This window comes from Hemicordylus capensis, chromosome 4 (assembly GCF_027244095.1).
Source record: "Hemicordylus capensis ecotype Gifberg chromosome 4, rHemCap1.1.pri, whole genome shotgun sequence".
NCBI classification, from domain to species: Eukaryota; Metazoa; Chordata; class Lepidosauria; order Squamata; family Cordylidae; genus Hemicordylus; species Hemicordylus capensis.
In genome coordinates this window covers 70471685-70543773 of record NC_069660.1, presented here as the reverse complement: position 1 = coordinate 70543773, position 72089 = coordinate 70471685, and the positions used below count along the sequence as shown (strand labels likewise).

General features: G+C 44.7%; 1 long non-coding RNA gene across 1 annotated transcript; it reads left to right on the top strand.

Annotated features, from left to right (window-relative positions):
- Positions 1–15404: 15404 nt before the first annotated feature.
- Positions 15405–41802, top strand: LOC128324203 (uncharacterized). Its single transcript, XR_008306722.1, has 3 exons — positions 15405–15488; positions 28308–28444; positions 41570–41802. It is a non-coding gene; the product is annotated as an uncharacterized LOC128324203 (long non-coding RNA).
- The last annotated feature ends 30287 nt before the right edge of the window (positions 41803–72089 follow it).

Genomic DNA, 72089 nt, shown 5'->3' with positions numbered 1-72089 from the left:
AATATAATACTTCCTGATTACCTACAGATACCAGATTTTGCATGAACACTCCTGCCTCTTAAAGTAGCTGAATGTGCTGCTTTTTACACCAGAATATGCTTGGGGACATATGTAAATATTAAGGGGGGGCAGAAATTCTGAATTAATAATAATATTTTAACTGTTATTGTTCTGGACAAATTTTTAACACTCAGTAAATCAGTTAGCAAGCGAGAGGTTGCCAGTTCAAATCACCTCTGGTGAAACACTTATATCGGGTAGCAGCGATATAGGAAGATGCTGAAAGGCATCATCCTCATACTGTGCGGGAGGAGGCAATGGTAAACCCCTCCTGTATTCTTCCAAAGAAAAACCACAGGGCTGTGTGGTTGTCAGGAGTCAACACCGACTCGACAGCGCACTGTACCTTTACCTTTAGTCCATTCAATAATTCCAAACCAACATAATTCCCAAGAAAAGCTTAAGATCTATCTCCGATTCAGATTTACTATTATTCAAATTTACCATATATGGTCATTATACAATAAAATGAATAACATTACTGAATTGTCCCCTTACCTAAGCAAAGAGGATGGTGACTACATATGAGATGAGTTGTCTGCTATAAGATATTCCCCTTAGGGGATGGGGCTTTAGCCCAGTCCTAGAGCATCTGCTTGCATGCAGGAGGTCCCAGGTTCACTCCCTGGTATCTCCAGGTGGGCTGGGAGAGACTCCTGCTTGAAATCTGGGGAAGTTGCTGCCAGTCAGTGTCTTGATAGCTCTACAATACTAAGCTAGATGGCCTGACTTGGTATAAGGTAGCACTATGTTCATCTACTTTCAACAGTAAGGTGCATTATCAGAGCTCGGGGGGGCAATACACAGCAGTACATCCTGACACCCCAACCCCCAGAGTTGCTGGGAGCGCAGCCAGTTACCCAGGCAGGCGATCCGTCCTCCCAGGGAAGAGAGCTTGGTCATCTGCAAGGGAGAGTGAGTCAAACCCGCTCTTCCCACTGACCTCCACGGAGCTCGCTCCATTATGTTGTACGAGTGTACAGATACTGTCATACATGTGTTTGTGTGAATGACTGTACTGCATTCCTTTTTTAAGTGAACCTGGGTACTGGTCCCTCAAATGCATGGTACAGATAGGAAATGTACTTCTGTACCTGTGTTCAACATAACATATGAATCACTTATTTCTGTATGTAAACCACTTTGGGAACTTTTGTTGAAAAACAGTATATAAATATTCATCGTCATTGTACCGATGTACAAATCTGTACCTGTGTACACTGTACACTCATTGTACAAGCATTTAACATGATGTGTGAATAGGGCTCAGGTCAGTCCCTCCTTCATAAAAGGGTTTTCAGATGATGTCAGTGTCCCTAGGAGCCCATATGATGGATAGTAAGAGCAGCCCACCCCCCAAAAAACTTGGAGGCCTAGGACTGCCAGTCCATCGTATGCATACATAAGAACATGTGCAACTCCCTCTCCCCCCCACAAATCCCGATTATTGTGCTTATGAATTAGTGATCGCTCAGAGGATCCATCCCAGCCCAACTGTGTGCATGCTGTACTTATAATGAGCATTAGCAGTGGGAGAGCAGCAGGAGCCAGCAATACATTGTGCAACAAATATCCAGCCTCGTTTTTGCATTCTTTATTAGGGCTGTTTTCCCTCTGATGGCTTGAGCTGTCAAACAGGCTAAAACTGTGTATGGGGAAAGCGCGGGGTGGGGGGTGGTAGAGGAGGGACTCCTCCTCCTTGAACAGGAATGTACTGTATATTATTGCTTCCCAATTGTTCTCTGCCTCTCTGTGTTCTCTGTATGCATCCCTGCTGCTGGAGAAGGCTGTTTCAATCAGGAGTATGAGCTATAAATATGGATGTGGGTAATTCTAACTGAATGTGGCCGCTTTCAGAACTGGCATGTGTCATTCTCCCTGCATTATCCCTGCAATTAGAATGTTTCCTACAATTGCATAATAGCCTCTTGGTGACTCAGTGGTAAATGGGAAGATGGAAAGAAAGAGAAAAGACAGGGGAAGGAGTAAGAGTGGGAAAGTAAAAGTGGGTAAGTATGCATCTCTAAAGTGTGTGGTGGAGGGGAGGGGTTTGCCAGCATTAACCTCCCTTGCTTCCTAACAGTAGCTTTGTGCTTCTGAAGATCTTCACAGACACAACCTCACCTTGCCCATGGGAGTGTCAGCTTGCAGGACAGGATGCTGCTCTTCACTATTTTTCATACAGAAGCCACTTTGCAGGGGGGGGGGACACACCTTCAGTGTAAGATCCATTTTGCACTGTGCTGGCCTCCTTCACTTTTCTCAGTGCTGGGAGGGCCCTGAAGAGCCCTCCCAGAGAGACTGAGCCCTCTCTTAAGAGCTCTGTGGGGAAACTGCTGGAAAGGGCTACCTTTCCCAGCACTTTGTGCATGCCTTCCAAGATGGTGCAGGGACTCAAAAGGGCCCCATTTCCCTTAAAGGAGCCCCACGGAGTTAGGAACTGGAATCCCCTGGAACTGGGTTAGGAGCCCCCTAACCCAGTGTTCTTCTCTGTAAGTCCTGGGAAAGAGTGGTGACTCTCATCAATCCTAAGTGCAGCACAGCATGATAGGAACAGTGACCTCTACATGAAGCTGAATACTCTGCACATGGGGGACTGTGACGAGTATTCAACTTCAGGCAAAGCTTCACAGAGGCCCAATAAACTATTCATCAGAGCTGCACTTAGGATTGATGAGAGTCACCAGTATCTCCCAAGTCTTACAATAAACTAAAAAATAAAGTAAAAAGAAAGAAAGAAAAGAACACTAGGTTAGGGGATTCTTCTGAAACACACTGAATTCTAGGAGGAGGAGAATTCAAGCCTTTGTCTGTACCTGGAAAGGTGTCTGTTCCCACACAACAGATCACAGAAGGAAGGGTTTGTTATCTCACAGAAAGCAAATTGTGCCCTTACAGAAAAAGGTTTCAGAGAGGTCTCTAGAATGGCACAGGCAGAATCTAGATCCGAATCTGCTGCTGGATCTCAGTGATATGCTTCAGCAGCACAAATGTCTAACCAGCGTCCCCTCTAACAATGATTCCCTGATGTTGTTGACTACAACTCCCAGAATCCCCAGCTGCAGTGGCTTTTGCTTGAGGATTATGGGAGTTGTACTGAACAAACAAATGGATCATGGAATAAATCATTCCAGAATTTTCACTCAAGGCACAGATGACCAGGCTTAAACTATCATACTTCGGACACATTATGCGAAAACCCAGCTCCCTTGAGAAGTCCATAATGTTGGGGAAAGTTAAAGGAAAGAGAAGAAGAGGATGTCCAGCGGCAAGGTGGATGGACTCGATTCCAACAGCAATGAATGCACCACTGAGAGACCTTAAAGGCCAAGTTGAAGACAGATCATCCTGGAGAGACTCCATCTATGTGGTCGCTAAGAGTTGTCACCAACTTGACAGCACAATCAATAAATCAGTCAATCAGTCAGTTAACAAAATCTGTGAATCCCTGTTAGAAGGAACACTGTGAGGCGGGTCTCACGATCTGTGAGACCCGCTTTTTTAGAAACTGCAGGGAGAGCAGGCTAAGCCCGCTCTCCCCAAAGACGAGCAGGCAGGGAGCCCTGGGTGGCCGGATTGGCTGCCCACACGGTTGCCGGCTCCATGACAGAGCAGGCTGGGGGTGGGGGCCGTGCGGCCCCCCCAAGCCCCAGTATGCCCTGCATGAGCACTCAGGGCATACTGGGGAGACCCCCGGAGCCGGGAGGCAGCTTTTCGCCTCCCGGCCAGGGGTCTACTCATGAGTAGGCACGGTGCAAAGACGTGCCACGGCTACTCATGATTGTAAAAAGCAGGTTTGCGGAGCGCTCGCTCTGCAAACCTGCTTTTTACCAGGGGTTCCAGAGCGGGTTACCTGCTCTAGAACCACCGGGCTCTCAGCCGAGCCCAGTGGTTCTGACGATTAACAAAAATCGGGCTAGGCTCTCCTAGCCCGATTTTTGTTAATCGTGAGAATAGCCCCTGTGTCTAACTCCTAATTTTTTCGCAACAGCAACAAAAAGGCTAGTCCTATGCACACTTGTTCGCCTGATCCGTAGGCAAGTTGTATCTCTCCAAGCCTCAGTGCTCCCCAAGCTGTAAAATGGGATTCTGTGCTTAAGAGTGGAACATAGGCAGTTGCCTTATACCAAGTCAAACTATTGGTCCATCTAACTCCGTATTGTCCACACTGGTTTTTGAGGCAGTAGCTCTCCAAAGTTAAAGGCAGGAGTCTCTCCCAGCCCTACCTGGGGATGCCAAGGAATGAACCAGCACATTGATGCTCTTCCATTGAGCTAAGGTCCCATCCTCTAAGAGGGATATTTTACATATAGTTCCCCATCCAAATGCAAACCAAGGTGAGCCCTACTTAGCAAAGGGGACAATTCATACAGCTTTCCTCCCCTTACGCAACCTGCTGTTCCTTAAATCTGTAATTTAAAAAAAAAAATCTGTTCCTATGTTTGGCCTTGGCTAATTTGTGATCTCTCAACCTCAGTATTCTTCATCTGTAAAATATGAGCAATAATTGGTTACCTTTGGTGAAACTTTTCTGACCAGTTTTAGAGTTTTGTGTTAGAAACCCTGATCTGTAATAATTGCAATGTAAATTTGTACTTGCATACAGAGATTATCACCCTTCGTGACTCATGGATAGGTAACTAGCTCTGCCCTTTGAGCCACCATTTTGCCTCTGGTTCTGCCAGTCACATGCTGTTTTGCACCTGGCTCTGATTGGTGGACCTCAGGATTCTAATGGGAAAACCAAGTAGATCCTGCAAGCCCAAAGGCAGCACAGCCCTGCTCTATAAATTCAGATCATTCTCCAGGAAAGTGTTTTAACAACCACCATCTACACTATAGGTGTAGTACCAATGACTCTGCGTTGACTGGTGAAGTAGGCATTCCTCCAGAAATACATTGTCATTGCTTGGTGTCATTGTCATTGCTTGGTGATCAGCATCTTTTTGTGCAAAGAATTGGGGCTACACCGAATAGTCACTGGTTTTGATGTCTGCTTCAAAATTAGCAACTGGCCAAAACTAGCTGGGGGGGGGATTGCTCAGCTCAGTGAATATCTGCATTGTTTCCATGTTGTTCAACACAAATATTTTCCTTGTTTCCATCTTCTCTGCCCTCAACCTCATTTGCCTTCATTGCCATTTAATTTGTTTGGCACTGGTGACCCTATGTGCTACCTATGATGTCATTAAATCAGATGTTGCATTGTGACATCACCAACAAAAACCATGTGGATTGTCTTAGCCAATTAAATTAAACAACAGTGATGACAAATGAGGCCAAAGACAATGAAAGTAACAAGAAAAAAATGGTGCTGAGAAGCAGAAGCAGACAGGGGAACATAGAGCACCAGACAACATCAAAAGCAAGTGGAGATGCTTTGAGGAAGTGTCAAAAACCACCAAAAACAGGAGATGCTTTTTTACACTCACAACATGAACCTAGGTAAATATGTTTTGGCTCAGCCCTAGCAAAAAAATATCTCTACTGAATGCATGTTAACATACTCTTGTCAACATGGCAGATTCTATTTGATAATGAATCAGTGAAGGCAAGAACTAGGTGAGCCATCCACCAGGTCTGAGAAAAGCTTTTCTGCAGTCAGTGTGAAATAAGTGATACCAGAAACCCAGAGAGAAGAGAACCAGACAGAACGCCAGTTCTTGTTAGTGCAAAGGATATAGTTTGGGTCTTGCTGCTCATTCCCGACTGCTATTCTTTTGCTTCTCAAGCTTCTTCTGAGTTCTAGGCAAGAGGCATAAAGACTAAAAATTAAAAAAAATCAAGTCAGTAGTTACAAAGGGTTACATTTCCAACAATCACACAGAAGATTTCATCTCGGGGTCTGGTTCCTGCCATCCACATAGCAGGGTAGTTAGCTGCATCTCACAGCAGGCTGCAGAATAAGTGGTTCCTTTCATAGCTTAATTTTCCTGCTGGCATTTTATTTTTGATCTTTTTATTGTTCATTTGTTCCCACCCTCATTTGCTCAATGGTGACCCCCCTGGAACCAATAATAGCATGTTTCAGATGCCTGATTAAAAACACTACAGTGGAGTGAATCAATAAGCATTGGAGGCTGAGAGCATAATAGGTATAATAATCACCATTAGGGAATGAGTGGGGAAAGAGAGAGCGAGGCTGGTAATATTGTAATTATATTAATCTGCTTCGATCGGCTACCACATCAGAACTTTGTCTCCTTTCCCCCTCCTTATAAAGGAATGGAACACAAAGAGCATGACAGATCTATCAATGAAAGAGAACAAGAGACTCTGCTACTCAAGGATTCCTGTATGCACTCATGCTCACAGCCGGGTCACAACTCAGGGTGTGCAAAAGCACGATGCCCATGCAGCCACATCCTCAGCAACCCCCCTTGATACAGTTTGCATGCATACACACTACTACTACACTGCCAAATCAATGCACACAGCATTCAGGATCCGTGCAGCCAAGCACTCCCACAGAAAACATATGCAAATACAAATCTCACATACAGCCAGACGGGCCATCAAATGGAATCTTGGAGAATACAAATGCTGGAGTGAATTTTTTATTGGTATGTACATATAGTCACAATAAGCTACCCCCTCTAGAGCAGTGCTTCTCAACGTTTTTGGAGTCATGGACCGGTATATTATTCATGCACAGTTTCCTGGACCAGCCGCTAGTAAGGGGGTTGCCCCCCTTGCCTCCACCCCCAGGCACCCCCCAAAAAACAATTGTGGGCAGCTCTCCAGAGCTCCTTTCCAGGCAGTCCTCACTGCTGGATAATGTTCATTTTGAGGAAGTGAAATGAATGTTATCCAGCAGCAAGGGCTGCCTGGAAATGAGCTCTGGAGAGCCCCCAGAGGCCCCCTCCGGCCCAAAATTGGGGTTTTTTGGGTGGGGGTATTTTTTATTAGTGATGTCTCATGGACCGGTACCCAACGCTTCGCGGACCGGCACTGGTCCACGGACCAGTGGTTGAGAAACACTGCTCTAGAGTGCTATCAGATAGGAGGCATGCTTCTCCCTCAATTTTTTTCAGGAGATCAGGGATTTAGACCAGGATGAGGGCTGCCAGATTTCCATTTTCAGCCTAAAGTTTTAGAACAAGGGTAGAGAACCTTTGACATTCCAGCTGTTGTGGGACTACAATTCCCATAATCCCCAGCCACAGGATCATACAAAACAGAATAGCCCTGCTCCTAACCTGATTTTAACATTTGTGTGAACCAGCCTAGTATGAATGAACCCTCTCAATTGGACAGGTCTAATAAAAATATGAGGAGGCTGATTTTCTGCCCTTGTCTGGTTGAAAGAGAATTAACAGCTAGTTGCATCCCAGGCTCCAAAATGACACTGATCTGTTTTCAGTACAGAGGGCCAAGAACAGTAGTGGATGAATCCACAGGAACATGACTTCATACTGCTGCACTAGTAAACTGTTAAGATAGGATGGTGCAAATACAAAGTTCAGTAGGCCTAACACCTGCATATTGTGTATCTTTTGTTTGTAAAAACTACTAAAAATCAAACATTTTTAAAAACCCTAATATTTTTCTCAGTTTAAATAATTATCACTATTCATTTTATAGAGTTGTATGGCAAGCAAATTAGTATGATATTATTCTGCACAAAAGGTATCTAAACTGGCTCAAAATTGGTTCAAAGTGTCTGAATTGATTAACCAAACAATTTTTAAAAAATTGTTGATTTAACCAGAAAGTTTAAAAAATAATAATGCTGAAACTACATCCATAATGGTTTGACCACCTGATCCTGGATCCATTCAAGACATTCAGAAAACTAACTGGAGCACACACCTGCACGCATCACTAGTAGCTGGGATGGAACCACACCATTTATCATGCTAACCTTCCATTCCATTCAGGTCAGTAGGAACCAGAAAAAAATCCAAATAACAGTTAGAAAGCACCACCACTTTCATCAATTTCATCCTGGTTCAGCCCCAGCACACATGAAGGAAGAGGAGGTGTGCCATCCTCTGCAGATGTCCCAGTGCCCTTTTACTGCATTCCTTGATTGTTGGGGATGGAGTTCCAGTGCATTGACCTTTTGCACCAACTATCCTAATGACCACTAGGAGCATTGGGTGTAGAGACAGTGAGTCAGGGTCTCCCTATCTGTCCCGACTCTATGACTCTGGAACTGACTCTTCAGCATTTCCTGTGCTGAATCACAATCCTTCCTTTCCTCCTAGAGAGCAGATGGAAACATCTCTCTCTCTCCTTACCTATTAGTTATGTAGTCCTTTCAATTAGGATTAGGACTTTCTTTTCCAAATGTACTTAACCAACAAATACTTAACATTTAGTTCTACAAGAATCTCCATGTGTTTTCTCTAAATAGCTGCAAGAACTAAACCATCCTCTGCTACCAACTCTGTAACTGGAGTGCTTGCTCTTTTCCTTAGTGCTCCATTGTTTACCCACTGGGGGTAAAATTAACAACTCCCAACATTGATTTGGTGTGGGAGCTGTTCATCTGAATACCCCCTCCAAAGCAGTAGGTGTTTAGGGACCTGATAAAGGGATGCTCTGAGAGGGCATTGAAATGTCTGTCAAAGATGTCCCAAAGGGTATCGTCATGGTGTGCCTCTTCTTCATGTATGCTCAGGCCAGTATCGTTTGAAGCAGCCCACAGTAGAGAAAATATGGTCCAGTCATCATGGTCCATGAGGCCTACAATGTCTGTGCTACCCATTAGCATCCTGGAATGTGCTTGAGAAAGTCACCCAAATACCTATGAAGCAATGCCTAATCCCTAGGGTTGCCAGCCCTCCAGGATGAGCCTAGAGTCTTCAAGCATCTGCATCAGTCTCCAGGAGGCTTTACACACAGGGCTTCTATTCCGAATCTCCTTCAGAAGAGTGTGTGTGCATTCACAGACCAGACAAACTTACCCCGAAATCCCTTCAAGATTCTTGGACCCACTCCACACGCAAACCGGGCTTTGTGATGCGAATTCTAGCTTATCTCAACATATTTCCGGATTTTTAAAATGCTGGTTTTAAGCTACTTTTTCTGAAAATGGAGAGGCACTGACGTAAAATCATTAGCATGATGAGAGGGCTGTTCTCTTTAGAAATGTAGATATCCCTCTTTAGGAAGCTCTCCCCCACCCCCCACATTGGCTAAGAGGAAAACACAGCGCAATGCCATGTGAACTTGTTTCAAAAAAAATCCAAGAGCAGAGGGGAGGGGCTGCTTCCCTCAATGCCACAAGTGTAGTTCGAAGTGGCTTCACTCAACACTTACCCAGAAACATGAAGCCATGTGCGAATAACTCCCAGGTGACTATTGATATTAATCCTGGATATTTTGATGGGGGTGGGGGGGACTTTAGGAATAGCATCAGTCAGAGATGGCAACCCTGCTAATTCCCCATCCCTAATATGGTTAGCATAGTAACAGCTATAGAAACATGGAGATGTTGCAGGGGGAAATGAGTTGCTTAGATACAGCAACGTAAAAGGGCTTGACAGATGAGTATTTTAGATAGGCTCCGATTCAAAGGACCTGATCTCAACAGGGCACTTCAAATTTTGTATTGTGTACAGTCAGTGTGCAGTTTCAGGCTCAGCATCAGATTTTGTTAAGCAGGTCCTGGGTGTAGGTATCCTCTTGAAACAATGTCAAACTTCCACATTCTGGCAAACTTTTGTTTTTCTTTTGTTTCTTCAGCCAGGGATTAACAGGAGGTTAAAAAATGAAAATATTTAAGGTTTTATGTGCTTTGTGTGAGAACATCCCAATGGGCAGGTTTGTGGTGTGCCCCCTTCTTCACATGTGATTACCTCAAGCCCTGGACTTGAACCTTTCATCTAATTAAGCCCTGAATGCAAAACTCTGGCTTTGCAGGCTAACTAAATTACTTTCGGCTTCCTGCTGATTTCTTCTGTATGACCTGGATTTGAAATTTGGCCTTAAAGCATTACTCATCCATCCCTGGAAATATATTGGATCGATATCCCACTGCCCTTCAATACAGAGAGAGTGCAGGGGCCGGGTCATTCAATAGATCCATGTAGGAACTCTTTCTCCTGTCTAAAGTTAATACATACCAAGGATGTCTAAACACAGAGAAATGGGGGACCTTGATCGAAGAACAGAAGAATTTATCTCCTGCAGATTAGCTTTTTAAAAGATATTGTTTTCAGGATTATGGAGGGTGGGCTGTTGATTCCATGGAGTAACTGCCCAGGAAGAAAAAAAATCAATACTTAATTCTGGCCACATTGATTTGCAGCTCACACACTCCATCTATTCGCTTTGTTTTGAGCAGATTTCATGGCCCAAGATTAGAGAGTTCTGGCTCTTGGTGCACCAGGCTATAGATGTTAAACGACACCAAATGCATTGAAGGTGGAAAAATATAGAACCCTTCCTTAAATAAAAATAAAATGTGGGGTTGGGAGAGGAGAATGGGCTATTAGCAGGAAGTGTTTATACCTCTGGGATCAGATTGCTTTAAGGAACATCAATCTTTCTCTCTCATACAACCACCACCTTCCCTTCAAGCCACTTCTTTGTCTCCACAAGACAGGATTTCACTTGGCAGAGTGCCCACTATCAGGCTGCAAGGTAAACCCCTCACTGAGGAGAATTCAGCAAAATGTTGGTGGGTTAAGAGACCACCCACATAACTCATGTCTAGATTTATAGATTTCTTGACAGGACAATCCCTGGAAGCACTGCATGGATAAAGAGATGCCTGGTGTGGAAGATTAGGAGGACGGGGGTGGGGGTGGGAGCAGGTTAGTAGCATGTTTTGCCATAGTTACTCTCCTTGACTCACAAAGCAAAGCGCCAGGGATTTCCAGGCCAACAAAAATTGGAAATTACATTAAATCTGTAATTGAGGGCCAAACTAGACATTATGTAGAAGATCCACTATATGATCTCTTGACATCTTTTTCTGCTTCTTAAGGCACTCATTCTAGCCCAGGGCTGCACACATCTTTGGCCCACTCGCTGTTGCTGGACTACAGCTCCCATAATTCCCAGTCACAGTGGTCAGGAATGATGGGAGTTACAGTTCAACAGCAGCTGAAGGGCCACAATTGTGCAGCCCTGTTCTAGCCCTGTTCAGATGTTATGCTGAACAATCATATGAGTATGCAGAGTATACAGGTATAGTTATTCACACATTATGTTGAGCATGGGTATAGTAAAACACTTCCTATCTGTACCATGCATTTCAGGGGCATGTATTCCAGTCTGCTTTGTAAATAAATGCAAGTACAGTGTGTGCCAGCTCAGACGGACACTGCCCAGCACATGTGATAAGGCTAGGGATGCCTTGAGAGAGAGCATGCTCTGCCATCACCAGAGGACATCCAAATGCCTGCTCAGGGTGTCCTCTAATTGCATGAGGGGACATGTGTTGGAGATGAACTTCCAGTGCATCGACCTTTTGCACCAACTGTCCTAATGACCACTAGGGGCACTGGGAGTAGAGACAGTGAGTCAGGGTCTCCCTATCTGTCCCTACTCTATGACCCCTGAACTGACTCTGCAGCACGTCCTGTGCTGAGTCACAATCCTTCCTTTCCTCCTAGAGAGCAGATGGAAACATCTCTATCTCTCTCTCCTTACCTATCCACTATGTAGTCCTTTAGATTAGAGATAGGTCTTTCCTGTCTAAGTGTATTTAACCAATAAATGTTTAGTGTTTAGTCACACAAGGATCTCCATGTGTTTTCTCTAAATAGCTGCAATATCCAAACCATCCTCTGCTACCTACTCTGTAACTGGAGTGTGTGCTCATTCCTTAGTGCTCTGCTGTTTTACCTATTGTGGGTAAAAATCAACAACCTCTAACAACATGATTTGAATAAACACTCCCTCACACAATTAAAGGATGCCCTAGAGCACACTGGAAATCCTGCAGTGATCTTGGGGTGTCCCCAGCCTTCTCGTGTGTGTCAGACAGTGCTCATCTGAACCAGTGCTCATTCACACAAAAACATGTATATGAGTGTAGAGACATATGTACACTCATACAACATAATGAGGCTATTCACACAATGGGGCGAAATCGGGCTAGCAGAGGCTAGCCCAATTTCGCCCCATCATGTGAACCATTGGGATTGGCTGCGAGCCTGGTGGTTCTTGGGCGGGTAACCCGCCTAACTACCCCTGCCCTAAAACCAGGTTTGTGGAGCGAGCGCTCCGCAAACCTGGTTTTAAAGATTGTGAGTAGCTGCGGCTCCACGTTGTGGTTACTCATGAGTAGACCCCCAGAAGGGAGGTGAAATCTGCCTCCCGGCTCCGGGGGTCTCCCCAGTATGCCCTCCGCGCTCGTGCAGGGCATACTGGAGCTTCCGGAGGCCGCATGGCCCCCAAGCTCCCCAGCCCCGGCCAGCTCCGTCACAGTGCTGGCAATCGTGTGGACAGCCAATCCGGCTGCCCAGGGCTCCCATTCTGCTTGTGTGCGGGGAGAGCGGGCTTAGCCCGCTCTCCCCGCTCACCCTTCTAAATCAGGTCTCATTGATCGTGAGGCCCAGCTCAATGTCTGAATAGGGCTACTGTGCCTGTATGTTTTTTCTCTGTAGCCCTAAATGATCTGAAACTAAGTTACCTTAAGGACTGTCGTCAGGCACCATATGAACTTGCAGGGGCCTGAGATTGGCTTCTGAGGCCTTGTTATTGGACTACCTATTAGAAAAGTCCATTTGGCAGATAACAAGGACAGGGCCTTCTCAGTGGTGGTGGTGCTACAACTTTAGAATGCCCTTCCCACAGAAATCCAGCTGGCCTGGTCCTTTTTAAAAGCCTCCTTCCTTTTCATTTTTAAGTAAAAATTCATTTTTAAGTAAAAATCTTTCTTCCTTTCTTTTTTGCAAGACCTTTCAAATTGTTTTATCAGCTAAATTCTGCTTTGGTTTTATCTGTACTTGTTTACTGTTTTTATCTGTCACTTTTAGTGTAGTTCTATAATTTGTATTTGTATTTTAATGTGTTTTTGCACATTTTATATTTTTAGCTGCCTTGGGCTGTAATTTACAGGACATGCAGGATATCCATTCATGAATGAATCAATCAATAAATCAATAACATCTCCAGGAAAGCTATTTACATCAGGAAATCAGCCTCTCACTATGCTACAGCCCTGATCCATTTCCCATATAGCATGTAGCTTGGCCCTTGGTTGGAGAAAACATATTACTCTTTGCACAACACACATAATAGACCTCCATATCACAGCCGAAGAAGACTGTGGAAGCCGAACATTTGAAAAGGAGCGCAGATAATGTGGGTTTTCAAATGAGAAATGAAAAGCAAGTATAACGCTGGCTGACATCCAGACTAACATAGTGTGCACTGAAAAACCCTTTTGAGCACACAGTGAGGAAGGGTAAATTTTCACCAACATGGATAAATATGGTAATGCTGCTTACACAGCCAGCAGTTTATAAAAGCATTGGGTCTGCCTTCTGACTCCACTGCAGCCCCAACACGGAGCATTTTGGTCTATTAGGCTGTGCACAGTGTCAGCCACTATGTTTTACTGCTGCTGTTTTGTTTTATCTTATTGGCCCGTGCATACATAATGGAAAACCACCTTGGGATTGTTCTAATGAAAGGTAGTATACAAATTTAACAACAAATAGCAATCAATAAATAAAACCGGAGGTCCCTTCACCTCCGGTTCCTATAGCTCCACATACAAACCTGGGCAATTACAGTTAAACGACCAAAAAAAAAAATTGGACCCACGGTTTCCCTCCCCTAACTCCATTTGTCTCCATTAGTAAGTTCCACCACCGCAAACTGTATTTCGGCAGCGCCAGAGGTATGTTCAAACACAGGAGTAGTTTGCTTCATCGCAAACCGGAGTTGAGGGAGGAAGCTCCTCCCTCGATCTAGCTGCGATTGGCTGCACAGGATGTCCTTCAGGATAGAAGGAAGCCCGCACTGCTGCTGCTCCCCCACCTCTCCGCAGTCTCGCAGACAGCGAGAAAGCCTCCAGAGTGTTACATCTGGAGAGTGGGTGGAGTGGGGAGGAGAACTGCAGGTCCATTGGACCTGCAGTTCCACATTACATATGACCCGGCCCTTTGTATATTTTATTCTTGAAAGCTGCATTGCTTTTTTTTAAAGCTAAAAGCAGGATTTAAATAGTTAGAACAAATTAAAAGGCTTCTGCTACTTCTCACTCTTGCTGCACCCATCCAGTTATCCCTGCCATCTTTCTGCTTGTTTCCTTTCTTTTGCCATTTCTTGTCTTCCCTCACTTCCACTTCTGTGTCCCAGTAGCTGCCTCAAAAAACCCTCGCAGCCATCATGGCTTAATTTGAGAGCCTTCACTTTACAGGTGTGCAGGGACAACCTCCCGTAGACTTCTCTAGGACTTTCAGCTTCTCTAACTTGTTTGTGGTCTGAAGACTATGCAGGAAAATGGACACTGCAACCTGAGCATTCAGCTGCTGTGAACAGACTTATGGTTCCTGAAATTTGTTTCTTAAGTTGAAACATCTTAATTTGGAACCAATTTTGCAATAAGAAAGAATGCTATAGATAGGGTTTGGCTCCTGAACCAAGGCCAGATACGTGTGTGTGTGTGTGTGTGTGTTGCTGTCAAAGCTGTGGGTGTGTCACACAGAAATGCAGCTGAGAAGTTGATAGTGGAGAGTCAGAAGTTGCTCACGCTTTCTGCCCATTCCCTTCCCAGTCTTTTCCTGCTTTTTCCAACTTTTCTGTGGAAGGAAGGGAAGCAACTGAGTAGCCTCCGTCTCCCCCCACCACTCCTCTGGGGTAATGGTTAGACAGGGAAGGAAGGAGGGCAGGCAGGAAGTGACATGTGCACTGGAAGTGGGCAGAGCTCTTACCCTTTCTGCATCACAGCTCAGCAGCTGAGCCTGGGCGCTTTCCAGACAAGACCGTACAACGAGGTCAGGACATATCTCGGGAGTGTGCTTCCACACTTCCTGCGTCCTGACACCGCAGTCCCTACGCAGACAGCAGGGTGCCGTTCACATTTCCAATGCCTTGCTTCGAATTTATTTGCTGCGAAATAGAGCTAGGACCAGGCGCGTAACAATGATAGGGCAAGGGGAGACAGTTGTCTGGGGGCCCCACTGCCTGGAGGAGCACCCCAGGGGCACCTCATGTGACTCCCCATTGCCCCCTGCCCAGCCCCATAGCCTCTCAGCCACTTGCCCTTTTCGCCGTCTCTCCTGCTTGTTCTGCTGGCCGCAATCGAAGCAGCAGGCAAGCTGCAAAGAGCTCCTTTTCTCCCGCCTCTCAGCTGATCGGCGGGTGGGCGGGGCTTCCACCGAGGCCTCCATGTAGGCCGCAGTGAAGCCTGAACTCGAGTAGGGCCCAAGCAAGCCAGGAAGGAGGAGGCAGCCAGAGTGTTCTCTGCAGCAGAAGACCCTTTGCTGCCCTGCTCAACCCAGACCAGCATTTGCCAGGTAGAGTGTGAACTCCTTTTTGTGGTTACCTTTCCCGCCCCCCCCCATATAGGGATCCACTTGCCATAGGGCTTGGATATGGGGGTGGGGAGGGACCGAGAAGTCTCTGAATATTTATTTTGAAACAGCTTGGAAAATTTGCTGACTTAAAAAAAACTATCTAAAAAGTCCTATAAGTGGCTTGTTTCATGGCAGAAAATTGCAAAAACTTCTGGAACAGTATTTTATTAATTTTATTTATTCATTCATTCATTTATAAATGCACTTATGATCAAGTTGTTTTGCAACCCAGAAGGTCTGAGTGAGAACTGTGAAGCATGTGTTGTGCTTTTATTTTATTTTATTTTATTTTTCTTGTGTGTGAACTGCTCCCCAATAACTTGCAGGGACTTCAGGGTAAATCTGGCCAACATGTGAATGCAGCACCTCCATTCCAGAGGAGATGTGTGTTAAAGGGCTTTAAAAGCCTCCTGTGAAAAACCTCCTGCAATCAAACTTGACTGAATTTGTTCAGAATTCTGAGAAAACAAACATAGGTTCACCCTGCATGGTTGAAAGTCTCCTTTGCTAATCTGCAGCGAGGGGCCCATTTTAATAATTCATCTTTCTAGTGTGTTCTAGGCATTAAAAGTAATACAAATGTATAGTACTCAATGTATATCACTATATATTGTGACGTGTGTGTGTGTATTCAGTGAAATGTATTTGCAGGCAGCATACTTATTTTGGAATATCAGACTTAAATCCTTGGGGGCCTGGGGTGTGCGGAGGCCCTGGACTTGGGGGGGGGGGGCATTTTAAAATCTTGTCTCTGGGCCCACTCCAACCTTGCTACGCCCCTGGCTAGGACATCGTATATCCTGTTGGAGATGAACTTCCAGTGCATCAACCTTTTGCACCAACTGTCCTAATGACCACTAGGGGCATTGGGGGTAGAGTCAGGGTCTCCCTATCTGTCCCTACTCTATGACCCCTGAACTGACTCTGCAGCACTTCCTGGTGCTGAGTCAACAATCCTTCCTTTCCTCCTAGAGAGCAGATGGAAACATCTCTCTCTCTCCTTACCTATCCATTATGTAGTCCTTTAGATTAGATATAGGTCTTTCCTATCTAAGTATATTTAACCAATAAATATTTAGTGTTTAGTCATACAAGGATCTCCATGTGTTTTCTCTAAATAGCTGCAATATCCAAACCATCCTCTGCTACCTACTCTGTAACTGGAGTGTGTGCTCATTCCTTAATGCTCTGCTGTTTTACCTATTGTGGGTAAAAATCAACAACCTCTAACATATCCGCCATTAAGAATTTGCTCTTTTGTCGAGTTGTTAAGTTGCTGCGAGAGTGCTCCTGCTACTGTTTAAAATCCCAATGCGACTTGCCCAAATGGAGGGCATTTTGCTGCTGAAGAGCAGCTAGTCTAGAAAGCGCCCTGGAGGAAGAGAAGCTGAAGCAGCAGCGCTGGTGGCAGAGGAGCCCTTTGGTTGGGTGAGACAGCTCATACCTCGGATGATGTCCTCAGATGCTGCTGCAGCTACTGATGGAACTGGCAGTGTCAATGCAACGAAGACGAATACAATGGCTATTCATATACCGCTTTTCAACAAAAGTTCTCATAGCAGTTTTGTCAACGACCAATGATTAATCTTGGTCACTGACAATGAGCCTGAGCCACCGTTGTCACCACCACCTCCTCCTCCTCTACCCCACGCTCCAGCAGCCATCTAGCGGAGCCTCCCCTCTCGTGGCACATATTGTACAGTGGAAACAAAGTGGCAACTTACAAGTGTCATAAGTGCCGTTCATCTTAACTCGAATCATCTTAAGTCAAGGACAAGAAGTAGAGCGACTCTGTTTTGAATCTAAAGTTCTAGGACCTCATCAGCATTCACAATCGCATAAAATATGCAATGAATAGATTTATTCTGTTCATTAACTGAGTGTTTAGCTTTCTCTAGGCACACACACAGAGTGGGGGTGGGGGTGAGGTTAATACATTTCTTCTGAGTTAATAATGGCTATGATGCATTGTTCACTGTTCAGGGTTGGCAAAGAACATAGATTATATATATGGTGAGTGAAATAGATAATCGAGAAGAAACAGACAGTAGATCATGGAGGGAGCTTGCTGAGATCGATGAAAAATTGGTGCACCAAAAACTATATTGCGGTCCTGGAAAGAACCTTGAGATGAGTCATCAGATGGTTCTCTTTTGCTTAAAATATAGCTCTGGATCATCTCCACAAGCATTCAGCATCTCAGACTTAAAGCTGCCTTATACTGAGTCAGACCACTATGTTCTCCAGAGCCGTGGTTCTCCAGAGCCTCAGACAGAGGCTGTTTCTAGCCTTGCTACTCAAGAGCCTTTTAACTGGAAATGCTAAAGATTGAACTTGGGATCTTCAGGTATTTGAAGCATATGCTCTGCCTTGGGGCCTCCTCCAAACAGGACAAATTCAAGTAAGAAACAAGACACTGGACCGAGTGAATGCAAAAGAAAATGGAGCACTCTGAAGGGACCTGGAGTTTTTATTCCCTCTCTGTCCCTAACTATCCCTCTCCAATCCTAGTGCAGTGTCTCTCCAGGAACTGCTGCTGGTATCCACCTTGTGTTTCTTTTTAGATTGTGAGTCCTTTGTGAACAAGGAGGAACCATTTCATTATCATTGTCATTATCATTATTCTTTTTCTATATAAATCACCTTGAGAACCTTTTGGTGAAAAGTGGAAAAATAAATAAATAAATAAAATTTGATTTTGTTTGGTTTGGGGTGAAATTTGGGAGATACAGAAACCTTTAAATGAAGAAATTAAATATCAACATGCTTATTGCATAGATAGATTAGATTAGATTAGATTAGATTAGATTAGATTAGATTAGAACAATGATAAGGATTGCCAACTTTTGCCAGCCTTGCTCACTATTGTATATTTAACAGTAGCATTTAGCAGGCAAAGCTTTTCTAGGCATCATGATAAGTTGTGTGTGAAATCTTTACCTACTAAATTTCTCGGCATTGGACAGCCTAAAGAGTGTATTCCTCTGGGAAGTTATCTTGTGTCGGCTTCATTGAAATGAACAGGAGCTCACCAAGACCAGAGTTCTCTTGCCTAGTTCTGTCCATTTCAAATGGAGCTGGTACAGGGGAACTTCCCAGTGGATTATGTCCTAAACAAACCAATAGGGCTTTGCTGCAATGGTTTTGGATTTAATACGCATTCAGGAAGAATGTCTCATGATTTTGAATGCAAATATTCAAATATCTTAGCTAGTTTTCTCGACTGTTTTCTGTACAGGAGCAGGTGTGATAAGAAGCAGGAACATAACGGGGCTGTTCACACACACACTGAGGAAGGAAGCCCAGCCCGCTTCTTGGTGCACGTGTGTATGGCTGGGAGTCATGCAGCTTCCAGTGGTGGCATGGCAGCAAGCTTAGTTAGGGAGCCCATTGCTTAGCCCAGGTTTTGGGTGTGAGGGCACCCAAAAAGCAGGCTAAATGCTCGAGTGTCAGTGCCACATAGTTTCCAATGTAGTCTCCCAACCAGCATCTGGAGGCTCCCCATAATGCACCACGCACTTGTACAGTGCATTATGGAAGCTCTTGAGGGCTTCCTGGCCCTCATACCTCCCTGCTCCCTCCCTGCTACCAGTAGAAGCCGGCAATCATCTGGGCAGCTGATCTGACTGCCGATTAACATGGACGGGATCATATGCAGGGGAGGTAAACCTTTCACGGCTTCCTCCACTCGCTCCACCCAAGGCCATGCTCCAATCGTGAGAATGGGCTCATTATTTTATATTTATTATTTATCTGTTTATTTTATTTTATTTAAATAAATAAATAGATAAACAAACAAACGAATGAATGAATAAAGAGCCTCGCTCCAAAGTCTCTAAGTGGTCCACAAAAGTAAATATAATAAAAGCAGAATAAAGCAACCATTAAAACAATAACTTAAAGCATTCACAGATTACTAAAAGGCAGGCTAGAAAGATAAGGGCTCTTATCTTAAGGGCTCTTTTAAAGGTGAGTAAAGATGTTGAATCATGAACGGCTATAGGGAGTGCACTCCAGAGCGCAGGAGTGACTACAGAGAAGGTCCACTCCTGAGTCATCTCAGGCAAGCTGGTGGCATCCAGAGATGGACCTCTCTCGTGGACCTTAATGTGTGGTGGGGATCATGCAGAAGAAGGCGCTCTCCCAGTTAACTTTGTCCTATGCCATTTAGGGCTATAAAGGTAATCACCAGTAGGGATGTGTGAATCGATTTGGGTACAAAATGATTTATACCTGATTCTAGCTGCTTTGAGCAATTTGTAGACAGAACAAATCACCCCGGTACTCAATTGCACAGATTTGGGTACAAAACAAATCACCTAGATTCAGACCTGAAAAAATTCGGGGATTCAGACCTCAATTTTGTGGCCACAGTGGGTTGGGTGGTAGTGCCCGATGGGTGGATTATGAATGAACAAAGATGAGCAGTGATAGTGGATTCCAAGCTCATTCATCATTTTGCTCCAAAGATGATGAATAATGAACATCTTTGTTCATTCATAATCTTCTTTGGTGCAAAATGATGAATGAACTTAGAATCCACTCTCATTTCCCACCAAAAAAATCTACTCTCAGAACACCTCAGACATTGAAAACAACAAAACCCAATACCTCCATGAGCTTGTGATTTGGGGATGGTTGGCACCCTATGTGTAGTACAGCTCAACCTGTTATGGGCCACCCTACTGCCCCGCCCCCCCCCCACACACACAAGTGGAGTTATGAGGCTGCTGAAATCCCCATGATTCCCTATGGAGAAAAGCTTAAAGATGTGTGAACTTTTAAAAAAAAATCACCCCTTTGCCCAATTTCTTTGAACTTTGGGTGGTAGCTTCCACCCACTGGGCACTACCACCCACCCCACTCTTTTGCCCCCAGAACCCCCTTCTTCCCCAAATCTATTCAGATTTGGATTCAGACATTTGGGGTACAAATCGAATCTCAGGTCATTGGGGAGGGGGCAGATCTGGTCCCAAAACAAATCAGGGGTGATTCAGTTCAGGTACAAATCAAATTGAAAGATTGATTTGTGCACATCCCTAATCACCAGCACTCTGTATTTCAACTGGAAACCTATTGGTAGTCAATGCAATTGCTTTAAAACTGGCATAATATGGTCTTTCTAAGAAACCCCGGAGACCAATCTAGCTGCTGCATTTTGGACCAACTGAAGTTTCTGAACCACATACAAAGGCAGCCTCACATAGATTGCATTGCTGTAGTAAAGCCTAGAGGTTACCAGAGAGTGTACCAGAGTTCTGAGATCATTATCTTCAAGGAACGGATGCAGCTGTTGTATCAACTGAAGTTGATAGAAAGCACTTCTGGCCATGGCCTCAACCTGAGAAACCAGAGTGAGGCCTGGGTCCAGAAGTACTCCCAACCTATGTGCCTATTCCTTAAGGGGGAGTGCAGCCCCATCCAAAACAGAAAGATCGATCACGTCCCTTGAAGTATGACCCCTTACCATGAGTACCTCCATCTTGTTTGGATTCAGTTTCAATTTATTATCCCTCATCCAGTCCTATACTGCCTGTAGGCAGGCATTTAGTGGGGCTTATGCCATTTCCTGATGATGAAGTCATGGCAAAATAGATTTGTTTGTCATCAGCGTATTGATAACACCCTGCTCCAAATCTTCTGATGATCTCACCCAGTGGTTTCATGTAGATGTTAAAAAGCATCGGAGATAGCATGGAGCCCTAAGGGACACCATACAATATCTCTCATTTCAGAGAGCAACTATCTTCTAGTGCCACCATCTGGAATCTACATGAGAGATAGGAATGGAACCACTGCAGAACAGTACCTCCTACTCCCAAATCTCCCAAGCAATCCAGAAGGATACCATGGTCGATGGTATTGAAAGCTGCAGAGAGGTCCAAAAGAGTCACACTCCCTCTGTCCATTCCTTGTTAGAGATCATCCATCAGGCCAACTAAGGATGTCTCCACTCCATAGACTGCTCTAAAGACAGTTTGAAATGGATCTAGATAATCAGTATCATCCAAAACTGTCTGGAGCTGATCAGACACCACCCTCTCAATTATCTTGCCCACCCAAGGGAAGTTGGAGACTGGCATATAATTATCCATCATTGAGGGCTCTAAGGCAGGCTTCTTAAGTAAAGGTCTTACAGTTGCCTCCTTCAAACATGGAGGCATCCTGCCCTCCCTCAGTGAGGCATCTCTAACAGCCTCCCAGCTAGATGTTATAAGCCAAGTTTGGCATGGATCTGAAGGACAAGTGGTAGGCTGAACAGCTCCAAGGAGCCTGCCCACATCCTCAGGAGTCACAAATTGAAACTGATCCAGTCTAATTAAACCAAAGGAGTTGCTGGACACTCTACAACTGACCCTGCCATAACTGTGGAGTCCAAGTTGGCTCAGACGCAAGAGATTTTATCCGCAAAAAAGTTGTTAGAAGCAACACAGTGGGATGATGAAAAATCCAAATCTAAATTCAGAGAGGAGGGAACCTGAGTCAGTCTCCTTACAACTCTGAACAACTCTGCTGGACGCGAACTTGCGATGCAGTATGTGCAGAATAGAATTGCTTCTTCACTGTACATATTGCCACAGAATAAGCCTTCAGATGGGCTTTGTGTTGTGTCTTAGCAGATTCAAGTTGAATCTTCCTGCACTTACACTCCAGTCTTCTTCCTTGCCGCTTCGGCTCCCGTAGCTGTTCAGTATACCATGGAGCCAATTGCGAAGCAGAACGGAGAGGACGCATAGGGGCAATAATATCTACTGCCCCAGTAAGCTCCCTATCCCAGGTCTCCACCAGAGCATCAACAGAATCACCAGCAGAACCAACTCTAAAACCCTATAAGGCCTGTTGGAATCCTATAGGTTCCAGTAGCCTTCATGGGCAGACCATCCGAATAGGTCCTGCACCCCCGAGGAGGTGGCTTGTGACCACAAAACCAACAGCCAGGCTAAGTTACTCATGAGTAGTCCCACTGAAGTTCACCAAGACTAACTTGTCCCATTAATCTCAATGGGACTACTCATGAATAATTAGTCTGGTGGTCAGCCATATACCATAGAGAAAGGCCTCGATCAATCTTATACACTTTCAAATGTATTGCCTCTCAGGGGCCTTTAAAGAAACACAGCAAGGTGGTGGGCGATGGGGGGGGGGGAGAAGAGTTTGTTTTTTCCAGATCTTTTCCTGCCATTTCTTCCTCTGGATTTTGTCAAGCTGACTTTTTCTCCTCTTGCAATCAATAGAGAGCCAAAAGGATCATCTCACAAAACAAGAAACCATGTGTGACAGCCTGAGTGTGGAAATGGAGAAATTGGACTTGACATGCAGGCATCAGCTTGGGATATATTCCTTCTCTAAGGAAAGCTCCCAGTTGTTTACAGAAACCACTTGGAAGCTCCGAACTGAACTCTCTCTCTCTCTCTCTCTCTCTCTCTCTCTCTCTCTCTCTCTCTCTCTCTCTCTCTCTCTCACACACACACACACACACACACACACACACACACACACACACACACACACATCCATCCATGTGCATTTCTTACAGGGCAGCTCCTGCTTCTTCATAATAAAATCCATTTCCACATCTGTCGGGAGCTGCAAGATCTGTTTCAGGAAAGCTATGTCACAGTGGGACTTAGAGGGGGAGGGAAGCCATTCCACACCCTTTGGTTTTTCTCACTTTTCGTTTCTTTAAATTTCAGGTCAGTGGCTCCCAAAGTTTAGGGTGGGACTCCCCAGAGAGATGCTTTTAACTTCTCTCCACATTGAATACAAAGGTAGAATAGTTGGAGTTTGTAATTATTTTTCAAAGCGCCAACAAAGGAAGCTACCCACTCCGGTTACAGAGTGCAGAGTTTTGTTGCTGCAGTCATCTAAAGAACACGCATGGAGATCGTTATACAATCTAAACTAAATATTTAATTTTTAAAATTTATTTTACATTTTATATCCCGCTCTTCCTCCAAGGAGCCCAGAGTGGTGTACATCATACTTAAATTTCTCCTCAAAACAACCCTGTGAAGTAGGTTAGGCTGAGAGAGATGTGACTGGCCCAGAATCACCCAGCAAGTCTCATGGCTAACTGGGGATTTGAACTTGGGTCTCCCCGATCCTAGTCCAACACTCTAACCACTACACCACGCTGGCTCATCATAGGTTTATTGGTGAAGTACATTTTGGATAGGAAAGACCTAGTCCTGTCTAAAAGCTACACAATGGATAGTGGAGGGGGGCGAGAAGAGAGAGAGAGAGAGGTTTTCATCTACTCTCTAAGAAGAAAGGAAGAGGACTGACTCCCCACAGGAACTACCTGAGGAGACAAGGCAGCAGGGGTCATAAGAGTAGAGGTAAACAAGGGACAGGTCAGGAGATCCTCACTATCTGCCTCTACTCCCAATGCCCCTAGTAGTCATTAGGATAGTTGGTGCAAAAGGTCAATGCACTAGAATTCCATCTCCAACTAGAATCACAAAATGAACCTGACTATCATACCAGAAGTTTTATCAGTAGTAATTGTTATGCTTATGCATCTCACTATCAGTCTGCAGGGTGCTATACAGAGTAGCATAAGCAAAAGACAAACCTCTGTTTACAGTCCTGGCTGGCCAACCTGAGGCTCTCCAGCAGTTACTGGACTACAACTCCCATCATCCCCTGCTGCATTTTATTAAGGCTGCATATGATGAAATTTATAGTCTAAAAACAGCTAGAACGGTGCTCTTCACTGCAAGACCCAGGAGCCAGTGGCAGCTCCCATTGACCATAAATGCAGCTTCCTGACTACTTGCTTATTAGGCCTGTGTGAAGCTTTGACTGAAGCCAAATATGCTACACAGCCTCCTGGCAGCATTGCATGGAGACAGCTGTTCCCAACATGCTGTTCTTTGCCTAGCACCAGTGGGGTTCATTTAAAAGAAACAGAGCCCTTTTAAGCCCTGGTGCCATCTTGAAAGACGCACAAGGAACACAGGTAAGTGTAGTCCTTCTTCCCAGTGCTGTCCCCAGAGAGTAGCACAGGAGAAGCACTGGGGAAGGACTACACTTTGCAATGTTCCATGCACCCCTGTCACATTAGCCGTGGGACTTGAGAGGGTTCCATTTCCCTGTAAAGGAGCCCACCAATGCTGGGGAAAGTGCAGCACTGCATGGTGGTCAACACAGTGGGAAATTGAAAAATGATGAAGATCACTGAACTGGAAAGTCTCTTAACAGTGGAGAGTAGGGTTGTCATATTCTGGATCCCCAAATCCAATTGCCAAATTTGCATATTATGTAAATTGGCTTGCAAAAATTGCATATGCAAATTAGCAGCTGCACTTTCCAGTTGACTTGTATTTGCTCTGGATATCTACCAGCAATAGTTGGGGAAGATATCTTTGCCTAACCATTTTCCTTGACATATTAACAGCAGCAATAGTACAACAACAACAACAAAAGCACAGCTTTTTAATTAAGGCTGCAATTTTGTACCCTTATTTGAGAGAAGATCTTATTGAAATCAATAGTGCTTACTTCTTAGTAGACATGCATTGAATGTAAAGCCAAGAAAGTCCTTAAACATGACAATACACAGCCTGGTAGGCAGGTAGTGATTCACATCAAAAGCAAGCTATCCTCTCAACTGCCCGATAGAGATCCCCTGCTGATAACAAACAAGGCAACATTCCTCAGGGGTTTACTGTACTTGTGAAAATGAAACCCTCTCAGCAAGCCAACTGTACTTTCCCTCTCTTAATCCAAATCCAGCAGTTGAACAGAATTGTGACTGCATATTTTGCTCCATAACTCCACTTCTACAAGGGCTAGAGCTTAGCTTTAAAAAAGAAAAAAGAAAAGAAAGCTGAAATCCAGGCGAATCTGGGTGAGCTAAGCAATCCAGGTGATATGCTTAAAATCTGGGTGATAACCGGAATTTGGGGGGGGCATGGAAACCCTAGTGGAGAGACACTAAAGAAAGGGAGGAGAAAGAATAAAGAGAGGCAAAAATCAAAATACTTCCAGGTGTTGATTTGACAGAGCAGAGATATTGATGAGCAAACATTTTTCCCCCCTGCATTTTCCCTCCCCTAGAAATCTTGAAGCATGTTGTGGCCCTTGTGCCTGTACCCTCATTGTCTTCTTTCATCCATTTGCCCCTGGCTTAAAAACAAAAGTGAGTCATACCAGGCAACCATCTTATGCTCTGCCTATGCTACACTTGAGAAGTCTTCCAGAGTTATTTTCTCATCTTGAAGAGGCCCGCTGTGACATAGCGTAAGAACTCCTGACGTTAAACCACTCATGCCTAAGCTCCCCTACACTTTCTGGGAATAAAACACACACAAACATAGCACAGGCCCAGACTCAGCAGACAGGGAGTCAGTCTCCTTTAATGCTGAAAACATTGCTGCTACATTTACTGGTGTTAAAAAAGAAGGAACTTGGCGTCACTCCCTAGCAAATGTGTTTAACTGCTTGTTCCTACAAATAGATTTCTTGGTAACGGTGCCCACTAGACGTTGACGTTCAGAGCAATTACCCAAGCAAGCCATCTACTCTCAAAGCTCCTCCAACTATTAAAGCAGAACCAGTGCCTACGCTAGGCATGATCTAGCCAGCATGGAGTACTTTTAAGTCCTGTTGATTTCACTGGGGAAATGAAACACACATTTAAGTCTCTTCCATTGAAATCAATGGGATTGAACAGTTTTATTTGAGCTGGATTGTACTCAGTGATTGCTCTGGAACCAGTAAATGGATGGAAGCAGCAGGTCCCAAGCATGGGGGTGGAAAGGAATATTTTACCTTGACCTGGAGATCAAGATGAGGTGACATAAACTGCAAACTGTCTTCACAAACTGACTACATACAGCTCTCCAGTATCAGATCAGTTTTTCCAGACCTAACTGGAGATGTCCGGGATTAAACTTGGAACCAAGTTAACAAGGGCCATATTCACACATAACATGGAACCGCGGGTTCAATGGACCCACAATTCCACCCAGCCTGCAGTTCCGCATCCAGACGTACTACACATGGCTATTAACCTTGAGTAGAAGCAGCAAAACTCACTACAATCCAAGGGTTCAAATTGGAGTTTGGAGAGCAAAATCTCAGGTTGCTCTCCATGTGGGACAAGTGTTTCATGCATTCGGACATACAGGTTTGGCAACCTCTGGGCCCTTAAACTTTGGTTTCCTGTTATGTGCGAATGGGGCCAAAGCATGTGCTCCACTATCAAACTACGACCCCTTCCCCAAGGGATGGGGAAAATCTTCCAGTTTTTCAAAACTGACAAGACCTTTTGTGCGGGAAGGGAATGTATTACCAGTTTGTACTGGACCCAAAGAAATGATGCTTGGACACTGGGCAGGGGAGTCCGAGTCCAGAGAGTTACTGACTAATTGGGTCTTGTTCCAGGATTAGAAAACAGTCAAAATATGGACTATAATTAACCTTTTTGCTGCCTGAAACCAGCCCTCCCTAAAAAGAAACATGCTTAGGTTTAAGAGTATGAAGTAAAAGTAATGTGTCAAACTGTGAACATATCAAAAGTGATGGACTCCCTTTAGTGGTTATTCTGATGTCTAGATATACTTAACTGAAAGAGATGGTGGCTGTGTTGGTAGAAGTCCAAACTGACCCAATTTTCTTTATATTGTTGCAAATCCAGAATAATTCTTTAATTAAATGCTTCAGTGCTCCTGTATGTGTCCAAATGCTTAAAGAGAGAGAAGGCGGGAGGGAGGGAGGGAGGGATGTCTGAGCTACTTAAGACTCTTTAAATGTTTTAAATTCTCAGGGGGGTTCAGATTGGGTATGTATGTATGTATATATGTATTTAATTTCTATACTGCCTGATGTAGAAATTTCTAGGCGGTGTACAAATTAAAACATAATATAAAGTACAAAACATTTAAAACTATAAAACAGATAAAAATCACAAAAGATAAAAACACATTAAAATTTAAAATTTAAATTTCAGTTAAAAGCCTGCGGAAACAGGTACATCTGCAGAGTCCTCCTAAAAACAAACAGAGAAGGAGATGCTCTTATTTCAGCAGGGAGAGCATTCCAAAGCCCTGAGGCAACCATAGAGAAGGCCCGGTCCGAGTTGCCACCAAATGAGTTGACGGCAACCATAACTTGACCTCTCCAGATGAACTTAATAGGTGACAGGGTTCATGACAGAGAAGGTGCTGTCTCAAGTACCTTGGACCCAAGTCATTAAGGGCTTTATAGGTAATAACCAGCACTTTGTATTTTGTTCAGAAACATGTTGGCAGCCAGTGCAGTTCTTTTAGAATCAGTGCTATATGGTCCCTTCAGAGAAACCTAGAGACCAATCTGGCTGCCACATTCTGTACCAATTGTAGTTTTCAAATTACATACATAGGCAGCCCCACGTAGAGTGCATTACATTAGCCAAGCCTAGAGGTTGCCAGCATATGTACCACCGTTGTAAGGTCATTTGTCTCCAGAAATGGACGTATCTGGTGCATCAGCCAAAGCTGATAAAAAGCACTCCGAGGAGTTATTCACACATGGCTTCATGCTACGGGGTAAATGTTGAGCAAAGCCACTTCAAATCACACTCGCGGCATTGCGGGAAGCAGCCCCTCCCCTCTGCTCTCGGGTTTTGTTTTGATGCAAGTTCACATGTTTTCCTCTATGTTTTCCTTCTAGCCAATGTGTGTGTTTCTGGGGGGGAGTACTAAAGAGCTACATCTGCATTTCTAAAGAAAGTATACTTCTTATCAGTAATCCTTCTTAATGTCTCTATGTCAGTGCCTCTCCCTTTTCAGAAAAAGTAGCTTAAAACCAGCATTTTAAAACCCGGAAATACCTCGAGATAAACTAGAATTCGCAAGACAAAGCCTGATTTATGTGAGGAGTGGGTCCAAGGATCTCGAAGGGACTTCAGGGTAAGTTTGGCTGCTGTGGGAATGCACACATTCTCTTCTGAAGGAGATTTGGGGTAGAAGCCCTGTCTGTAAAGCTTTCTGGCCACTACCTCAACCTGAAAAACCAGGGAGAGTTTGGGATCCAAGAACACTCCCAGACTACGAACCTGATACATATTTCTTAAATATGTATCAGTCAAAGCCAGCTCATCCACTCCAAGTGGAAGGCAGCAATAACAAGAAACAATGTGAAGAAATGTAAACTTTTATAGCCCAGTCCTGTACACATTTACTCAGAAGAAAGAAGCACTAAATTCAGTAGTACCTAAGGAAGTGTGAATAAGATTCCAGCCTTAAAAATGAAAAAGAAAAAGAAAAAAGAACATAAGATGTAAAATTCACCAAACCGCTCACTAACTTGTCAGCCCTTTGTGTAGGGCCTAACCTCACAATCTGCTGATTGTACGGTAAATGCATATTTGTTCTTTGTTTTTAATGCAGAGTCCTCACATCTTCCCAGAAGGTTGTATTTTGTTTGAAAGAAGATGACATGTTCTGATTAGGATTTCCACCCTGCTTTTGTGCCTTTAACAACATCTGACACTCAGAAATTTAGCAGAAGTTTTTCCTAGAATCAAAGGAAAAGCTGTCTACTTTTCCTGGAGATATGTTGTGGGGGGAAATTCACATTGCAAATTTCTGAGCATCCAATATGCTGTTAAAAATACAGAACCAGGAAAAATACAAAAGCAGTAACAGGTTTTTGTTGTTGTTTTAATGGGAGCATTGGTAAGTTGGAAAGAATATTTCCAAGCTCTCAAGGCACAATGTTGTACTTGGGAAAATTCAATCCCCCCCCCACTTTTTTTTAGGCAGCATATTCAATATTGTGTTTGCTATATGGGATGTAACTATAACATAAAATATATACCAAGACAGATGCCCATATTATTTGCTAGACCCTTTTGTTGTTACTGAATATTATTTTGGAGACCCTTGCAATACCATTCCAGTGCAAGGTTGTTCATCTGGTCATATGGTTTTAAGTAGCAAACTGTAATGACTCTGGACACCAGGAGTCAAAACCCCTACCATCAGAGAAGAGGTCTGAGGAGACAGAGGGTGGGGAAGGTTGGGTTTAACCCAGGTAGAGCTTTAAAGAGCACCACCCCATCCAGGACACCAGGGGCGTAGCTATAATTGAACGAAAGGGTTCAAAGAACACGGGCCTCCAGCTCCAGAGGGCCCTCCAGCTCCATCCCTCCCTATTTTCTTCATTATCTCCCTCAGTCTGGGGGGCAGCCAGAAAGAGGGATGAACACAGGCCCCCTCTCCCCTAGCTACACCCCTGCAGGACACCCATGGGGGGTGCAGGTTCAGGAGCCAGTGAGGCATTCACCTCCATGGCCTGCAAAAGTAGCTTAGACCCCCTAACGCCTTCTCAGAACCCTCAGTGGTGTAGGAGGACACCTCTCTGCTATCATACCCCTTCCATGGTGGCAAGGGATTCCACACACACCCCAGTACCAGCTTCACCTGAGTCAGTGGCTAAGAACTAGAGCACAGTCCCTTTAAGCACCAATAGAAGGGGCAGAGCTGGAAACACCAACCTGACAGGAGGACTATTTGAACCTCAGCTGGCTCCAGATAATTACTGGTGTAATGTTCTAGCTTGCTGCGCTTAAGTGTCTCATATCTAATTTCTCAGTTAGCTGTCCTTGGTTCTGCACCCCTTCCTGAACTCCTCTTAGACTTCACTATAAGGCACTATAGGCACCAGCCTGGAATAGGATGCAAAGACTAGCAATAATATATTTGTAGTAATGTCCCTTTATGTAACTATTTGGAGGCCATGCACTTCCTCTCCTATGCTGGAATGTGCATCTAGCATCTTATGAGGCAAGGCTACAGCATCTAGGGCTTTTTTAGTTTGGAAAAGAGGCAACTATGGGGAGACATCATCGAGGTGTATAAAATTAGGCATGGAGCAGAGAGAGTGAGCAGAGAAATTTTTCTCCCTCTCTCACAACACTAGAGCCAGGGGTCATCCCATGAAACTGAAGGTCAGGAAATTTAGGACTGACAAAAGGAAGTACTTCTTCACAGAAGGCATAATTAACTTATGGAACTCTCTGCTACAAGATGTGGTGTTGACCATCAGCTTGGATGACTTTTAAAAGGGGCTTAGACAAAGTCATGGAGGACAGGTCTATCAATGGCTGCTAGTCTGGTGGCTATAGGCCACCTCCAGCTCAGAGGCAAGATGCTGCTAAATACCAGTTGCAGGGAAGCAATGGCAAGAGAGGGGGTAAGCCCTCCCCCTTGCCTGCGAGCTTCTTGAAAGCATCTGGTGGGTCCCTGTATGAAACAGGCTGCTGGACTAGATGGGCCTTGAATCTGATCCAGCAGGGCTGTTCTTATGTTCTTATGATTATTTTCTTTCAAAGGAAAGGGACAAACAGCTATCACTCCCCAACCCCAAGAGGGTGTATTCTTCCAGACTATTGTCCACTCCTTTAGTGGTCAGGCTGAAAAGTCCACAGATCACTGGCCAAGGTCTGCAGAGAATAAAGCTGGAGATAAGCATCAGGAGTTTGGAACAACAAATGCTACAACTCAGCTGCTACCTTATATCTCCCCCGAAAAGCCTAGTGATAGCACAACACAGTCTTCCGAGTGAAGTTGCTAAGCATGTAAAGGGGCAATGCTCTGGTTTGGAACAATGCATTATGGTATCACTGTCTGGCTGCAAATTGTGTCTTGTCTTCACCAGTGGGGATTTTGAAAAGAGTGAATAGTTTTGGATGGATGGGGGCTCCTGTATAAACTCCCAGGTTTCTAGTCTGGTGAGTCATCATTCTCTCCTGGCCTCCTTAGAAAGTTCAGGAATTTGTCCTCTGACTCTGTATGATGGATTTGGGGTTTGTGAGACCTCCTGAGCCAATGATCCTTGCTCCAGGCCATTATTAGAGGGCTTATCATTAGAGAGCTCTGGCTGCTAGGTTACAAAATCAATTACATGCTGACAGCATATGGCACAGAAGGGAATATTACACAAGCATACGGGTGGGGATTTTTAACAGAAAAATATCCATGCATCGGCCAGGGAAAGCAAAATGTAGCTTCCCTGGCTCCTCCCATCTCTTATTGTTGTCATGTCTGCCCATCATTTCCAAACATTGCAAACTTTTAACATATCCAAATGAACACTGGTGAGAGGCATTGTAAATCAAATATAATGGGTTGGCCAGCCTGAGGCTCTCCAATGGCTGGGAGTGATGGGAGTTGTAGTCCTACAGCAGCTGGAGAGTCTTGTGTTGGCCACCCTAGTATAATACTGTAACTAAGCCTAGTTATGTCTATTATTATTATTATTATTATTATCCAGTTTATCCCTGTCTCTGCTACCCTCCCCTTCCTCTATTGCACCTGTTTTTAGATTGTGGGCCCCATGTATGAGGCAGGGACCTGAGTTCTCATTTGTTATAATGTGCCATGCACAGAGATGGGTTAAATAAATACTACTAATTGAACAATAATAAATAATGTAGTTGACCATGATGCAGTGGGTGGACCAGAGTTTCCTATATAGCACTTACATTTATATACCGCTTTATAGCCAGAGCTCTTTAAGCGATTTACAATGATTTAGCATATTGCCCCCAACATTCTGGGTACTCATTTTACCGACCTCGGAAGGATGGAAGGCTGAGTCAACCTTGAGCCCCTGGTCAGGATCGAACTTGTAACCTTCTGGTTACAGGGCGGCAGTTTTACCACTGCGCCACCGGGGGCTATATGATGTGCAGTTTCTTGCCTTCTTCAGCAATAATGCTCCTCCCCATAAACTCTTTACTTCAAATGAAGAGTGGGTAAGGTTAGCAAATGTTAGGACGAAGCCATCCAAAAGTGGCCAGCAGCATTATAGTTGTCCAGTAGAGGGAGCAGAGGCACTAACTCCTGTAGAATTGAAAGGGATTCCCACATGTGAATCCTGATACCATAGAGCATGGTATCCTTCTGGATTTCCTGAGGGAGTTGGGGACAGGAGACACTGCTTTGCCGTGGTTCTGCTCCAATCTCTCGGGTAGATTACAGATGTTGGAGCTTGGTAAATGTTGCTGTTCAAAATGGGAGCTATTATATGGAGTTCCTCGGGGCTCCAGTCTGTCACCAATGCTTTTTAACAGCTGCATGAAACCGTTGGGTGAGGTCATCAGGAGATTTGGTGCAGGGTGTTATCAATATGCTGATGACACCCAAATCTATTTATTCTTGGCATTATTATCAGCATCAGGAAATTGCATTGATTCCCTAAATGACTACCTACAGGCAGTAATGGGCTGGATGAGGGATAACAAACTGAAGCTGAATCCAAGCAAGATGGAGGTGCTCATTGTAGGGAATCAGACTCTAAGGGATGAGTTCAATCTTCCTGTGCTGGGTGGGGTTACACTCCCCCAGAAGGAACAGGTATGCAGCTGGGAAATGTTCTTGTATCCAGGCTTCACCCTGGTATCTCAGGTGGAGGCTATGCCCAGGAGCACCTTCCATCAGCTTCGGCTGATTCGACAGCTGCATCCATTCCTTGAAAAGAATGATCTCAAAATAGTGGTGCATCAGCTGGTAACTTCCAGGCTTGACTATTACAATGCATGGGGCTGCCTTTGTACGTAGTTTGGAAACTTCAATTGGTCCAAAATGTGGCAGCCAGATTGGTCTCTGGGGCAACCCTAGAGAGACCTCCGAACATGGGAGGCTGCTTGCAGCCTTCCGGCGGGGGCCTCCTCATGTGTTGCCATGGCGTGGAGAGACCATATTATGCCTTTACAGCTGCACTGGCTGCCAATACATTTCCAGGCAAAATACAAAGTGCTCGTAATTACCTTTAAAGCCCTGAACAGTTTAGGTTCATGTTACCTTAGAGAGTATCTTCTTCTGTATGATCCCCACTGCACATTAAGGTCATTTGAAGAGGTCTGTCTCCAGTTACCACCAGTATGTCTGGTGGCAATTCGGAACCGGGCCTTCTCTGTAGCTGCTCCTGGACTGTGGAATGCACTCCTGGCAGAAATTCGTGGTTTGGGATCATTGTTGGCCTTCAGGAGAGCCCTTAAAACTTATTTGTTTGGTCCGGCCTTCCAAGGTTTTTACATTGTTCTTGGATGTTCTTAATGGTTTTTAAATGGTTTTCAATTGTTCTGAATTTGTTTTTAGTATTGTTTTAAGTTGATTGTTTTAAATGATTGTTTTTTGTCTTGTTGTTGTGCACTTTGGATAGGGCAGTATAAAAATGTGTGTCTGGCAAGGCCGGCTGTCCTTTCCTCCGAGGACTGAGTGGTGAGGGGGCCTGAGGAGGCAAGGATGAGTGGCAGCCAGGGAGAAGCAGAAGAAAGACAGCCAATGGGCAGGGACTTGGCTCCAGCGGAGGAGGGGCAGAGCCCTGAAAGGGCCAAAGGGGAGGCCCATGAGGATAACATCAGCAGCACTCTTTCTGAAGGGAGGGGGTCTGAGCAGGAGGAAGGAGAAGGGGGAGGGGCATTGGCAGCAGATGTAAAGGGTAGACAATTACAGGGAATAAAGAGGGGTGGTGCCCCATAATTGGGGGCGGGCGATGCATAGCGTGTGAGGAGGCATAAAATAAGCTGGTGGCCAGGGATGAGAGGCTGGCTGGTGCAAGTGTCAGGGGTTCCCAGAGAGGGGCAGGCACAAGGAGCAAGCAGCCTAGGACAAAGGAGGCACAGGGTGACACTCACCCCCCCTCCCGTTCCTACTCAGAGGCCAGACCAGGTAAGCCTACCCAGGCTTAGTAAAGGCGACAGGGACGTGTAGCTGGACAGTGTAATAAATAAATAAATGCATGTGTGATGTGTGAAAACACTCTCTAAAGGGAAACACTGGGTCCTCCTTAATCGAAATCTTTACTTCTGTTTTAGTTATATATTTTGCTACATTAAAAAACCCATTTTCTCATGTCAGGGAAAAATACTAAGCCAGAAATCCCTTTAAGCAACTTATCACTTGGGAAACTGGCAAGAATACCAAAGGATCGTTTGACCTACACCTTTCCTGCAAATGGCAATTTCATCTTTAAGTCACTCCACAGTAAAGAACTAATTGGTTTGGCTTGGTGTTTGAAGCCTGCTAGTGCTCGTTTTCCAGCCATTTGCAGATGACTGCCGGCTCCATCACGGAGCCGACAGGGGCAGCAGGGATTGGGGGGCGCGTGGCCCCTGGAAGATCCAGGATGCCTGCGGGGCAAGCGCACGGGGCGTCCTGGAGAGACCTCCAAAACTGGGCGGCTGCTTGCAGCCTTCCAGTGGGGGTCTCCTCATGTGTTGCCATGGTGTGGAGCTGTGCTGTGGCAGCATACGATCAGAAAACCCAGGTTAGCGGAGCGCTTACTCCATTAACCTGGGCTAAGGGGAGGGCTACTTTGGCGGGCTAGCCACCAGAGAACCACCAGGTTCGCCAGCGAGCCTGCCTGTTCTCACGATGAGGAAAAACCAGGCTGGGCTTCTTTAGCTCGGTTTTCCTCCATCGTGAGAATAGCCTCAATCCCTCAATAGCCTCATCCCTCCTGTACTATTCTCACATACAGGAGTATACGCATGCTAATTGACTAAGTTAATTAGTCAATTAATTAATTGGCTAAGTGATATAGAAAATTGTACTTTGAAGATGGATATACATTTTTTAAAAATACATTATTAAGCAAGGGATTGACATAATATAAAATGCTCCCAAAATGTCTCTAAGCCATTGTCTGAGCTTAGGTTTCTTCTGGCTTTGTAGCTGAAATGACAAACATAATAATGACAGACATAATGCATAATATGAGTGAACTGGACACTTGCTCAACTGTCAATATTGCCTGCCTCCATTTTCAGGTGCAAACACTGCCTTTTAAGTATGCATGAACATTGATGCATTTATCCATACATGCCTATTATTTTTCTAAAAAAAGAAAATATGCTTTAATGCAAAACTGGTGTGAAGAAGGAGGGGCATTCTTGGTGACATATCAAGGGTTCAACCAATCACTCCCATGCACAAGACAGACTTTGCTTCCAACATGCAGTATTTGTTTTTGTTGTTGTTGTTGTTGTTTTGCTTTTTAGAGGAGGAGGTATCTTTTTCCATGCCTGGTCAAGATGCTTCTGTTCCACCTGGTATCTGAGTTTCTGTTCTTGCTCTTCTTTTTCATTGATTGTGTATATTGTTTTAGATGTTTTAATTTTTGGTATTCTTGTAGTATGCTGATTTGGAGTTTCTGTGAGCTGCCTTTGAAGTCCATTTGGGGACTTAAATGTGGGGTATACATCAAATTTCAACTAAACATCATGAGGGTGCTTCCATTGTGGCCCCATGGATTTAAAAATTATACATCTGTCCACACCCTAAATTAAAGAACTAAAACTATGTGACAGGTTACCATGGGTGTCTGCAGGACTTTTTCAGGGGGTAGGGGTGCAAAGGTTGCAATTCTATACCCACTCAGCTGTGAATAAGCCCCATTGAATCCAATGGCACTGGCTCAATTCAGGGGGGGGGTTTGCCCCCCTTCCCCCCGCCTCTGGTCATTCATGGAGAGCATAAAGATGTTGTACACCCCTGACTCCAGCAGTCTGTATAAACTGACCATTTGAAGTTATGAATTAAACTACATCTACCTTCCCTTAAAAAAAACCCTCCTCTTCTCCAAGGCACAATATGGCCTACATCTTCTTAGCAGTACCAGCAGATTTCCAATATCTCTCTTGAAAAAATGTTGCTGCCATCTGAAGACCCTGTTTTGTGTATATTCTACAGCCATGATCTAAATAACTTTTCAATTAATTCTGCATGTCCAAGGGAGCTTTGGGTTTGTGTTTCTCAAACACCAGACAACACGTCATATGACAAACTGCTTTTGAAACTTTAGAGGCTTTTGAAATCAGTTTGTCATATGTCATATGCCATATATCACTGATATATTGTTGATGTCTGTTTTTCAAAGAAAAAGGTCAAAAGCCCCACTGAACTTGCCCAAACCTAGAGCAGCTCCTAGGATCCCAGTTTATATTTTCAGATATCCATACAACATTAATATCTTACCATCTGAGGGATATTTTATTCCGGGTATTTTGTAAACAGGCCATAACAGTTCTTTCTAATGATACTTTTGGCTAATTACTATGTGAATGGAAGTGAATTCAAAATACATTATGAAGGTTTTCAATCTACAAACTCTGTGTGTGTTGAGATTTTCCTCTCTCAAAATCGTTATCAAGATGCACAAGTACTAAATAGGGGTGTGAATGGACCGTTTGGGATGGTTTGGTCCAAATTCAAACTGAATTCAGACCAAACCACAGGTATGCGAACTGGTTTGGTCTAACCGATCAGCTGGTCTATTTGAGGAACCAGCTCGAAGCAGATCAAAGCAGTTCATGATCGAACCACTTGAACTGGCCCGGTTCGCGGTGGTCCAGTTCGTGATCAAACTTGGTTCTGCTCATCCCTAGCACTAAAGAACTCAACCGTTGGGGGGGGGTGCTTATTTCAATCTGGAATAGGTTTTGTTGTGTTTTATTTGACTGGATTGAATGGGTACAAAGTGGCATGTGAATGTTGCACCAAATATGGGTGCAAGAGCTGTTTGTGTGAATCCACACAGAATGCTGCACATGTGCCAGTGGTTTTGTGATAAGATTGACCAGTTCCCATGACCTATCTGCCATTTGCACAATCAAGTTCTACATAGATTGAAAAGAATGTCCAAAACCATGTGAATTAGTGAAACTTGCCTTCATAGGAAGTCTGGGGTGGGATAGAGACTTGGACAGGAAACCCTGGGAGCAACGGAAGTTACCTTCTAAACAGGCCATCCTTCTTCATTTCCTTAGAGTGTACCCATAAGTATTTGAATTATCTGACACTCTGGCAAGCTCTCTCAATATTTGCATAGGTGAATATATAGCTCATTAAAATTTTAATTAAGAGACTCAATAGAGCATTTTACTCTCAGTCCAAAAGTCACACTGCCTTTGTGCAACATTCCCTCGAAAGGAAACCTTTATTTTATAGAAGCCAAGTTGCTATCCATCATCTGTCACAGCAGGAAATGCCAGTGGGCAAAGCAATGAAACCCAGTTACAAGGCGCTCCAGGGTATGACAGACCAGTATTCTACTGGATGGAAATTTTAACCTCAAAAGGGATAATCCTAAAATATTTCAAGGAAGACAAGGCATATCTGAGTGAAAACAAATTTTCCTACTACATTGGATACAAAGGCTCCTTCCTTTGTGTCCATTATATGCTTGAATGAATGCTGTTTCCAGCCAAGATCAAGCAGAACTTCCCATTCCCATTGGAAAGGTGGGGGTTGTTGACTCAAACACACATACAAATGTTGCCATTGACACAGCAGAAGCCAACATGCCTGTTATAACTAGGGCAGCATGTTCTCATGATTTCGGGACTTACTGCAGACAAATTAATGAAGAATTCAGCATCATAGGAATCTACACTCTAATTTGTTGTTGCTGTTGCTGTTGTTAAAAACAAACTAAACAAGTTGAGCTAGGAAGTGTGAAAGTCATCTCAGAATCAGGGGGAGAAGCTGTGCAAGATAGTCAGTGATGAAGAAAGCAAGGCTTCGATACCCTCTTGGCCCCCACTGCAGGACTCACAAAATAAATTATGCATATTTGCTTAAACTGTAGAATTTATTACAAGTTCATGCTGTTCTGCTTGCATCAGATGGAAGTGTGTCCCTTACCACTCCCCACACCTAGACCATTTTCCTCCACTACAAATCCAAATACAGGTAAAAATATATAATCAAACATAGAAGGGCTATTCTCATATTCAGCATTAGGGTAGGAGAAGGCTCCCGCTGTCATTTCAAGAGCCATGCGCACTGCCAACTGGCCATTGTGAGAATTCTACAAGCAAGGTAGGAGGAAGGGGAAATGCTCATCTGTGAGCTGGGTATGGAGGTGGGAGGCACAGGGAGTGCTTCCCATCCACCCTCACTCTGAAGCTGGGTGGGTTCTAGTTCTGGGCTCACCACTGCTGCCCACCTCCATACCCAGCTGGTAGACAATCATTTCCCCCTCCTTCTACCTTGCTTGTAGAATTCTCACAATGGCCAATTGGGAGCACACATGGGCGCCAAATTGGGGTGCAAAGCCGATTGTGAGAAGAGCCCTAGAGTTTTCTCACCTGCCTAGTAAAGCCAGGGGATGACAGCCCATCATAGATGCCCCCTATTTCAGGGACAGGGTCAGGTGGGGAGTATGATTACAGCAGTTCCCATCAGACCATAATCCTGATGTCCTACCATGGAAGTTTAAAAAACATATACACAATAAAACCATGAAACATAATATGTCACTCTAGGGCAAAGTGGGCAATTCATCTGTACATGAACCAGAACCTCACAGTACAAGTGACTGCTGGTACAAAAAAGGATATACTGACTATCTTTATGCTGGAAATAAATGAGAGTTGGCATGGACACTGCTTAAGGGCTGTGTGGTCAGTGGCCTCTAATAATATTTTGGCTCTGCAAAACTAATGTGTACGAGGGCCAGCCATGCAATGCCCAGTAGTGTCATCGCACCAATGCACTGCTGAAACACTCCCACTGTATTCCTATTTGGGGGTAAGGAGGTTCTCTATCAGGGCTCATTTATGCAGGCCGGCCTCCACCCCAATCCTTCCAACGCTTGACCCATAACAATTCCCCACAAACCATGTTAAACATCTTCTGTAATTTTACACACTGGGAGAACAGCTGACAAAATTGTGAATGGACAAACCCTGAGTGCCAAAAACGGCAGAACTTTTCCTGCAACCATCAGTGATGCTTTTCATTTTAACACAACACTGGCAGAAACATACGCAAATTCATGGCCCTCCTTAAAAGCAGCAGGGTTCAAGCTCTAGTGAAGAAGGGAGAGAAACACTCCCAAATTCATAGAACCTCATAAACAAATTTGAATTCTGAACACCTAAGAGTGGCCATCAACACCTCAGTTCAAGCTGCCCAGTCTATAAACTGTCTGCCCTATTCTCACCCTTTACCAGCTTCTTCCATCAGTCGCATTCAAAGCAAAAATTTCCAGAGAAAAATTTAAGCAAAGTGTGAACAGAATCCGTCCTACTGTTCTGGAGAGGAAGATTTTAAACTAACAACAACAACAACCACACACACAAAACTTCTTCAAAACATCCTGGCCAACTTCCTCCCTAACCACCAACTTGTTTTGCCAACTTAAAGGCATGAACAGGGAAAGGGCTGATGATTTGAAACCAAGTTTGAATATTGAGACCTGCCAGACTGAGCACATGCACTGAAAAGATGCTCACCATCTTTTGCCAACTCTTGACTCATGTCTCTATGGGAGGCAGTCAATGCTCTGGCAGATAACAATAAAAATAAAGGTGGCTGCCTAGCCAGCTGTGGGTGACAGGAATGAACATGGCCAATTTGATTCCAGAAGCTGCTGAAGTGATTCCCAGAATTATACTGAGAAAGATGCAAGTGGCCACCATTGAAGGTTGTTGATGCAAAACATTCTGGAATGACTGAATGAAAACAATCAACAGAGGCACATCTGTAGTACAAAACAGCAGGACACAAAACAGAAGGCCTTCTGGCAAAGCTCTGCAATGCCTTTATACAATTCTATGGTGCAGCCACATCTGGAGTACTGCGTACAGCTTTGGTCACCATATCTTAAGAAGGATATTGTAGAACAGGAAAAGGAGTAGAAGAGGGAAACCAAAATGTTCAGGGCCAGGAGTACCTTCTTTATGAGGCTTGGCTACAGCATCTGGGGCTCTTTACCCTGGAAAAGAGGTAACTATGGGGAGATATGATCAAGGTGTATAAAAATATGCATGGAGTGGAGAGGGTGGACAGAAATTTTTCTACCTCTCTGACAACACTAGAAACAGAAGGTCAGGACATTTAGGACTGACAAGAGGAAGTACTTTTTCACACAGTGCATAATTAATCTATGGAATTCTTTGCCATGGGATGTGGTGATGGCCACCAGCTTGGATGGCTTTAAAAGGGGCTTAGACAAATTCATGGTGGACAGGTCTATCAATGGCTACCAGTCTGGTAGCTGTGGACCACCTCCAGCCTCAGAGGCACGAGGCCTCTCAATACCAGTTGCAGGGGATCAACAGCAGGAGAGAGGGAATACACATACCTCTTGCCTATGCACTCCCCAGAAGCATCTAGTGGGCCACTGTGTGAAACAGGACACTGGACTAGATGGGCCTTGTGCCTAATCCATCAGGGCTGTTCTTAATACCAAAACTAAGGGTGCACATTCATATTGTAGTGCTGATCCACAAACCAGTATATGCTACTACAGATTTATCAGAACTACCACCTTAGGAAGCATCTCTACCATGTTAGGCTGCAATGAAAATTTCACATTAACTTTGTGAGTTGAGTTTTCCTGCAATAGTTCCAAATATCCTGGGGACATCTGTAGTAAAGCAGACAATGCAAAGGGTTGTAGAATATGTCTAACTACTTAGTGTCGTGAGAGCCAGCGTGGTGTAGTGGCTAGAGTGCTGGACTAGGACAGGAGAAACCCGAGTTCAAATCCCCATTCAGCCATGATACTAGCTGGGTGACTCTGGGCCAGTCACTTCTCTTTCAGCCTCACCTACTTCACAGGGGTCTTGTGAGGAGAAACCTAAGTATGTAGTACACCGCTCTGGGCTCCTTGGAGGAAGAGTGGGATATAAAATGTAATAATAATAATAATAATAATAATAATAATAATAATATAATAATAATACTTCTGTTCAAAAGGACAAAGTAGATGTTTAGAGTATCCATTTAGTTCAGTACATCAGTAGGTTATGCTAATCTACACAGTTATGACCCTCAAACCCCGGAAAAACTGGAAGAAGGGAGGGATAAACTGAGAAACATAGAGGAGACAAAACCGATATAAATGGAGAGGAGTTGTATTAGTTAGAAAATAAATGCAATTTAAATCTAAAGCAAATATAAGTGCACATAGGTAATCTCTGATAAGACTTCTCTGGGGGGGTGAAAAATGGAAATACAAATGCACCCTAATTGTGATTCCCTGGGTTCAAGCCTGACTTCAGACTTTTAATTCAGCATTCAGGCAGCAAGACTTTGAATGGCTCATCAGAGAAAGATCACTGTGAACATGACCATGTTTGACAGGAGTACCACTGGAGATATCGTGTTGACCATATTAGGACATCTGGAAGAGGATCAAATTGTCATGATTCAAGATGGATTGTGGAGGTGCAATAAACAGATAAAATGGTATCTCTGGATCTGCCAGCTAGCTTTTCGCAAAGGCCCTCAGAGCACCAACTGTTTCATTGGGCTGGAAGAGACCCTGTAGAATATGATGAGTGAGGAAGTAAACTTTCAGTACCACCTTTGATTTTTTTAAAATTTTTATTATGGAGGGGGTGGAGGATCATTTTTGTTGTTTCCATCATATAATTCAATACGCTTTAGTGAAAAAAAACCTCTGAGGATGAACACTAGAATGCCTGTCTCATGACTGAGCTCAGTTTCTGAATTTTGGTCCTGGTAGACATGTCAACATATTTATCTCCAATGCTGACAATCATTCCTCCCAAGATTGACAGATCAGTCTCCGCCTCCAGTTTCAGTACCTCTGCTTTAGCTAAGACACCATTCAAAGCTGTTTTCAACTCAGAAAGACTGGCCTCTTCCAAGGGATGAGCAGTAAGCATATGTGAGCCAGCTTGATTCAAGCTGGGCTCAAAATACAACTGGCCCGGTTCAGGTGGTCCGCGTTTGAACCAGACCAGCCCCCCAAAGGTGGGTGCCAGTCCACGTTTGACCCAGATTGGCTCCTGGTTCTACGAACTGGTTCGTGGACCAGCTCAGGTATGCTTGTAAAGGGGAATCCTTGAGGATTCCCCTTTACAAGTAAAAGGGGCAACCCTAAACTTTAAAGGTGCAGGGGTGGGAGTGGAGAAAAAAGGTGATCTCTGTACCTTTACAGAAGATGGAGGTGTCAGAGGTGTTAGAGAAGAATCAGAGGTGGAGGGGGCTCCTCCAAGCCCCCCGCTGGCCTCCCAAATGACAGCCCAGGCTGGCTGTGGCCCTGTTCAGGCCTCTGCATACGCACGGAGGCCATTTACATTACCTCTGTGCATATGGGTACCACCTATATGTGGTACCATCTGTTGAAGTTAGTAGGTACCACCTTTGAATAATGCTCCAACTTCACCTTCATTTGAGCTTCTCACTGTGCCTGTGTCATCAAGGTGGCTTCTTCCAAATGCTTCCTTTCTTTCTGGAGCTGGGCCAAACATTTCCTCACATCATCTACTGTGACCTCAAAGAACTCATCAGGAAGATCTTGGAGGTCAGAGGTGCATACAAATTTAGATGGCACACAACTGGCTCTCGCTCTAAATGCTCTTTTTGTTCCCTTCATTTTTCTTGGCTGCTCTTTGACTTGGAAGGCCCTCCAAGGCTGGCCAGAGATATTGGTAGGTTTGATACTAGCACGTCTGATACTGGAGATTGCATTGCTACAGAAGAGCTATTGCCCAGACATTGTCCACTGCCTACAAAAGGAACAAATGAAGAAGGCATAGGCTCCAAGGAAGGATGGCACTCTACTAAGCTGTCCTGAGATTAAGCCATTCCTTGACTAAGCATGGCATTTTTAATAACTAAGTTAAAATCCCAGTGCATTCTGGGGAAAGCACAGCTGCCACCCCACACAGAGGTGCATCATAAGCTGCAAAAATATAAAACATGCTACTGCTGCTACCACCATCATCATCACCATGCGAGCAAGCCCCCTCCACCCCTGAAACTATGTGGGTCCCCTTCATATTGACCTCCTCTCCTTTTTACCCCTAGTGAAAGGGGTAGCAAAAATGGGGGGAGGTATGGATCAGCACACGTCTGAACTGCCATACTGCTATCTAGTTAAAGCCAGCCTCCCTCAAATTGAGTGCTATCAAGTATGAGTGCTATCAAGTATGAGTGCTATCAAGGTGAGGACCAGGGTGTGTCATGGCTTTCAGTCACCTTGGATGTGTGGGCCACTGTGTGAAAAAGGATGTTGTACTGGATTGGCCTTGGGCCTGATCCAGCAGGGCTGTTCTTATGTAGGGATGTGCACGGAACCAGCTGGCCTGGTTTGGTTCAAGTCCAGACCAGACTCAAACCTGACTGGACCAGTTCGGTCCGGCACCCCCTTGAACCTCCCCCCCCCCAGTTTGGTCTGGTCCGGGGTGGGGTGGGGTTCATGAGTTTTTTTAAAAAAAAATTACGGCACTTACCCCCTTTGGTGGAGTTGAGGCGCTTACCCTCTTTGAGGTGGCGGGGGGATCCACACAGGTTCCCCTCCCCCCACCAGCCTCCATTATCACCCCCTCCGGCCAGTTTTGCCAGTTCTTAGGGCTGTTTGGGTCTCCGTAGATTGCCGTGATGGCCATTTTGGATGCTTTCATGCGTATGCATATGGCCTCTGACAGGCCTGGCATGACCCAGGGCCTCACAGAGGCCATTTGCACATGTGCGGCAGCATCCAAAATGGCCACTGTGCCAATCTACGGAGGCCCGAACAGGCCAAAGAACCAGCCAAACCGGCCAGAGGGGGTGATAACGGAGGCTGGCGGCGGGGAGGGGGAACCTCTGCAGACACACACACGCACCACCTCAAGGAACTCCCCCGAATGGGGTAATAATAATAATAATAATAATAATAATAATAATAATAATATTTCTATACCGCCCTTCCAAAAATGGCTCAGGGCGGTTTACAAATAACAAACAAATAAGATGGCTCCCTGTCCCCAAAGGGCTCACATTCTAAAAAGAAACTTAAGACACACACCAGCAACAGTCACTGGAAGTACTGTGCTGGGGGTGGATAGGGCCAGTTACTCTCCCCCTGCTAAATGAAGAGAATCACCACGGTAAAAGGTGCCTCTTTGCCCAGTTAGCAGTTTTTTAAATTTTTTTAAAAACTTCATGAACCCCCGAACAGTCCAGGGGTGTTCTGACCGAACAGGGGTGTTTCGTTTTGACCCTGAACCCTTGAACCAAACCAGCTCGATGTCAAGCCAGTTTGCACACCCCTATTCTTATGTTCTTAAAGAGCAGAATACACAATAGAGCTCCTTTCCTTCAATCAAATAAGGACAGGAATCAGCAATTCCTACTACTTGTACTGCCAGAAGTCCAATGGGTGGGCAAGGTCATGTTGCCACATCTGGGAATTGTGACTTGAGGCAAGTAAGGCTGCCCAAATCAGGCACAGCTATGCCCAGCTGACTAACCAAGCTGTTGAAGCAAAGCAGATAGCTTGCTTCATCCTTGTGCCCCATGCTTTCCAGAAGGTGGAAGTGAAATTGCTCCCTCATGACAAGGTGAGCTGGGGAGCGTCATTCCCATCTTCTGCACATATCCCCTAACAAGGAAGGACAGAAAAGCATGGAAGTCAGGGAAGGGGATGGGGAGGGGAGGGGGAGGAGAGGGGGGAGGAGGAAGAGGAGGAGGGGCATATAAATGAACAACAGGACTGCATTTCCAATGTCTGGATGATTGCAAGCCAAAAGAAATTTGTCCTGAATGACCCTTACCATCTGCTGGCAATCACAGCACAGGAAAATGGGACTGGAAAACCTGTGATTAATGACATCCCTGAGAGAGATCATTACCCATTTCTCACTCTGGAGGCTAGAAACATCTGCAACCACACCAGCAACTGGATCCCTTATCACAAAACACCCACTCCTGAAGGACACAAGGGCAACCTGGTACACGCACACTCACCTCTCTGAAAACTGGCGGCTATCATAGTTTGCTCTTACTGTTGCAGGTAAGGCTGAATGGTAACACTATTCCTGACAAAAGTATGCAATAGGTATTGGGTGTCACATCTTTTTATGCTGGCCCAGGACTGATACTGGCAAATGGAAGCAAGGCACTAAAGTTAGAAGAGGCTACACAGCTTAGGAGAGACTACACATGTTGAACCAGCCCAGAAGGGCTACTGGAATAAATGTATAGATTTGGCTGCTCCCACTGCTGCAATACAGGGGTTAATTCTGTGCAAGACTGTAAGACAGCAGCCAGGAGTTAAGTCTATCTGGAAGCTAGCTACACTTCCTTATCTGGAAGAGTTCTCAACCCAGCTGTGCACAGCTGTGGTTATTTAAAGCTGGTTCACATACACATAAGGCAGATTCAGATGACTGCCAGAAAGTGGGAATCATTGATTACCAAGGAGCACACACTCCCAGCATGAGCAGTAATTTTGGCTCATTTTGTGATATATGAACCCACCAGTGTCTAGTTCCTAAGCCAGACTTCCCTTTACCGCCCAACACTTACCTGACATTTGTAACCGAGATTTGAAGTTGGGTGGCATATGTTGGGTGGCAGAGGAAAGTTCGGATTGCGAACTAGACATTGGTGGGTTCACGTGCCACAAAATGAGTCGAACTTGCAACTCACATCAGGTGGTTGTTGTTCACTTGACGTACAATGGTCGTCTGAACCCCTGCAGCATCCAGTGATGTAATATATTACATATGTGGACAATCACAGATCTAACCAAAACACCTCGACATGCTTTTCAGTGGAGACTCTTCACATCTTCAGCTGCAGTCATCAAGGCTATGATAACCAGGGCAGAGGAATCAAATTATGGCCATGAATATGTAAGCCAGCCCTTAGTCACAAGGGAAACAGACTCCGTACATGTTTTTCTTTCTTACTTACTTCACAATTTATTTATCTATCACCACAACAACCTGAGAAGTAGGTTAAGTTGCAAGATCATGTCCGACCCAAAGACATCCAGAAAACTTCATGGCGGAATGAGGATTTGGACCTGCATATCTCTGCTCCCATTCCTGGCTGATATTCAGACTAAGTAATTCATGACTACCTACCATCCAGGAGCTAGTTAATTTCAAAAGGACTTCTGTCAAGGAATTTAGTCAGGATGACAGCCTCTGAAATCAGGTAGTGAGGAGGAGTACTGCTGAATTGTGACTAAAACTGAGTCTTGGGCATTGACTTGCCTTGCCATTTCAAGAAAAAACTTCACATTTACTGGCCAATGGAAATGCATATTTTAATCTAATGTGTAAGGTCTGACACTGTTTACTTTGCTTGGCCATGTCATCCTCCCAGTGCAGGTTTTGGGCTAGTTTGTGTTCTATCATCCCTTATCTCCCAGGATTTCAAGACATAGCCAGAATAGTCTAAGCCAATGGAAATGCCAATGTGGCAGGGGCTGATGGGAGTCATAGTCCAACAGCATCTGGGGACCCAGGTTTGAGGACCACTGGCCTAAGCACTTCAGGAGGCATTGTCACTCACAGAAAAACTGAAGCTCAGAAAATCTAAGGGCACATATTTCTGCTTATGGCTGCAATACTATGCACACTTATTGAAAGTGTCTCATTGAACAGAGTAGGACTTACTTCTCAGTAAACTTGCTTAGGATCAGGTTGCAAATGGAGATATCCAGGTACAATGGTTTCAGAGGCCCTTAGCCCCTGTATTGCTAGATTAAATCCATGCTATTTCAGCCAAGCCCCCAAATGCTGAATTCATAACCTCATTAACTGAAGACATGAGAATTCTGACAGTTCAGGCTAGCAAGCCAAATTCTACCAGTTTCCTAGATCCTCTGCCAGGGTCTTTCAGCAGGATAGATAACCCATACACTGGTAGCTAAGCTACCTGTTCCACTCCATGGTATATCACACCAGGATACTGAGGTTTTAAAAATGGCTGGTCCATGTACTGAAGTCACTCCTCAGGTTGCTTCCTATCCGTTTTTGGTACAGAAAACAGCTTCACTTTCTGCATGTAATCATGAGAAACTATGGCTTTCTATGGCATGAAAGGTTACCAGTAAGATCACCAAAACTGCATGTTCTTTCTGCTGTATCTGTTCAAAGAGGCACAAAAATAAATGCCTGGAGGGTTTTCACACATGGCTTTATGCCTTGAGGTATCTGAGGAATGAATCTACTGCACAGTTGCTTCGAGGCAGTTTAATTTGGGGAATTAGATGGACAGTTCACATAGCCATCGGCTCCCCCCTTCACTCCCTGCAATCTTTCTCCTTTGTGTGTTCTTACTGATCACTCTGGGTTTTTTCTCCATTTCTCACTTGAATCTCACTGATCACTCTGGGTTTTTTCTCCATCTTTCATTACTTGGCTGGGGGTGGATGATGTTTGGAGAAGCCAGTAGCACTCCTGGAGTCACTCTGGCCAGGCAGGCAATGTGGAAGTGTTAGTGGGGGTTGATGGCATGGATGGGGAGGGGGTTGCCTGGCAGGGAGGGCATGCACAGGACCCCCAGCAGCAAGGGAGGATGGCTGCAAAAGCTTCTCTGCTTCAACTTGGCACCTCCCTGCTGCTACTGCAGCTGCATGCCTGCGTTTCTTGCTCAGCATGGGGAGTCAATCTCCAGCATCCTCCTGGTTGGTGTGCCCCAGCGGTGCTGCCGCTGTTGCTCCTCAGCCCATGATCCAATACAGCAGGCGGCCAGAAAAACAAAACAGGCACACACTACAGGCAAGAGCGAGGAAGGGAAGGCAGGCGGGTGGGCGGGACGCAGGGAGGTCTTCATAGTCCGGAGGCACTATAGGCAAAAGGCATCCCACCCACAAGGATGAGCAGGGAAAGGAGTCATATGGTGGAGGCGGGGCTGGCTCTGCTCCTCACAGCAGGCCAGAGATGCGGGCAGGCAACTTGCTGACCCTCCAAGGCAGGGAGACGCTGTGAGGAGTATCAGCACATACACCAATCACATCAGAGACAGAGGAGGTGAGAGAGCTTGACAGCTGGTTACGGAAGAACAGAGTTTCACCCATCTGCCGCAACCCCTCTACCCCAGCGCTCGTAATTGCAAATCACTCAGAGCAGACCATAACGCGAATTTCTGCCAATGGCCAATCTAGGCATCAAAGCAAAAGTCCCACGGCTTTCAAGAAAGCTCAGGTTTTTTTTAAAAAAAGCTGCTGCAAATAGAGGATATTTTAACCCCTGACATAATTTGGGCCAAGCTAGAATGCGCAGTAATTTTTAACAGTAATTCGGGGGAAAGCAGAGTCAGTTGTATACTGGTCCCTGATAGCTCACAGGGACGTCGGGGTTAATCCAGCTGATATGTGGACTCCCAGCCTCCATTCAGGAGGAGATGGAGGCTAAACACCATGTGTGAAAAACCTCCTGCCATTCAAATTTAGAAGCCACTGCTCTTTTTAGGAGGATTGTTTTGATTACAGATGTTTCCTCTTTCACAAGGTGCACTGACCATATTTAAAAGCTACTCATACACTATCACCCGCTCCAAAAAAGCTTGTTGGTGACAAAAGTGAGCCAGAGGAGAGACAAGAGTTATTCTTGTTACCCTCTATGCACATATACAGGGCCCTTCCAGATGGGAGGCTTCTTTTCACTTATTTCCAGGAGTTTCCATAATCAAGTGCATGCAGAGCTTCGACATGCATCAGTACTTGCAGGATTCTTTTTTGTACTCATGTTGCTATTTTCCACCCACACTAGGAGGCAGAGCACTGCCAGTTGGCTGTCTGCCCTTCCCCTGTCCTTATCCTGTCCCGCCTACTGTCCCCAACTCCCCACAGTACTTAGTCTGGCTTTAAAAAAAAAAAAATCTGTTGCTATGCTGCTGCTTGTTAATTAAGCCTTTCCTGAAATAGTCTCTTCCCACAGAAACATTCCCCCTTAATGACTTTGCTATAATCCTATCCACACTTCCCTGGGAGTAAGTCCCACTGAATATAGTGGGACGTCTGAATAAATATGCATCGCTCAAGACCACCATGTCCTCCTTTTTATGTTATGTTTAATTGGCACTCACATGCTCTTGTGCAAATATACTTTTCTCTTTGAAAATGCTTTAAAAAATTTAACTGCTTGTAGGATAGACTGGGGTGGAGAGTCCTACAATTTCCTAGTAGAAAGATGTGTGATCTTTCTTTACACCCTCAGTAGAAAGAGGTGTGATCCCACTTGGGAGCACACCACTCCTTCAAGGTAGGCTGCCACCAGCTGAAGACTGGTCTGGACTGAGCCACAACCAGACTGGGACCTAGATTCAACAACTCCTAGACCTCTCCGGCTCAAGACCTCCTGACAATGCAGAGTCAGAGTCTCCAAAGCCCAGTTCTAGAGAAACCCTACAGCTTATCGGCTGAATTATAACAACAATGGGGGGGGGTGTTAGTGCGAGTAAATGATTTTAATTGTTTAATTGATTTAGTTTTTCATTTTAATTGTTAATGGATTTTAATTGTTTTTATTTTGATGTCAACTGCCCTGAGCCATTTTTGCAAGGGCGGTAATATAAATCAATCAGTCAATCAATCAATCAATCAATCAATCAATCAAATAAACAAACAAACAAATACCATGTGTTAGCATATGGGGAAGAGTTCTGCAAGTATCCTACCAGAACTTCTTAAACCAGACTGAAGTAAATTCTAAAATATATGAGTTTATTAATAAAACAAGAGCTGCAAAGAGAAAGGAAATGGGGAAAAGGTGGAAAAAAGAAGAATAAAGAGATACACAAAGGAAGAAAATATCAACAGTGACTAACTGATTAATGCCAAGAGGCAGTTCACACAATTGAAAACTGGGATTTGGGAGCTGTGCCTGCTCCGTATTTGATTGTGTGTGAGTAAACAACTAGGTAGGAATCAGGGGAGTGACTGTGTGGGAGGCAGGCGCTGGGTAGAACAGTGTCATCCTACCCATCGTTCATACCTAGCATTTTACCGGAGGAAAAGCTGTCCTAACCAACTCCTACTTCACACACAATCACTTCATATGCAATCACTCCCTGCTTCTCTTACCGACTTGTTTGCTCACACACAATCAAAACTAGGTGTGCACACAGCTCCCAAACCTTTTTTCAGTTTCGGATTGTGTGAACTGCCTCCCTGAGTCCCCTAACATCACTGGCTGGTGCAGAATTCTGGGTATCTTGGCTGGAGGAAAATTAATCATTGCCCTATCTCATTTGGGAAACCAGCTCAGAGGATGGTGACACTTGTCTGAAGCTGAGTTCAAATATATATAGGAACTGAAGGAGGGGAAAAGACTCCCCACTTTTCCAGGGTGGGATAGGTCTTGCATCCATTGATCAGGCTTGCCTCATCTCTGACACAGTATATGGCCCTAGCACACTGACATTTAAAGTTTCCTCTCCAAACTTAAGGTTCCTCCTCCTTCCTCCTCCTAGGCAAGATTTTACTTACATGACCAGAGGTGGGTCAGAACTGAGCTTGTTCTCTTTTGTGGAAAGGGGGTTAATGTTGTATCTGAATGGCTGAGTAAAGGTAAAGTGTGCCGTCAAGTCGGTGTCGACTCCTGGCGACCACAGAACCCTGTGGTTGTCTTTGGTACACAGGTTGAAAAGGACAAGGGGATGGATGGGTCTTATTCAGAGCACTCCACAAGGGCTGAAATCCCAGGTGCTCTAGGTGGAGCTCTTGAGCTGGCTCTGAAATCTGGGGCTTGTCACAGCTTGTTAAGGGAAACACAAGAGGGGAGTATGCATCAGGTCCTGCTGGGAGCTCAGCAAAGGGGGTGGGGACAGGGAAGCAGCACCTTTGTGGCAAAGGAAGTGGAACCAAGCCAGAACAAGAGGAGGGAGAAAGATTTTCCCAGCATGCACAAGCAGTATGAAAAGGCGCCTCCCCAGGAAAAGTTTGTGGAGGGCAGCAGAGTGAGTGGTTGGGCTGGAGAGCTTGCTCCCATGGAGGGACTGGAGCTGCAGCAGCACACCCAGTTGGAGGAAGGCAAGAGTGCCCAGGCCTAAGCAGTGGTGGCACATGTTTCCTTGGGTCTCCATGGGCTCTGGTGATGCACCTTAGGCAAGTGGTCAAATAGATGTATAAGGGGTGCTGACTGTGCAGCTTTAAAATGGGCAGGAGGGAAGGGCTGGCAACAGGACAGGGGGACAGCAAAACTACAAGGGGGAAACAGCAACTAAGTGGTTCTCTATTGCAGATGCAGGGCTTTCAAAGGAACAGGAAAGACTCAGGGGGGTGTACCCTTTTGGAGAGGGCAAAATGTTTTGGAATGTATTATGGGAGCAAGGAGCATCAGGACTGTCCTTGACTCATCACCATGGTTTCACCCACACCCTGGAGGATGAGGTGTCAAGGACCTCACACCACCACCACCACCACAATTCATACATAACCTCTTTAATAGAAATCAAAGCATTTCACACACATTATTTATGGAATTCTTCCAACAATTCAGTATATATGGTAGGACAGGATTATGGGGCCAGAGGCTTCCCAAAGCTCACCCCATGAACTGATGGCTGAGACTAGATTTGAACCAGAAGACTTCCAATACTTCTCAGCCAGGGGAGGCTCTGCAATTGAGCTGGCGTGAGCAGAGCACATGGCCACCAAGTGGGGCCGGTGAGAGCCGCTGCACACCTCCTGGTGCTAATGAAGCTCTACTGCTGCTCACCTCTGCAGCCCCTGCTTGCCCACCTGCCACTTGCCTCTGTGGCCCCCACTCAACAACCTTTGCTGGCTACAGTGTGGTCTGATGACATAACCAGCCTGGCACCTGGTCTCACTGATATGGGTTCATGCCAGGGCAGTGATACGTCGACAGCAGCAACAGTGGCCGTGAATAAGAAGCTGAGTGTGGGGCTGCAGAGGTGACTGGCAGGTGGGCAGGGGGCTGCAGAGGCAAGTGGCAGGTTAGTGGTGTCGGGGGGTGTCAAAAATATAGCTACAGGTTGCCGCCAACATTGCTACACCACTGTCCTCCTGGCAACCATTCCTGGCAACCACCTTAGAAAATGCATCTGTGCATGATTTCTCCTAGGCTACAGAACAAATCACAGACAGAGCTGTGGTAGCCAGAACAGAAGTAGCAAAGTCCCCACTTTCTCCCTTTCACGACGTTGCTTTTTTGAACACAGCCAGCTCCTTGCAAAAGCACATTTTTCATTAACTCTGCATGTTTGGGAAATGAATCCACTGAGGGTGGGGTCAAGCTCAGAAGAGCTAAATTGCTGCTGGAGAGGTGGGGTTTCATTCTCTCCTTTGAAAAATCTGCCTACAGATCTTTTTCTCAGGCCCATGTTTCCAACGTGGGCAAAATTGGTGGCTGTTCAATATCTCCCTGCTTGGACCGTGCCCAGCGTGGCCTTAGATACACTTGAAGCTTTGTCTGTTTGTCAAGTTCAGAGCCAGTCTCTTAGGCTCTCTTCAGCTTTTCTGCTGGCAGTAAAATTGCTAGGTTTACTCAGCCTGTTGAACTCCTTCTGTTCTGTCTTCAAGCAGAGGACAATATTATTAGCCTCACACTAATGTGATGGAAATAGCGGATGCATCACCCTGTTCCTATGGGACCTGGAGGAAGACCAAGAGAAGGCCTCTTGCCCTTTTTTCCTTCTATGAAGCTGCTGCTGCTGCCTGTTGTTCACTTCCCACCCAAATCCAGCTGTGGCAACAACATTCTTTGTGCTTCCTTGACAGGGAGGGCAGTGGTCCTAAGCTAGGAGAGAAATACGGTACGGTTGTTTCAGTCTATGCTCCTTGGTGCCACCTGCCAATAACTTAGCATTACATAGTAACTATTATACTGTACCAGCAAAATGTTTGCCATTAGGATTAGAAGGTCCATGTGTGTTTGATGGGAGAGTCCGTGTATTGAAGGGAGGACTGGAAGGTCCTTATGTGATGGTGTCTGTGCACCTGGATTTGTCTGCTTGGCTCCGACTCTCAGCACCAGCTCTGACTCTCAGCTTGCCTACTGACCCAGTGCCTAGTCTGATCCCTCACTCCAGGTTCTTTGCTCAGCCCTCCTAATTCTTATGTCCACGTTTGAACTGTCCTATAGTGACTGCCCATGTCCTGGCCCTGACAGTGCAGCACTATACTGTATCTCCCTAAATGAATGAATGGCAACCATTCTCTTACATTGGAGGATGTAGAGAATATGCTTGGGGACACTATAGGGGTGTGTGGTCTTACAGGTAAATAGGAAGCTGCCTTAGAATTAATCAGACCACTGCTGGTCCATTTGTATTGTCTGCTGTGCATTGTCTGTTTGCTGTGACTGAGAGCAGTTCTCTGGCATTGCAGATGGGGATATTTCCCATCCCTACCTGGAAGTTCTGCATGCAAAGAAGATGCTCTTCTACTGAGGAACACGTGCAGCTGTCTTATACCAAGTCAGACCATTTGGCACATCTAGCTCAGCATTGCCTACAGTGTAATTTGCCTTGGAGGGCCTCTATCAGTCAGTGTGTGTAGGCCTTACACTCACGGACTGACAGAGGGTCTCCAAGGTTTAAGAACATAAGACAAGCCCTGCTGATTCAGACCCATGGCCCAGCCAGTCCAGCATCCTGTTTCACATAGGGGCTCACCAGATGCCCCTGAGAAGCCCACAGGTAGGAGGTGAGGGCATACCCTTTCTCCTACGGTTGCTCCCCTGCAGCCAGGCCTCTTGCTTCTGAGGCTGGAGGTGGCCTATAGCTACCAGACTAGTAGCCAATGATAGACCTATCCTCCATGAATTTGTCCAAGCCCCTTTTAAAGCCAACCAAGCTGGTGGCCATCACCACATCCTGTGCAAAGAATCCCATTGATTGATTATGTACCATGTGAAAAAGTACTTTCTTTTGCTGGTCCTAAAATTCCTGGCCTTCAGTTTCAGGGGATGACCCCTGGTTCTAGAGGCGGGGATTTCTCTCTGTCCACTTTCTCTGCTCCATGCATAATTTTATACACCTCTATCATTTTTCCCTGTAGCCACGTCTTTTCGTGCAGAAGCCTTTTCCAGCCCTACCTGAAGATGTCAGAGATTGAACCTGGGACCTTCTGCATTGAAAGGACACACTCTACCACTGAGCTATGGCCCCATCCCTAACAGAACAGAAAAGCAGTAATTAACAATCCCAATAACAGAAAATCTGTGACCTCAGAGGACCTCAGAGCTCTTTGGAAGTGTAATGTGCACTACCTGAAATGTTTTTCCCCCATATTGTGCTGGTGTCAGACACCACATGTATGAAAAACAAAGATTTTGAAGTGTTATACAGGTGAAACTCGGAAAATTAGAATATCGTGCAAAAGTCCATTAATTTCAGTAATGCAAATTAAAAGGTGAAACTGATATATGAGACAGACGCATTACATGCAAAGCGAGATAAGTCAAGCCTTAATTTGTTATAATTGTGATGATCATGGTGTACAGCTCATGAAAACCCCAAATCCACAATCTCAAAAAATTAGAATATTACATGGAACCAAGAAGACAAGGACTGAAGAATAGAACAATATCGGACCTCTGAAAAGTATACAGTGTACTGTACTTGATTGGCCAGCAAACTCGCCTGACCTGACCCCATAGAGAATCTATGGGGCATTGCCAAGAGAAGGATGAGAGACATGAGACCAAACAATGCAGAATTGCTGAAGGCCGCTAATGAAGCATCCTGGTCTTCCATAATACCTCATCAGTGCCACAGGCTGATAGCATCCATGCCACGCCGCATTGAGGCAGTAATTGCTGCAAAAGGGGCCCAAACCAAGTACTGAATACATATGCATGCTTATACTTTTCAGAGGTCCGATATTGTTCTATTCTTCAATCCTTGTCTTCTTGGTTCCATGTAATATTCTAATTTTCTGAGATTGTGGGTTTGGGGTTTTCATGAGCTGTACGCCATGATCATCACAATTATAACAAATTAAGGCTTGACTTATCTCGCTTTGCATGTAATGCGTCTGTCTCATATATCAGTTTCACCTATTAATTTGCATTACTGAAATTAATGGACTTTTGCACGATATTCTAATTTTCCGAGTTTCACCTGTAGGTTCAGGGGAACCCAGCCTAAATGCCCAACTTACATTGCCTCTGCCAGATGCTCAAACTTAGATTTTAGCAATCCTCCAATGGAAGCACGCTCTAAAGAGCTGGGAATAGTAGCTCCCAAGAAATCTCTCTGCATGCACTCAGCTTTCATACCTGACTCAGGCAGAGCATGCCATCAAGAGACCACCTGAAGCTAAACAGAGAGGTTGCTATCTGACCACTGAGGCTGCAATCCTGCCCAGTCACACTGCTCAAAATCCCATTGACTGCAATGGGATTGAAGCAAAATAACTGTGCAGGGTTGCAGCCGGAGCCGTCTTCCTTTCTTTTGGAGGCTGTTTTTTGTTCAAATCATTGAACCCAGCCTAACCCCCTGATGAGCGAATTCTTCCTGCTTAAAATGGAAGGCACTGCACTCTGTTAATTTGAGTGAACCCTCTGCCCTTCAACTGCTCTCTGAGAGGAAGCTGCAGTGCCGTGACATAGAAAGCCGATAGTCACTGGAGCGTTTTGCTATGATGGGAGGGCTTGTTACGTGGGCGCTGAGCCCATTCTGTCTTGTCATGCATGACGCAAAGATGTCACTCGTCCCAGCCATCCTCCAGGGTCCCTGTATAACAGCTTGCGCCTCCAGCATTCGCCATCCACTAGCATTTCATATTCTATACAAGTTGGGTCCTGGGGCAGTAGCATCTGTCTGTGCCAAAGGAAACTGCTGACACATGAACGCAGCCACATTATGAGGAGGAGGTAGGGAGGAAATGGGAAATTCAAGGTGGAAATAAACAGCAACCTAGGAGCACAGAATGTTTCCTGTGAGGGGGTTCTACTGATCAATGCCTATCCAGAGGCAGGAAAATGCTCTTGTTTTCTTCTTGCAGCACATTATACACATATTTGCTTTTCTTTTGCATTTCCATCACTGGCAATTTACAAACGAGTTTATCTAGGTTTTCTAAGCAATCTAAGAGGTGCAAGCTCAAATCTGAAATGCCCTCCCTTCCTGCCCCCTACCAGAAGTGCAGCCAGCACACCTGTAATAGTGTTTTGTGTAACTGTCACTGGAATCAGCTGAAAAGCATTAAGATGAGAAATAATTCTACCCCTGCCTCATGACTGTGCAACTTTGAAAGTATTTGAAAATGCATCTGAAAATATCTTACATCTATTTCCAAAAGAGCTGGAAATGTTGTGATTCTTATGGACCAGAGTGCCTGTGGGAAAGTGAGAGGTACCAGCAGACTCAGGGTGAGCCACAGGAAATTCTGAAGCAAAACAAAAACACAAAAACCTAAGCCCCCCACAAAAAATCCCATCTTGAACTGTCCCCAGGTTAGTCAATTACATGGAATGTGTGTGAACTCAGAGTGCAGTTAATAGACAAGCAGGTGGATCAAGCTAATGGAACTCTGTAGTAAGGAGGGTTTGAACAAAAAGAGAGGAACATTTCTCAGACTGAAGAATACTCCCTCAAGACAACCATAAATTACTCCCTTTGCTTCTGAGGGGGAAAGGTGTGTAGCAGATTACTTTTGTGTTCTCACCAGCCATTTCACAGCTTTGTGTCTCTGAGGGGGGCAGAGTTTGAAAATGATCTGGGATGATGCATCAGTGCCACCCTCCACAAAACACCCAGAAAACAGAAAAAATAATAATATTTACATGTGAAATAAGACCCTGTTTTGAGCAGGGACTCCTTTCTTTGTTGAGCATGTTTCACCATGCTCAGCCACAGGCTAAGGTAACACATGCACATCAAGAATATACTGCAGCATGCAGTATGCAGGTCCATACTTGCATATCTATATTTTTCATTCAGTAAAGGGCAAGCAGTTACCCACTTTACTTGCTTTTAAAAAGCATGATTAAAGTATAGGCCTATACCTTCCACTGTAGCAGCGATTCACTGTCCAAAGGAGGTTGTCTTCTTTTCTTTGGCAGATATACCCCCTCACCACCCACCCATCCTCCAGGATCTAAATGCACAGCTCTCTTTTGGGTGAAGGAAGGAAGGAAGAAGGAAGGAAGGAAGGAAGGAAACAGACATTTTGCTGACCCTAACCCATCCCCTAGTGGAAACATTAAGTTTGTATTCCTGCTAACTTAGCATAGAGGCACCTTTTAATGTGGTGATTCTCTTTATTTAGCAGGGGGAGAGTAACTGGCCCTATCCACCCCCAGCACAGTACCTCCAGTGACTGTTGCTGGTATCTCTCTTATGTTTCTTTTTAGATTGTGAGCTCTTTGAGGACAGAGATCCATCTTATTTATGTATTATTTCTCTGTGTAAACCGCCCTGAGCCATTTTTGGAAGGGCGGTATAGAAATTGAATGAATGAATGAATGAATGAATGAATGAATAAATAAATAATAAATAAATAGATAGATAGATAGATAGATAGATAGATAGATAATATTCCAACCACAGTAGAGATGTAGGGTTAGGGCTGCTGACACTCTAGAGGGAAGTTGGGGGAAACCACTTCTGCAACCCCAATAAGCCCCAAGGCACTAAAATGAGAATTCTCAAACATTTCCAGATAGCCTGCAGGTGGGTGTCCTTTCTGTACTTCTCATATTATTCATGTTAGAAGGAAACCACAAGCAGCAACACTGAAATGCAAGCAAGAGCATTGTGTGATCATCCAAATATGCAAGAGGATTGTACAAAATCACCTTAAGGGAAGGAGGAAGCATCTCATTAATCTCTTGCATAAAAGCAAACTACTATTCGGAGAACAGGAAATGCTCCATATATAAAAACTGTCAGAGGATGCTTCCCTTATGGTTAGGATTTGGCTTGAAAGTTTGAAAAATTCTAGTCTATTTTCAAAAACTGCTACTCATTCGTGTTTAGTCTGGAGCAAGCTTTCTTTGCATGTCCTTTTAATTTAAGCAGCAATAACTCTAAGGCTGAGGCATACAGCCTACTGTCCTCTATTATTTGCTGCCATGAAGTTAAAAACTGAAGCCTGTGGGGCACTGTTTGTGAATGCAAAAGGCCACCGTCCATGAATAGCATTACCTGATTTGCATGCATGACAAAGGCCTCTGAATGATATGCGCATTTACTCTCACAGCTGGGGCTCTGTCTTCTGAAAAAAACAAGACAAACACCCTGACCTTTAAGGCCCACACATTTATTTTGTTTTTTAAAGCCTTATTTGAAGGACATATTTTAGAGAGGAGGAAGGATGCACAGGCAGTTAGTGGAGCCAGGTTCATGCAATTGCTCTGCAGCTGCTGAGTTCTAAAACTCAGGGCTCAAATCATCGATGTTTTATGAGGTTGACCATAAATTATATCATCCATTAGGGTGTAGCCTATCTCAGCATCACAGGAGTAGGCACTGAAAATCACCCAAAACAATGTATAATGGATGGGCAGAGTCTTTCCTTGCTCACAAAGGAACTGAATTCTTAAAGGCTGATATTCTCAGACAGAATGAATGAATGGGTTGCAGTCATCCTTGTAGAGAAAACTCATGAGCCTGAAATCCCAGATGTACCATTCCCTACTTTTCCAAACCAAGCCATCCATCAAAGAATGGACAAGTGGTTAGTTACTTCTGTGGTTAAGAGCAAAAGTTCCATTCGGAGATCAAATAAGTCAGGCTGAATGTCAGTGATACAAAAGGGTGCTTCTGGCATCACATCTCCTTACCCTCATTTTTTAAAACATGTGGAGGAAAGGAGCGAGAGAACAGCTGACGTTATGCACAATAGCCCTGGTCAGTTGAGCAAAATGGAAGATGGGGCTGAGGTTGAGCTGGCTGTTCTGCACAGTGTATATGGGTAGGCATGGATCTGTATAGGTCAGAGCCAGCTCTGGGTTTCATGGTGTCTTTGATCCCAAAAGAGTTGTTCCTCCACCACTACCTCCACCCAAAGACTATGGGCACAGAGGTGGTCCCACGGATCATCAGTGGGCTCTTCTGAGGACACTGGGCCCTAAGCAGCAATAATGCTGACCTCTGATGCCAGCCCTGGCATGGGTGCAGCTCAAGTGAAGAAAGTGTACATGTGTACAGCTTGTATGCATGTGTGCTCTGTACAGAAGAGCATGAAAATGTTTTAAGGTCTGGGGCTGAGCCTATGTGAATTGAATTGAATTAAATTGGCTGAGCCTATGGGCACAATCGTGTCTAGGGTTGCCATATTCTGGCTGTCCAAATCTAGGTGCCTAATTTGCATATTATATAAATTGGCTTGAAAATAATTTTTGGGCAGAATAGTGACAGCGCGTTTTGCTCCATAACTCAGCTTCTACAAGGGCTAGAGCTTAGCTTTTTCTTTTTTAATGAAAGTTGAAATCCGGGCAAATCTGGGTGGGCTAAGAAATCTGGGTGAGATGCTTAAAATCCGGGTGAAACCTGAAATTCTGGGGGGCATAGCAACTCTAATCGTGTCCCCCGCACTGCAGGTAGTACTGAATATGTCCTAATCTGTTCAACTGAACAGTAATATCTGGATCAGCTATGAATGAGAGTGTGGAAACAGTACCAGGGACATTGCAAGAAGATGCCTTGTATTGGAACCTGACTACCCTAACATAATCAAGAAGCACATCCCTCTGGTATTCTCCTGTAGCTGCTTTTATGGTTTTTATCATTGTCAGGTGTGTAGCAAGGTTGAAGTGGGCCCTGAGACAAGAAGTGCAGATGGGCCCCTGGGCCTCTTGTCTTCTTCTCTTTGCTGCAGAAGAATTATATGGACATACTGAAAACCAGCATGCTTTCTCCTCCCTCATGAGTTATCTATTGTCCGTTTGTTGCTTTCAGTTCTTGGCTTCTGTATTTAAGTGCCTTCAGCTGGCATGCTAAATGGAGTACTGAGGATTGTGTATTACAATGAAATGTTTGCTCAGTTTTGTTTTAGCTTACATGTTTTCTGTAAAAATCTGTAAGTTATTTTAATATCCTTTATACATTAAAGAGGTCATCTTGAAGTTTGTCTTTGGAGCAGTAAAATGCATATTTCATTGCTGGTATGTCGTCTTATTCAAAACATTATCAGCACACCCTTTCTTTCAGGCAGAGGTGCACTTACGTAATTTTGGAGCCTGGACCTAAAGGCCTTTGGAGGCCCCCCTCCCCTGAAAATTAAGCATCATCATGCTCCGCTGGGTGACCACACCACCCAGGACAGAATGAAGAGGATTTGGAGGGGCGGGCAGGGGAAGTGGAGGCCCTGGACTTCAGCCCCGAAGTCCAGGGGTCAGACTGCCTCTGCTCTCAGGCCTGTGCAAATAATATCCCACATTCTTCATATTCCATTCAGGAGTCAGCAGCTTGCCAATGAGTCAAGGAGGCAGGAGGAGAGAGCAACAAAAAGGGCTTTTTCCTAGCCAGTGGGCCCCCCCTCTCATGTGCCCAGGAATATTTGTCCTCTCTTCTTCAATTATACCCACTGATCACTGTATTTCGGTAGGTTTTTATCTTTGTTTTTGTAAGCTGCTTTGAGCCAATGTGATAAGGTGGGGCATAAATAAGAAAAATAAATTCATAAAATCTTTTCTCTGCTTCTCTGCATGTGTTTTCAAAGTGCAAATAGGAAAATGTAATGGAGGAAGTGATCTTCAGATCATGATGTGACCGGCCACAGTGATGGGTTGTGGAAACCTTGTGGGAGGATTTCCAATGGGCATTGTAAACATAAGAATCCAAGAGGAAAATGAATAATAAGATCACAGTGAGTAGGAAAACTTTGCCTAATTTTAAACCAGACTCTTCGGATTAATATTAGGGTGGTGGAGTTGTTCATTTTATTTAGCTATATATGATTTATTATTTATTTATTTATTTATTTAGCTTGGTCTCAGTGCTGGCTAATTGGAATTTTACAGATAGTTTATATGAATGTACCTATACAACAATTATCATGCTCCACCAACCAAGAGAGGTGGCAATTCTTGTATGAGTAATGAGTCTATGGGAGGAGAGGTGGTCTTGTGGTAGCATGCATGAATTGTTCCCTTTGCAAAAGATCTGCCCTGGTTTACATTTGAATGGGAGACTACATGTGAGCATTGTAAGATATTCCCCTTACGGGGTGGGGCAACTGTGGGAAGAGCACCTGCATGCTTGCATGCAAAAAGTTCCAAGTTCCCTCCCTGGCAGCATCTCCAAGATAGGGCTGAGAGAGACTCCTGCCTGCAACCTTGGAGAAGCCACTGCCAGAGTGTGTAGACAATACTAAGCTAGATGGACCAATGATCTGACTTGGTATAAGGCAGCTTCCTATGTCCCTATGTAATTGGTGATGTCCAAAAAAGCAAATTTCTTGTGATTGGCCCCATGACTGTAAGTCACTTAAGTTAGTGCAGTGCAATAAATATGTAGTATGTTGGACTCAGAGTGGGCAAATGTGGATTCAAATTTCTATTCAACCATGAAGCTCTCTTTCAACATAACCTATCTCACAGGGTTGTAAGAATAAAATGGGTAAATGCAGGTGACATCTTGAGCTCCATGGAGGCATATTGAAATATAAATGCTAAAAGAAAAATGTAAAGTGCTACTTGTAAAGTCTATTCCCCCCACCTCACCCATTGATGATTACTAGATGGAAGCACATACAGCTGCTGAATAAGCTAAAAAAATCTGTTTTTTTAAAAACAGATAGGCTTCTATAATGCAGTGTTCCATGCTCCTCTGCAAAGACCTTGCATGTTATAGTTGTTTCCCTCATAGACACAAAGAAAATTGATGTAGATTTAACTAAAGTTTTATTCAGAAACAACTCAGTTTTCTCCTTCTTCTTTCCCTCCCTTTTCCTTACTCCCTCCACACTACAGGATCCCCACTGAGACAAACTTCTCAATAGCACAACATAAAAGATTACTAGATAGAATACAACACTTTGTGGAAAAGATGACCTTCAGAAGCAAGACCTGTGCGTTGCTTCTTCACTGCTCACCCATGTATAGAGCTGTCTTTGACAGGTTTGAACTTCGTTTGTATTCCCCTCATATTCTCTCTTTCTCTCTCTCACTTGTCTGCAACCTTTAAAAGGAATTCAGCCAATAACTCAGCCTTCACAATGGCCTCAGACCATATTTTGAGGAGGAGGAGGAAGGAGAAGGAGCAGGAGCAGGAGCAGGATGAGAAGGATTTCTTAAGTGCCCAAGTCTGGTGACACTCCTTCCAGCTGTCCTTGCAAAATGTCTCTTGAATAACTTTTTTTTTTTTAATGCTCTGGTTGTTCTGTGATTAACTGGCTTTTTTTTTTCCAGTCACAAGGGCTAGCTGAAGCAAAAGTTTCCATACCACGAAGAAGCAAAGTAATGAACTCTCTTAAGGAAACTGGGCCCACTTTTTATCTGCCTCCTCCCTGCCTGAACAAAATAGCAGGTTTAAATTAGCATGTTTTTAAGCAAGAGCAGATGCAGGCGTTCCTGGAGGCTAGGACTCAGCTGTGAATGGTGCAGCTACTCAGAGAAGAATATTTGGACAGAAACTGGGCCTTTTCTTTTCAACAGGTCATAAAGTGAGTACTTTTCATAACACTGATTGTCTCTGACTCCAGGATGAACTCGTTTTCAGTTCCCAGTGAGCCAGCAACATAGTGTGACCAACAACAATAAAATCCATGAGGGGCAGAGGTTTGAACGCTCAGCTCCTATAATCAGAGAGAACTTCCAAAAGTGTTGAGATTTTTACAAGTCTAATAAGTATACGTTCATCACCCAGTTAAAGATTTGGGAAGAACTGAGTGTTCTGTGTGGACTAATGTATATTTCATCAGATACCTTTTAGATGCCACTTGAGGGTCAACTAGATTCCCCAGTGGACAGTGAAACAGGAGTTGGCCTTATGGTTACGGTTCTAGATGACATAATCAAAACTTAGGTCAGATCCAAATAGCTATTATTCAGGGAACCAAGGCTGAGGGCTAGAGCTTTCCCATCCAACCTTTTCAGGAGCCAGGCTTACTCTGGCTGTGATATCCCATGCAGAGTCTGGCTACAGAAGATCATAACAGGAGGAACAAAGTGCTTTGTAATTTTCTTCTGATCTGCTTCAGTGTTGCCAACACTGCTATTCTGAGGGCTCCCAGAAGCCTCTCTACTTATGTCTGAGACCACAGGCTTGTGGTTCTCACTCTTAATACACTCAGGAGTCTTCACAGGATTGTGAGCTCCCTGTTTGTTGACATATTGGGGAACAAGTCACTTAGCAGGCAGAGAGATGGTTGCCCCCAGGTTCACCAGCTACCAAGCAAATTGAAAGGGGATTAGCCTCACACCTTCCCTTATATTAGGGAATGTCTAAGTAGACTGAAGTTAACTTTCAAGTTAGCTCCTCGCTCAAAGTCTCTCTGTCTGAAGACTGGCCCCTTTACTTTCCCCCCCACCTACAGTTGCCTCAAACAAGCAACAATAATCATCTCAGCAGGAAGGTCAGATAAGGCACTGCAAAAGCAACTCCCTTCCCATTGCAAAAGAGCTGAATGGGCAGTAGGAACTCAGAGGTGTGCTCATTAAAAATTACTGATTGGTTTACCAGGTCCTTCCGACCTGAGAGATATCATGCAGGTTGCGCTTGACCCATTCAAATCATTGTGTTTTACTCAAGCACAGCAAATACATACAATGATTCCTTTTGAGATTCACCAGAGTTGCCCTTCCCAGGAAAGAAGAGCAACTGGAATGTTGCCTCAAGACACATTTGGGGCTATAACTCCCCTGCTAACTTGGCAGAGAGGCACCTTTTTATAGTTGTGATTCTCTTTACTGAGGGGGGGGGAGTAACTGGCCCTATCCACCCCTAGCATAGTTCCTTCAGTGACTCTTGCTGCTGTCTATCTTATGTTTCTTTTTAGATTGTGAGCCCTTTGGGGACAGGGATCTATCTTTTTTATTTATAATTTCTCTGTGTAAACCGCTTTGGAAACTTTTGTTGAAAAGCAGTATATAATTTGTTGGGGTTTTTTTGTTGGTTTCTTGAACCAGTGTGCTTCATTTGGTTTTTACACCTTGGAGTAGGGTTGCCAACTGTCCCTCATTATGCAGGATGTCCCTCATTTCAGGGATGAAATGTTGGTCCCTATAGAGACAGCATTTGTCCCTCATTTATTCAATAGCATATAATTCAATTACATATATGTCAATGGTACTCAGGCTCTTGATTACCACTGCATACACCTCCCAGCCCCGCGCCCCAGCCAACACCCCCCAAACCTGTGTCCCTCATTCTGGCAATGAAATGTTGGCAGGCAACCCTACCTTAGAGTCACCTGCAATTTGGACACTAGACTTGGCACTCGCCATAACACCCGGCCATGTCTTGCTCTGTGTCACATGCCATCAACGCTTCCAGCCTCCAGATCAGCCTTCCTCACTGGCCTGATCTACCCAGCTAATCTCGCTGTTACAAGAAGTTGGCTGCATGAAAACAGACACTTTTTGAATCTATCCATGCTGCCTAACCCCCAAGCTGCTTTCAATTTGTAATTGCCTGGTTCCTTCCATCCCTGAGGAAAGAGGTCCTTAGTTTCTCCTGAGCCACAAGGGTCCAATTGCCTCTAAAGGAAGGGTGAGGTTGTATGATAATCACTGCGCCCATCTGGGCTTTTCCTATCCTCGTTTTTTCTTAAATCCAAAAAACTGTCTCCCTAAAGCCTCCTTTCTCTAGTCAGCCTGTAAGTCATTTCAATTTGGAAACTAAGCTAAATTCCCTCTTTGCCGTTATCTTGTTAATCTTGTAATGTATTTTGGTAGTAATGTTGGAACATAGGAAAATAGGAAGATGCCATATACTGAGTCAGACCATTGCTCCATCTAGCTCAGTATTATCTACACAGACTGGCAGCGGCTTCTCCAAGGTTTCAGGCAGCAGTCTCTCCCAGCCCTATCTGGAGATGCTAGGGAGGGAACTTGGAACCTTCTGCATGCAAGCATGCAGATGCTGTTCCCAGAGGGGCCCCATCCCCTAAGGGGAATACCTTACAGTGTTCACATATGTCTCCCATTCAAATGCAAACCATGGCAAACCCTGCTTAGCAAAGGGGACAATTCATGCCTGCTGCCACAAGACCAGCTCTCCTGAAATACAATTGATTATGCTTTAATCAACTTTCTTATTCTACTGTGTCCTTGAACCCCAAATAAAACACTTCTTTGTTTTGAACTTCGACCTCTCTGTCAGTTCATTTTATCATAGCCAGAACTTTGCACAAAAATTATTCTGACATGGGACTGATCCACCCCAGCTTGCTAATTCCCCACACAAAGCCCAAACACATTTAGGGGTTTTCCAATCAACCTGGAGCAGTTCCATTAACATCAGCGAGGGTAGCAGTCAAGACACCAGCTTCACTCTCCTGTACTCCAAGTTTACCAGGGTATCACCAATGGATTACTGGAGCTGGGTTGTAGAAGCCACATAAAATAATGGCTGCACGGTGCAGAAAGTCTTTGCAAAATACATGTGCAGAGTGCTTCATGTTGGGCCCCGCCCATTCACAACATGGAAGAGGCCACATGTAGGGCTAATAGGAGCTATGCGGTTGGCAACACTGGCTGCTCACATTGCGTGCAGGGGAGCTCCAAGGGGAAAGGGAACTGGACATTTCCTGTATTCTAGGGCTGTCCATTGTGGGTCAGTCTACAAATTCAAAGAAATTCTATGGCAGATACTTCATGGGATAGTAACACTTCAGGCTCCAGGTGAAAGATGAGATATATGGACCCACAGCTCCTGCTTCAACAGCAGGTGGAGATCGTGGCCAGAGGTGCCTTTGCCCAGCTTTGGCTAGTCCACCAGTTGCAGCCCTATCTCAACCGGCAGGCCATGGCAAAGGTAACCCACTCCCTCGTCATCTCTTGTTTGGATTACTGTAACACACCCTACCTGGGGTTGCCTTTGAAGACGACCCAGAAGCTGCAGTTTGTCCAGAATGCAGCAGCCCACCTGCTTATGGGTGCTAGGAGATATGATAGTGTAACACCTCTCTTGCAGTCACTGCACCTATTTGCTTCCGGTTTTTTGTACACTTCTCTGTGGATTGGGTGGTATATTAAATCTTTAAACAAACAAATAAATATAAATATAAATATAAATATAAATATAAATATAAATATATGGATGTTCTCTCACAAAAAAACCCAAACCCAACAAACCCTGCTGTTGAAACCTAACAGGTCACAGAGAAGGTTCTATTATCCTGGCCTTCTCGTCATGCTAATATTCTACATGCACAGAGTTTGGGTGGGAACATTCAAGCTTGTAATTTCCCCTCACATGTAGTTGGAAGTGCTGCAGTCTCAGGGCAACTGTGCTGCACATTTTTTCTGAATGAGTGGTTGCACGGTTTTTAACTGATGAACAATCTGGCTTTGAAGTAATCAGAAATTCAAACAAATATTCATGTGGCATTTGAACCATATTTTGGTATTGACACAAAATAACTTAAGTGTGTAATAATGTAATGCTTCAAACTATTTGCTTGCTTCAAGATCCAGACTAGAAAGAAAAGCTTCTTTTGATGGGTTTTTAACAATAATATTTCCACTGGATTTATGTTTAAATTTATCATTTTAAATTTTTGTGTTTTAATCTGTCTTAAGGGTCTTTGACAGAAAGACAGATTATAAATGTTTTGATCAATAAATAATCAAATTTGGTCCAGTCCCATCAATGACAAATTGGTGTTTTGACAAATGTTAATCCATGAAAACTTTTGCTGATGAACTAAAGGTAAATTTGTGCTGTTGGGTCGGTGTCGACTCCTGGCGCCCACAGAGCCCTGTGGTTTTCTTTGGTAGAATACAGGAGGGGTTTACCATTGACATCTCCCGCACAGTATGAGATGGTGCCTTTCAGCATTTTCCTACATCGCTGCTGCCCAATGTAAGAGTTTCCCATAGTCTGGGAAACATACCAACAAGGATTCAAACCGGCAAGCTCTTGCTCGCTAGGCAAGTTACTTCCCCGCTGCTGCATTAGGTGGCTTAAATGATGAACTACACTGCGTTAATTGCTTGAAACTTGCAACCCTGCTGTACTGCAGTGCCAAAAGGGAATGCAGCTTGGTGCCATGTGGATTTTCCAGAGAAGAACAAAATTGTTCAGAGCCTCAGTTTGGAGCTAGGCCACTAAGTTCTAATCCAAACCTCCACAACATTTTTTAGGGAAAGGGAATATACTGTATCTAGTTTGACACTAGGTGGGGAATTGGGGATTTCTTTTGACAGCTTAAAACTAAGGAGCCAGAGAAGTAGATAGTGTTGGACACCTATTAAAAAGCAAGAGGAGAACAAGGCTAAGTCAGAATGTTTTATTCTGTTCCCATCTGTATTCCATAATCACTATCTGAGCACTTGTATTCTGGTCATGGAAACAGCTTATTTAGTGCATTAAACACTGTATTCCTTAGACACCTGTGATAATCCACTCCTGTTGCAAGCCCATGAAGTTAAGATGGTTACTAAATTCTCTTTCTTAATCTGAATAACGGATGGCACTTCGTACACATTGCAGAGGCAGGCTGCAGCATTTCTCACTCCAAAATGCCTGATCATTAAAATGGCCATTCCAAATTACACAGCAGCACAAACAAGCTCTAGATGCAGTTGTTGCCTGTCAGGTAATGAACACACATGTGGTGAGTAGATATTAGCAAAGATTTAGGCACTAGGTGCCTGCAGTTCCCACCCAGTACCACCACAAAATGACATCAATAAGTCCATTTTATTGATGGACAGCCAGCATGGTGTAGTGGTTAGAGTGCTGGAGTAGGACCGGGGAGACCCAAGTTCAAATCCCCATTCAGCCATGATACTTGCTGGGTGATTCTGGGCCAGTCACTTCTCTCTCAGCCTAACCTACTTCACAGGGTTGTTGTGAGGAGAAACTCAAGTATGTAGTACACCGCTCTGGGCTCCTTAGAGGAAGAGCAAGATATAAAATGTAAATAAATATACAGATAGACAGATCGATCTCCTTTCATGGAGGACCAAAACAAACATGAAGTGGGAGATCCATGACTAAATCTCCCTCCCTCCCTCCCAATTTTGATTGGAACAGCAGTGCAGGACAGAAGGAGGACATCTTTAGCACTTTGTATTTAACTTGATGATATTACTTATGTCCTCAAAGAACATAAAAAACTTTTTTTCATGACTCCCACCTGCCCAGTCTCTTTGAATTCCATCCCCATCCACTGCCATTACCTGTTTCCTCTGGAAGTGCTGTTCCCTCATCCAAGCAGTCAGCTTCCATGATCTTGGGTTGGAGAGGGAGGCTGGGTTAAGGAATTTTTTCTTAAAGGGGGAGACAGATGAGGGGCATTTACACCACTGCAGCACTTGGGCTTGTGCCCTGGACCAGTTTTTTAGTACCCCAGGTGTCCTCCACATTGCCCGACAAGCTGGGTGTGCTGTTATTTTAACAACCTCAGTGATGGTGTCACACTACTCAACACCACCCACACATTGTGCACAGAATGGCATCTACATTCTCTACAGGTGCCACCACTGTATGGTGTGATGGCAGCGGGAAGCCGCCTCCTTATAGTGCATGTACCCTCAACTTACCTGCAACACCTATGTGTGACAACAGCAGGACCTTTCTTCTTCTGTCTCCTCTCACCACCACAAAGCAAGTTGTAGCTGGAGAAAGGGTGCTAAACTTGCTGCTGCCGCCACTGACAGGTGGAGGAGTGAGGATGAAGTTGAGCAAAGGTGACCCTTTGTGGACAAATGAGTGAGGACCTGGCTGCTTTAAAAGATAGTAAAAGTTTCTTCAGCTTGGTCTCTTTAGAAATATTTGGCTGAAAAGCTGAAGGAGAGCACTGGATTTCTTTAGAGAGCATTGAAAGGTTTAATTCTCAAAATAGGTGGGGCTGTTGACCTGAGCCAGGCCCTACTCCAGACTTTTTAAGGTCCTAACAACACCCCGGAGGAAACAGTGGTATGTTTGAATGCAATAGGGAAGGAGCCAGTTAGGAGGGAGCTTGCCTATGAGGAAGAATAATGGTGGGGAGATAGCAACTAGGAATCAGGAGATGACACAATCTTTTGTGAGGGTTAGATGAGGTCCTTGGGTCATAATCTATGGATCCTGCTCCAAGTAAAAGTATTTTGCACAAGAACCTACTAATACTACAAGTAAACTAGTCTGGAGAGAGACAATGGGAGGCTTCAGATGTCTCATGGAACCCTGTTAATGCCACGCTCCAGGCTACATCCTTCAATCTCAGCAGCGGACATTCCCTGTCCCGTCTCCATGCAAACATTTACTTCATTTTTAAGTTAGAAAAGCCAAGATCGGTCGCAACGTCAGCACCCACCAATCTAACCTAGTTGCTTCAGAAAACCCAAGCTCCTAAATTCACTTGAACCCAAGGGCTGAAATGCATTTCAGAGCTTGGGTTTTCTGAAGCAGCTAGGTTAGAATAAGCCGAGATTGGTGGGTTCAGACATCACAACAAATCTTGGCTTTTCCTAACATAGAATGATATTAGACACTCATGCAAGGAGAGGAGAGCTGGTCTTGTGGTAGCAAGCACGACTTGTCCTCTTAGCTAAGCAAGGTCCACCCTGGTTGCATTTGAATGGGAGACCACATGTGAGCACTGTAAGATATTCCCCTCAGGGGACAGAGCTGCTCTGGGAAGAGCAGAAGGTTTCAAGTTCCCTTTCCCTCCCTGACTTCTCCAAGATAGGGCTGAGAGAGATTCCTGCCTGCAACTTTGGAGAAGCTGCTGCCAGTCTGTGAAGACAATACTGAGCTGGATGGACCAATGGTCTGACTCAGTATATGGCAGTTTCCTATGTTCCTAAGGATGGGAGGAGGGAGCACATACTCCCAAGGCTGAGGGACACAGTGTAGAGCCGGGCATTAACAGAGGTTCTGCATTATGTCTGAAGCTTCCCAAGAGGTTTTTTTGTGAGAGCTGAAACTGGTATGAAAAGAACCATCATTGCCTGTGGCGTTCACATTCATTTATTTTCTTTCTCATATCATCTCGAGTCAAACAAAGATCATAGTTTTTTGTAGTGCTTCAGAAGCTACAACACCTGTTAGGGGTCAGAGATGGGCACTTTGAAGCATTACAAAACTGTGCAATTTTGGGTTGAATATGTCCAGTGTGATACCTACCTGCCTGGGAACAAAAGATACAAAGAGAAAAGGATGCAAAACAAATTGCTGGTTTGTTTGACCTTTCCCAGAGAAATGGCCAAGAACTCTCTGTATATCAAACCTTTCAGAAACAATGTAAGCAATAAAAGTATGTAGCAAATAAAACGCTAATAAATTTTGTGTGTCGTAGTCTTCTGTCTCCCGCTTCATTCCCATGCCATGGAATCTTTGTGAGGCAGAGAGCAAATAAAAGAAAGCAAAAATGGTAATTATATTGCCTTATCTATTGAAAATAGGAGAATAAGAAATAGGTTTAAGCCACAGGAAGTATCAACTGTGGAAGTGTACTTATTTCTGCATTTGGGGGACATATACCATCCTTTCCCCTCGATCAAGTTCAGGGGAAGTCTAGTGGATTTGCACAGCTCTGATTTGATCAGCCTTTGTGCCTGTCGCGAAGCAACACCCTCACTCCTCAGAACAGGGCCATGCACAGTGCTGATTGGCTGGTCCTTGTGTCACAAAAAGTGACCTCCCCTTCTTCTTAGAGCAGTTCATAAACTTGCTTCAACAGGGGAAACCACTTTTTTAACCCTCTTGGCCTGCGCCCCCTCTTTCAAAAAACAAAAACATAGTGGTGCTACCAATACAACCCATTTTAGGATGAGGCCCAATCCAATTTGCGGGGGGCAGGGGGCGACGCTACTTGGTAAAGACCAATATAATATTTCATTGTCGTATTTCTTTTATATTGTTACAGATTGAAAATTATAACAATAATAAAAGACATTAAGGCCTCCCCTGGGCTGCAATGGTCATAAGAATGCCCTTAATGTCTTTTATTATTGTTATAATTTTCAACCCATAACAATGTAAAAGAAATATGATAGTGAAATATCATTGTGTGGGACCCACACAGTCCACACTGCTCTGGGCAGCACAGATTTCTGGAAGCTGGGAAAATGCACCTCAACCTCCAGATAACCCTAAATGCACCACACAAGGATTTCCCCTCAAGCCGAGTGCTCTATGCACCCGGTTCTGTGTCTGCTTGTGCTTTCTGCAGGCACAGAGCTGGGTAAAAGGTAAAAGGGTGCACTCAGGCTACCCGGGGGAAATTCAACCCTTCTACCCCATTCCCCACTTATGTGGGGAATATAAATGGGAGACTAGAAGTGTGAGCACTGTAAGATATTCCCCACGTGGGATGGATTTGCTCTGGGAAGAGCAGAAGGTTCCAAGTTCCCTCCCTGGCTTCTCCAAGATAGGGCTGAGAGAGATTCCTGCCTGCAACTTTGGAGACATTGCTGCCAGTCTGTGACTGCTGACTGCTGCCAGTCTTGACTGCTTCCAGTCAAGAGTGCCTGGCAGTGGAGGTATCCCCCAATGTACCATGACTGTGGAATGCTGGAGGACTTCCTCCTCCAGCTCCTGGCTCTGCCACTCTCCACAGTGCTACTCAAGCGCCATGTGAGCGGCAAAGCTGTAGGGGGAAGGGAGATTGTGTGCAGGCAGGCAGGGAGGAACCTGCCTCCCTGCCAGCACTTCCCAGCGAGGTTGTATGACTGACCTCATAGTCTTCATTCTCTAATACAAACCAGACTGCTTAGTTTCCATTTAAAGGCAATATCCCAGGGTTAGTCAATCTCAGGCTCGGCAGGTACGT